At 43.6% G+C, this 72,089-nt stretch overlaps 1 non-coding gene across 1 annotated transcript; it reads right to left on the bottom strand.

Annotated features, from left to right (window-relative positions):
• Positions 1-50,478: 50,478 nt before the first annotated feature.
• Positions 50,479-50,553, bottom strand: Trnat-ugu (transfer RNA threonine (anticodon UGU)). The gene has a single exon. It is a non-coding gene; the product is annotated as a tRNA-Thr (tRNA).
• Positions 50,554-72,089: the final 21,536 nt, after the last annotated feature.

The raw sequence follows: 72,089 nt of genomic DNA, 5'->3' as shown, positions 1-72,089 counted from the left end.
ATCTCCTCTGTCAACCCGACCTGGTACGGATCCCACACTGATGAGCAATACTCAAGTATAGGTCGAACGAGTGTTTTGTAAGCCACCTCCTTTGTTGATGGACTACATTTTCTAAGGACTCTCCCAATGAATTTCAACCTGGCACCCGCCTTACCAACAATTAATTTTATATGATCGCTCCACTTCAAATCGTTCCATACTCATACTCCCAGATATTTTACAGAAGTAACTGCTACGAATGTTTGTTCCGCTTTCATATAATCGTACAATAAAGAATGGTGTGATGAATAGCAGCTTGCTCTAAAAGTAAGAAAACGTAAGTAATAGTGGATGAATAGGAAAAACTCTCCTGTAAAGTTCCAATACAGCATTAGCAGCATGCAGATTCCCATACATAGATTAAAAATCCAGCCCCGTCTTCGCAAAGCGAAAGTAATGAGCCCGTCAGGTTGGTACGGAAGGCGGATACTCGGCTTCTTTTCATTGGGAGAATTTTTCTTAAGCGTAGCTCATCCGTAAAGAAGACGGCGTATATTATCCTAGTGCGATCCCTTCTTGAGTACTGTTCGAGAGTTTGGGATCCCCAGCAGGTCGGATTAAAGGAAGTCATCGAAGCAATTCAGGAGCGGGCCGCTAGAATTCTTACCAGTAGGTTTGAATAACACGCACTTATTGCGGAGATGCTTCGAGAACTCAGATGGGAATCTCTGGAGAGAAGGCGAAGTTCTTTTCGACGATGATTGTTGACTAAACGTATAGAATTGACATTTCAAAAAGCTGACTGCAAAACGATTCTTTTTTTTTCCATCAGTCTTCTGACTGGTTTGTGCGCGCCGTCTTGAATTTCTCTCCTGTGCTAACCACTTCATCTCAGAGTAGCACTTGCAACCTGCGTCCTCATTTATTTGCTGGATTTATTCCAATCTCTGTATTCCTCTACATTTTTTGCCCTCTACAGCTTCCTCTAGTACCATGGAAATCATTCCTGATATTCTATCATCCTATTATCACTGTTTTTCACATATTCCTTTCCTCTCCGATTCTGCGCAGAACCTCCTCATTCCTTACCTTATAAGTCCACCTAATTTCCAACATTTGTCTGTAGCGTCACATCTCAAATGCTTCGATCCTCTTCTGTTCCGGTTTTCCCACAGTCCATGTTACACTACCATACAATTCTGTACTCCAGACGTACATTCTCAGAAATTTCTTCCTGAAATTATGGCCGATATTTGATATTAGTAGACTTCTCTTGCCCAGGAATGCCCTCTTTGCCATTGATAGTCTGCTTTTGATGTCCTTCTTGCTCCGTCAGTCATTGGTTATTTCACTGCCTAGGTAGCAGAATTCGTTAACTTCATCTACTTCGTGACCATCAATCCTGATGTTAGGTTTCTCGCTGTTCTTATTTCTACTACTTCTCATTGCCTTTGTCTTTCTTCGATTTACTCTCAATCCATACACTGTACTCATTATACTGTTCATTCCGTTCAGCATATCATGTAATTCTTCACTTTCACTCAGGATAGTAATGTCATCAGCGAATCGTATCATTGATGTCCTTTCACCTTGAATTTTAATTCCACTCCTGAACCTTTCTACAGTCACCAGATATGTTTCGTGTAAGATACAAGAAATTATGGTTCATATGAGCGGTACACACAGTCCTTTTCGCTTCACTGTATTTGCGAGTGCAACAGGACAGCAAACGAGTAGTACTGGTGCAAAGCATCCTCGGATATGCACCGTAAAGTGGTTTGCAGAGTTTTTGTGTAGATGGAGATGTAGAACTGGATAGCTATCATGCAACCTTCTCTCCAGCGTAGACCACATAGGCCAGATAATATTGATATCTGTTGATTGTGTTGGCTAGAAGATTTGCGACAGTTCATCCTCTCGTTAAGAAAACCAGTCCTGGAAATGCGAGGTGTGTGAACAGAGATGCTGTTGTCTTAGAACACAGCATCACCACTGGGAAAAGTTGTACCATGCGACAGACCTGATCAACCAAAATGGTAACATAATTCTTGGCACTAATACCTGGCAGTAATGCGACTTTGCAGAGTAACGGTGGAGCCCATGGAATGCCACGATACTGCATTGAAAGTCCGCTAATGTTCACTCTTGGGCCATAATCTGCGTCAGAAGTTGGAAACAGTGTGAAACAATAATTCTCCGATCCAATGACTTTCCTCCGTCATTCCACAGTCCAGGTTGTCTGGCTTTGGTACCACGTTGTCCTGTTAAGAGCATTTGCATCACTGATGAGTGGTTTTGGAATTCCCGCTAGCCCTTGAGTTCCTGTTCTGGACCTCCCTTGGTGTTACTTTGGTGCTGACACGGTTCGCGGATGCGTATTCAGTTCTGCAGCGACTTTTACAGCTGTCGTTCTCTTATTTTTGGTCACAGTCAGTTTCAACGACCGTCTGTCAAGATCAGTCACCACAAACTTTCGGCAGCGTTGCGACATAGCCGTTGAGGTTTCTCCGCTTTCCCTGTATGCGGTATACTTCTTCGATACGGTGCCTCTGTAACCACCAAACACGCCGCCTACCATGGTTATGGAAGCTCCCGCCACACGACCAACAGTTTTCCGACATTCGATTTCACTTAGCTCCGACATAATGCACTCACAACTACACACAACATCCATATGATCACGACTGATACAGCGATGTATTGAGGGTACTGAACAGGTGCCGTTCCTTGCAGCATTTTCTAGGATCTGCATTCAAATTCAAGCAAGCATTTCTCGGGTGTTTTCGCCCAACCGCTGTACGTAAACTACTCGTATAGCGTACCATGCAGAGCACTAGCTTGCGAGACAGGGAGGTGCGCCACACACTGATGGAATCCGCACAGTACGTTAACGACAATGGTGCGGTACATCGGCCGGCCTGATTGTACCCACATTAAAAAAAGTTTTGCATCACCACCATTCGCAGAACTCCTGAAGATAGACGTTGACTGTGGATATTGTATCACAGACACTGTCCCGTTGACTGTTCAGAGAGGTCACTAAATTCGCCCAAAGATGTAAACAACCACGCATGAGCAGCGCCTATTACACGGAGGGGCTCCGACTGCCAATCAGTTACAGTCATTCCACCAGGAAGGATATACACGGCTCGTGTTGTCTGTAGTTCAGCCATGCCTAGACGGTCATTACCACGGTTCGATCGCGTCCGCATTGTTACATTGTGCTAGGAAGGGCTGTCAACAAGGGAAGTGTCCAGGCGTCTCACAGTGAGCCAAAGCGATGTTGTTCGAACATGGTGGAGATACAGAGAGACAGGAACTGTCAATGACATGCCTCGCTCAGGCCACCCAAAGGTTACTGCTGTGGTGGATTACCGTTACCTACGGATTATGGCTCGGAGGAACCCTGACAGCAACGCCACCATGTTGAATAATGCTTTTCGCTCAGCCCAGGACGTCGTGTTACGACTCGAACTGTCCGCAACAGGCTGCATGATGCGTAACTTCACGCCCGATGTCCATGGCGAGGTCCATCCTTGCAACTAAGACACCATGCAGCGCGGTACACATGGGCCCAACAACATGCCCAATGGACAGCTCAGGATTGGCATCACGTTCTCTTCACCGATGAGTGTAGAATATGTCTTCAATCAGACAATCGTCAGAGACATGTTTGGAGGCAACCATGTCAGGCTGAACGCCTTAGATACATTGTCCAGCGAGTGCAGCAAGGTAGACTCCCTGCTGTTTTGGGGGGCATTATGTGGGACGGACGTACGCCGTTGGTGGTCATGGAAGGGGCTGTAACGGCTGTACGATACTTGAATGCCATCCTCCTACCAAAAGTGCAACCGTATCAACAGCATATTGGCGAGGCATTCGTGTTAATGGACGACAATTTGCGCCCCATCGTGCACATCTTGTGAATGACTTCCTTCATGATAACGACATCGCTCGACCAGAGTGACCAGCACGTTCTCCAGACATAGCCCTATAGAACATACCTGGGATAGAGTGAAAAGGGCTGTTCATGGACGACGTGACCCACCAATCATTCTGAGGGATCTATACCGAATCGCCGTTGAGGAGTGGGACAATCTGGACCAACAGTGTCTTGATGAACTTGTGGATAGTATGCTACGACGAATACAGGCATGCATCAATGCAAGAGGACGTGCTATTGGGCATTAGAGGTACCAGTGTGTACAGCAATCTGCACCACCACCTCTGAATGTCTCGCTATATGGTGGTGCAACATGCAATGTGTGGTTTTCATGACCAAGAAAAAGGGTGGAAATAATGTTTATGTTGCTCTCTATTCCAATTTTCTGTACAGGTTCTGGAACTCTCGGAACCGAGGTGATGCAAAACTTTTTTGATGTGTGTAGTAAGGTGGAATATAGCTCGTTTAGGAAAATGCTGAGCTGGTTCCCAAATTCCTCCACAGGCGATTTTTTGAGTCACTCGTCTGCGGACTGGTTGGATGCGGCTCGCCACGAATTCCTCACCTGTGACAAACTTTTAATTTCAAAGTAGCACATCAATCTAAGTTCTGAATTATTTTCTGGATGTTTTCAAGTCTCTGTCTTCCTCTACAGTTTCTACACTCTACAGTTAGCTCAAGTAGCTGATGTCTATCCTATCAGTGGTTAGACACTGGACTCGCATTCGGGAGGACGACGGTTCAATCCCGCGTCCGGCCATCCTAATTTAGGTTTTCCATGATTTCCCTAAATCGCTCCAGGAAAATGCCGGGATCGTTCCTTTCCAAGGGCACGGCCGACTTCCTTTCCCGTCCTTCCCTAATCCGATGAGACCGATGACCTCGCTGTCTGGTCTCCTTCCCCGAAACAACCAACCAACCAACCTATCCTATCATTCTGTCCCTTCTTCTTGTCAGTTTTCTTGTATGTTCTTTTCTTCGCCGATTCTGTGTAGAACCCCCTCATTTCTTACCTTATCACTCTACTTAATTTTCAACATTCGTTTGCAGCATCACATCTCAAATGCTTAGATTCTCTTCTGTTTTAGTTTTCCACAGTCCGTATTTCACGACCATCCAATGCTGTACATTCTCATAAATTTCTTCCTCAAATGAAGAACCATGTTTCATTCTAGTACACTTCTCTTGGTCAGTAATGCCCTTTTAGTCAATGTCGGTCTGTCTTTTATTTCCCCCTTGTTCCGTCCGTCACGAGTTATCTTTCCTCCAGATAGCAGAATTCCACAACTTCATCTTCTTCTTAAACCCCTAAGTCTGATGTTCGTGCTGATCTCATTTCTGCTACTCCTCATTACTTTTGTCTTTCTTCGATTTACTCTCAATCCATATTCTGTACTCTTTAGTCTGTTCATTCCATTCGACAGATCCTGAAATTCCTCTTCGCTTTCACTCAGCATAGCAATGTCATCACAGACTCTTATCATTGATATCCTTTTACCTTGATTTTTAACTCCACTTGTCTTGTTTCCCTCATCTCTTTTTCGATGTACGAATTGAACATTAGGCGCGAAAGGCCTTACACCATTTTTACCTGCTCACTCCGTTCTTGGTCTCCCAATCTTATTGTTCCCTCTTGGCTCTTTTGCATACTTTATATTACTCATGTTTCCCTATAGCTTACCTCTGTTTTTCTCAGAATTTCGAACATCTTTCACCGTATTACACTTTCGAACGCTTTTGCAGGTCAACAAATCCTATGAATGTGTCTGTATTTCTCTTTAGTCTTGCTTCCTTATCAACCACAACGTACAACTGCCTTTCCGCTGCCTAAAGCCAAACTAATCGTCATCTAACTGTTATTTAGCTTTCTTTTCCATTCTTCTGTTTATTATTCTTGTGAGTAACTTGTGCTATAATTCTTGCACTTGTTGGTTCTTGCAATCTTCGGATTTATGTGGATGATGATTTCCCAAACGTCTGATGCTATATCGCCAGTCTCATATATTCAATGCACCAACGTGAATGGTCGTTTCGTTGCCCCCAACCAATTTTGATATTTCGATGTACTGTTATCTAACCGTTCTGCCTTATTTGATCTTAACTCTTCCAAAACTCTTATAAATTCTGACTAATACTGGATCCCTTATCTCTTCCCTGTCCTTGTATCACGTCATCAGATAAGTCCTTTCCCTAATAGAGGCCTTCAATGTATTCTTCCCACCAACCGCTCTCATCTGCATTTAACAGGGGAATTGTGATAATACACTTAATTTTACCGCCCTTGCGCATCCTCATCAGAGGATTCGGTACACAAATAGTCTAAAACGCGGTAATGCAAAGAACAGAGGTTACACAATTCACAGACAGATCGCGCACACGACTTCGCTCCCTCGATGACAGCGGCGTCAGGGAGGGCATCCAGTCATGTAGTTCATAAGATAAAAAGACTGCCAAATCTTGCAGAAGTGCACCCTGTACTAACAGGGTGTGGTGTGCGTACTGTAAGACCTTCGGTACACACACCATCAGATTATTTGACTTGTCACTCTAACGAAGTAAGCGAGTGTCAGCAATATGTCTCGTGGTCTTATCGTGGCGTATTTATCTTCTGCCGTTAGGTCAGACGATAGAAATGCCACTTGCACGCTTAGAGTAGCAGATTGACGGTGACCAACTTTAAACAGAACTTGATTAATTTTCACACACATTTATTAAAATAATAAAAAGCATAGACATTACGTAACTTGATTCTGGATGCTGTTTACAATTGACAATCTGAAGTTCCTTTGGTCTTGGTACGTTGATCTTATTCTCACATATCTCTGATACTTGACAAAGTGTCTATTCATTTCTTCATGGCGATGTACAGGAATATGATAATCTTATTAGGTGCAGGCTGAAACTTGACTATAGACTGGTACAGACTAATGCAGACTGGTACAGACTGTTGCAGACAAATGCAGACTGACTAATTGGAGGTCTGTACACTCGTTATAATATCTCGCGCGTTCAGGTATCACTGCGCAAGTGTGATCCGCGAGGAGAAAAGGTTCTATGTTAGCAGCAATCTCATTGGCTGCATTACATATTAATACACGGACCGGCGGAAGCAGAATTTGGTCCGTCTCTAAGGCAGCGCCATCTCGTAGTGCGGAGACGGACTAGCGCTGCGCCTACGCTGTTGTGCTTAGCGGGGCGCATTCTAGTGGGAACGTTGTGTACGCGCTGACTACGCGGAACTATGTACACAACACAGGGTAAACACTACATGAAAAAGAAAGATGAATGTAGATACGTAGGACGACAAATCTACAACTTTCGTGATTATACGAGGACAAGCCAGCATGTATCCTCCATAAGATGGTTGCCCACATACTGGATGCCAGCCCGAGTCGGTTTCAAGCGGCGGGAAGAATATCCTCATACTACGTAATGGGACACACACCGTTGCACCCGGGTGGCAGCGCCCGTAGTGGTTGACATTAGAGCACCGTAAGCGTGTGCCAGACCCATGCGTGGTTCACTCGGATGCGATATGCGAGAGGAAGCTGAATAAACTATGTATAGGCTGGCGGAAGCGTCTAAGATAATCGACATTGCCTCACCTAAAGATACACAGCGTAGCTACGTCGAAATCACGTAGATGCACAGAGCCCAAGTCGTTGCGGTGTGCGCAGGTTCGATGCTCTTCCTCTATGCCTCACTCTGTGCGGAAGTAGTCACGCATCTGTGGATCGCAAATGGCGAGTGCTTGCCCACATGAAAGCCGGTGACCGAGTGACACCGAACAGAATGGATAGCGAGTGATGAGAAACGGCTACCACTCATTCGGCTTCACCTGGTGCACGCAGTACGCCAGTATACACAGGAACGATTTAATGACCGAGCGGCTCCCATACAGGGCAAAAAGTACGAGGGGCATTCAATAAATAGTGCTGAAACCTGGTAGTCAAGGAAAGCAAGATTCGGTTACGTTTGTGGACGGGGCCGTACTTCTGCAATTAAACACATTTATTTTAAAACGGTAATTCCAGACTCAATAATAAATAAAGACATCACACGTTATTAACGAAGGAATAAACAACTGTGTCATTAATAGTGCTTTCAGTACGTTACAATTTGCCAAACGAGCATAAAATACAGACACAGCAAATAATGTTTTAAAAACAAGCCAATGTGATCCCAATTAGAATATTAAAGTAAGTAACCAAAGTCACGGCTGAAGGCCTTTAACGCCAAGAACAGCAATTATAAAAAAATTTAACAAACATACTGTAAAACAGCAATGCAATAGCAAGGTTAATTTCAAAAGACAGGCAACTGATCACCAAACTGGCGAGACAAAATTATGGTAACTTGGTAGCACAATCATTTAAACCTGCTGTAACGCCAAGAATGGCAATTATATAAAAAATTTAGAAATATACAATAAAACAGCAAATACAATAATAAAACACAAAGGCCAGTCACAGGCGGTGCACCAGGAATCGACCTCTGAGTAGGTTCGGCAAAGAAACACATTCGCGAGCGATGAGATAGCCAGTTAGGAGTTGCATTCACTTCACAAGATTGTAACTCATGCTAGAGGAGAGGTAGTCTAACGAATGACTAATGATAATCTTGCTGAGGCTACCTGACGTCCAATAAACAAAATGCAAAGATGTAAAAATACGCCAAAGCCCTAACTGGCGGTCTGGACTCCGCCTGCAGAATACTGTGCTCAGAGCGCCCAGAACGAGAAAGGAATCACTACCTCGAGAGTAGAAGACTCGCCAACCAATCTACAATGAAGAAAGCTGTCAAAATCACACGCCTCACCAGACAGCAGCGGCAGGCGAGGAAACGTATACTGCCGTTACGTACACTAATCCCCAGAGCAGGTAACTGGGGCGTTAGCGGCCACGAGGCAGGAAAAATACTGACGGTTGAACTTAACAAATAGTAACAAACTAAACGCAATAGACAGTAGAAGTCCAGGAAAGCTAATCAGATCCGCCTTTGCCAAGCACTCCACTCGGTGCTCTTCGCCTCGGCAACACTATGAGTAGCAACAAGAACCCAAGTCACTGGAGAATCGCAAGATCTCACAATGATGCAGGTTTCTCTACTTGAATCCAAATACACTCAAAACTTGAAGGATCCAGTTTACGACGAGGTCGTGCACCCTCGTGACGACAGGCCTTCGATCCGGCAGTCCATGTGCACCGCCAGTGGTCCCGGCGTGTTCGCGCACTGCGCGGACCTGGCTCCTCCTGAGTCCCCAACCGGAGTGCACACTGACACGACCCGGAAGAACCACGACGTCGCCCCAAAGATAGGGCCACAGTTACTGCGTATCGATAACCGCTTCTGCTGCCACTAGCGGACAGGCAACGCTTGCAAAACCAAGTGGCGCCAGTCAACACAAGAAGAAGACAACCAACCACAGCCATGTTAACTAAACGATACGCTCTGGCCTCCAACAGAGGACAGAACCTACATAGAGCACCAACACGAGCTGCTGCGCAGCACAAATGCAACACATTTTTTCTGAAATCACGTTGGTTTTATTCAGGATTCCGGTACACCATATCGTTCCCCACTCTTCTGAGTACAAACACCTGTTTTTCAACATAATCTCCGTTCAATGCGACGCCCTTACGCCACCTTACTGAGAGGACCTGTATGCTCGCGTGGCACCACTCTACTGGTTGACGACGGAACCAACGTCTTGCTGCATTAACAACCTCCCCATCACCCACGTACTGCTTCCCGCGGAGTGCACCCTTCATTGGGCCAAACAGATGGAAGTGGCAAGGTGCGAGATCCGAGCTGTAGAGTGAATGAGGAAGAACAGTCCAGAGAAGCTTTGTGAGTTGCTCTTGGGTATGCAGAATTGTGTGAGGCCTTATGCTGTCATCGAGGAGGAGAAGTTCGTTTGCATTTTTGTGGCGATGAACAAGCTGAAGTTGCTTCTTCAGTGTCATGAGGGAGCACAATACACTTTAGAGTTGATGCTCGCACCATGAGAGAGGACATCAAACAGAATAACCACTTCAGAGTCCCAGGAGACCGTCGCCACGACTTAATCGGCTAAGGGTGCGGCTTTGCACTTCTTCTTCTCAGGACAGGTGTGGCGCCAGACCGTGGATTGCCGTTTTCTTTCCGGTTCGAAGTGATGAACCTATGTTTCATTGCTTGTGACGTAGTTCAACAAAAAAAAAAAATTCTCACGTCATACTAGTAGCGTGCAGCAAGCTCCGCACAGATGTTCCTTCGCTCCTCTTTGTGGGCTCGTGGTCGTGCGGTAGCGTTCTCGCTTCCTGCGCCCGGGTTCCCGGGTTCGATTCCCGGCGGGGTCAGGGATTTTCTCCGCCTCGTGATGACTGGGTGTTGTGTGCTGTCCTTAAGTTAGTTAGGTTTAAGTAGTTCTAAGTTCTAGGGGACTGATGACCATAGATGTTAAGTCCCATAGTGCTCAGAACCATTTTCCTCTTTGTGGTCTTCTGTTAGACCGCATGGAACCTAGCGGAGACACTCCTTTGAGTACTCCAACTCGTAGACGAATGTGTCAATTCTACCAGCAGTAATGTCCAGTTGTGCAGCGAGGTGTTTGATTCTGATCCGTCGATCACTTCGAATGAGAGTGTCCGCACGTTCCAACATTTGCAAGAGTCACAGCTGTATGCGGTGGGCCAGCACGCGAGAGATCAGACAGGCTTGCGCGACGTTGTTACTATGATGACAGATGCCTCGCCCAACAACTCACTGAGCTTTTGTTCACTGCTAGGCCTCCATAGACATTCTTCAACCGCCTATTAATATCTGCAATGCTCTGGTTTTTTCGCGAAAAAAAAGGAAATGAGAGTTTGGCGTCATTGGCCGGGAGGCCCCTTGCGGGGCAGGTCCGGCCGCCTTGGTGCAGGTCTTACTACATTTGACGCCACATTAGGTGACCTGCGCGCCGGATGGGGATGAAATGGTGATGAAGAAAACACAACACCCAGTCCCTGAGCGGAGAAAATTTGTTCTCTTTCGTTCGTTGCATCTGCTCGGAGCGGACGTCGTAAGACACCCGTTTTAGTTCGTTGTTGATCGGTGAACTCAGTTTTTTTATTACAGAAGGCAGCTAATCCTCTGACCGAACACGCTGAGCTACCGTGCCAGCATCACTTAGCTATCGGGGCGGACTTTTTCGCGAAAAGAAACTCAGTGAGAGCTTGGAACGCTCCTTCGTTATAACGCCATTTTGAAGGCTGTGTATAGCCCCGCCACCTATTGGAGCTCCATGAAACTAAGTGGGCTGAAGTGGGAATATTCCACAATGCTCCACAACAAATACTGCAGTTTTTCAACCGAAATTAGCCGAGTAAAGAATGTGTTGCATTACTTATTGAATGTATCTCGTAAAATAATAACGGAAACCGACACGGTTGAAAGTATATGATGACACTTTTAGTAGAAAAACCGTTCCAGTAAACAGGGGACTGCAATGACTCAGTTTGCGAGGTAACTAACTACGAATGTGTGGTTTAGAGTGACCACTGACTTGAGTATGAAATACTGTCCAAGTTAGCGCAAATCAATTTGAAATATAAATTTTCCGATTGTGTCTCAATGTGATTGGGCTCAGAAATTAACCAAGGTCTACCATACATTGTGCATTACATGTTACAAATTACTGCGCACTCTTATCTCTTAAAGAAGGTGTTTCACGCATCGTCCACACATTCGGCGGCAATACTGCACTTGTCTCTGCAGCAAGCTAGGAATTCTTTCAAACGCCCCAGGATCGTCTCGTACATCTCATCCCCCCTCCCCCCGCCCCATCTTCGTTTTTCCTCTCCTTCCCCCCTTTTCTTTCCCATCATCTGTCCAGGTTCCCCCAGTCTGCCTTCTGCTGTGGTATGTCATATTTGTGTCGACTTTTTAGTGCAGTGTTCAAGTGCGTGTTCAGTGTTGTGCGTCTCTCCAAAGCGTTGCGAACAGAAATCTTGCTGTCACTGGGTGTGATTTTTATATCTTCTGCGAACAGAAATCAGACTGTCGCCGTGTTTTTTAATTGTCTGTATTGTTTTACCTGTCCGCTTCCTGTGAATTTTATTAGCATCGCCATCTCTTTGTTTATGTTTTAAGTTCCACAATTTTCCGCCATTTTAACATTTAAGTCACCGACTTTATCTCCTGCTTTTATTATTTATTATCTTCTTTTCTTTAAAACAAATTCTGTAGGCTGAAGAGCGGCTTCGGGGGAAATCGAAATTCAATAAAGGAAAAATATCTCGTACGTCTCGTAAATCTTGACAAGACAGTACAGTTTGTTGCTCCAGTTGTTCAACGAGAGTTTTGTACACTACACTTTTGAAATAACTCAAGACAGAATAATCCACAGGGCTCAGTCAGGTCACCTTGCAGGCCAAAGTGCTACCTACTCTCTGCAATTGCGCTGAAATGGTAATCATTTGCATAGGGTATGTTCTGTGTCTGCCTGACGTTTGTTGCACGTCGCCTTCATGGCTTTGCAGTTTTAATGGCAGTGCGTTACATGCGTCAAACAACTAGAGAACAGCAAGAAATGTTTTCGCACTAATTACCTGGTTTCTACAATTACGAGTAACTAGAAAAATAGTAACAATCTTTGGAATACATGATAAATACATAGAGCTGTTTGTCCCACGTGGTTTAAAAAATTAATTGCGCAGTAACGGTAAACTTTGATACGTGAGTATAGTTACAGCTGACGAATAATAAGAATAGAAAATCAGTGTTCCCGTTCTTGGTGTATGTTTGTAGGTGTAAGACACTGCTCGCGAGAAACTACTTTAACACTCGTTACCACAGGAGGTGCGGCGGGCGTCATGAATAATAAGTGGAACGTGAGTGCTATTTTAGCCGTCTGTCTTTCTGAGGTCCCAGAAATGTTATACCGGCAGGCCTGTGCTGTGCTCTGCTGTGTTGATTTAGTCTGTAACCCGAGGCGAATTAAAATATATCTGATAATTGACACAATATTTCATTCTATGTTTAAACAGAGGGTTATATAAACGTTGTTTCAGACTGCATAAAGCTTGAGGAACACTGCAGATTTTTTGTTTAGTTTATGCAGATCCCAACAAAGGTAGGCTATATCTGCCTTCGATTGCTTCTGGATAGCAACTGCATACAGAAGATTTTTGAATAGCAGCCAATGCTCGTGCACCGCTTGCAAGGAGATTCTTCTTACTTCCACCGTAAAAAAAGTGGGCTGCAAGATGTGCGTGGTGGAGGGTATTTTAGGAGAAGCGGCGGTGCACAAGCTCGAAATGCGTAAAGCATCATTTTCAGAGGAAACCACACTGGAACTTGCATTAAGCGATTTAGGGTAAACACCGATGGCGATTTTAATCGCGCTTGCAGTACAGCGTTGTTTCAGCAAGAATGTATCAGTTTGTAAAATCATCTTTAGTAAATGTTATTTATTCTACATCTACATGACTAACCTGCATTTCACAATTAAGTGCCTGCCAGAAGGTTCACAGGAACACTTTCAAGCTACTCTATGTGATCAAAAGTATACGGACACCTGGCTGAAAATGACTAACAAGTTCGTGGTGCCCTCCATCGGTAATGCTGGAATTCAGTATGGTGTTGGCCCGCCCTTAGTCTTGATGACAGCTCCCACTCTCGCAAGCATACGTTCAATCAGGTGCTGGAAGGTTTCTTGGGGAATGCAAGCCCATTCATCACGGAGTGCTATACTGAGGAGAGGTATCGATGTCGGTCGGTGAGGCCTGGCCCGAAGTCGGCGTTCCAAAACATCCCAAAGGTGTTCTATAGGATTCAGGTCAGGACGCGATGCAGGCCAGTCCATTACAGGAATGTTATTGTCGTGTAACCACTCCGCCACAGACGATTCATTAGGAACAGGACCTCGTTCGTGTTGAAAGATGTAATCGCCAAACCCGAATTGTTCTTCAACAGTGGGCAGCAAAAAGGTGCTTAAAACATCAATGTAGACCTATGCTGTGATAGTGTCACGCAAAACAGTAACAGGCGCACGCCCCCCTCCATGAAAAACATGACCACACCATAACACCACCGCCTCCGAATTTTACTGTTGGCACTACACACGCTGGCAGGTGACGTTCACCGGGCATTCGGCATACCCACACCCTGCCATCTGATCGCCACATTATGTACCGTGACTCGTCACTCCATACAACGTTTTTCCACTGTTCATTACGATCCTTCCACAAACGAGGCGTCATTTTACATTTACCGGCGTGATGTGTGGCCTATGAGCAGCGGCTCGACCACTTGTTCGCCCACTGCTTGAATACCGCTCAGCAGTGTGGGATCCGTACCAGATAGGGTTGATAGAAGATATAGAGAAGATCCAACGGAGAGCAGCGCGCTTCGTTACAGGATCATTTAGTAATCGCGAAAGCGTTACGGAGATGATAGATAAACTCCAGTGGAAGACTCTGCAGGAGAGACGCTCAGTAGCTCGGTACGGGCTTTTGTCAAAGTTTCGACATACCTTCACCGAAGAGTCAAGCAGTATATTGCTCCCTCCTACGTTTATCTCGCGAAGAGACCATGAGGATAAAATCAGAGAGATTAGAGCCCACACAGAGGCATACCGACAATCCTTCTTTCCACGAACAATACGAGACTGGAATAGAAGGGAGAACCGATAGAGGTACTCAAGGTACCCTCCGCCACACACCGTCAGGTGGCTTGCGGAGTATGGATGAAGATGTAGATGAAATCCAAGTTTTCTCACCTCCCACCTAACTGTCATAGTACTTGCAGTGGATCCTGATGCAGCTTGGAATTCCTGTGTGATGGTCTGGATAGAAGTCTGCTTATTACACATTACGACCCGCTTCAACAGTCAGCGGTGTCTGTCAGTAAACAGACGAGGTCGGCCTGTACGCTTTTGTGCTGTACGTGTACGTTCACGTTTCCACTTCACTAACACATCGGAAACAGTGGACCTAGGGATATTTAGGAGTGTGGAAATCTCCCGTACAGACGTACGACACAAGTGACACCCAATCAGCCGGCCACGTCCGAAGTCCGTGAGTTCCGCGGAGCGGCCAATTCTGCTCTCTCACGATGTCTAATGATTACTGAGGTCACTGATGTGGATTACCTGGCAGTAGGTGGCAGCACAACGTATATTTTTGGGGGTGTCCGGATACTTTTGATCACGCTGTGTATTTATCTACCGTTCTACTCTTGAACGGTGCGCGGGAAAAACGAGCACTTAAATCTTTCTGTGCGAGCTATGATTTATCTTTCTTTTTTATCACGATGATTATTTGTCCACACGTAGGTAGGCACCAACAGAATATTTTCACAGTCGGAGAAGAAAGCTTGTGTTTGAAATTTCACGAGAAGATACCTGGCGCAACTAAAAACGACTTTGTTTTAATGATTGCCACACCAAATCACGTATCAAGTCCGTAGCATTCTCTCCTCTATTTGGCGTTAATACAAAACGAGGTGCCCTTCTTTGACCTTTTTCCGTCTCCACCATCATTCCCATCGATGCGAATCCCAGGCCACACGGCAATACTCCAGAAGAGGACGCACAAGTGTGGTGCAAGCAGTCTCTTTAGTAGATCTGCTGCACTTTCTAAGTGTTCTGACAATAAATCGCAGCCTTTGGTTTGCTTTCCCCACAACATTATCTACGTTGTCATTCAAATTTAAGTTATTCGTAAGAGTAATTACGACTGAAACACAATGGCTTTAACTGGAGGACAGCTGTTTCGGTTATAGAGCAATCATCAGACCAATATCAACTCCACATGAGAAGCCAATATGCAGAGTCCATATGTCTGATAACGGTCGTGCCACAACCCAAATCGGAAAACTACAGTAAAATTAAAAATTTTTACGTTTTGGACCAATACTTTTTCTTTATAGAAACATTGTTAACTAAATACCGATTTATGATTTAAAACAAGGACTCTGTGCGCCATGAAACAGAATCTGAGTTGTGTTTGGTATTATTTTAGTGTATAGCTGGATAGATTGTTCAGATCCGAGATTACTGTTCACATATCATGAATTTCTAGGGGCAAAATGGTTAACGCCGGTACCTCAAAAATGTTCATTTGATCACATACATCCGGTATTGTCCCGATGAAATGCGACGGTGAAGTTACCTCAAGAATGGGTACCATTTTGGACACTAAGGCCTGTCTGATATACTCTTTGCTGTTTATGACGTCATCTGTATGTGAAAGGTGAGATCACATCTTCTGAGCCACGCCTGTTCACCGAGCTGGCCGAGCGGTTCTAGGCGCTGCAGTCTGGAACCGCGCGACCGCTACGGTCGCAGATTCGAATCCTGTCTCGGGCGTGGATGTGTGTGATGTCCTTAGGTTAGTTAGGTTTAAGTAGTTGTAAGCTCTAGGGGGCTTATGACCTCAGCAGTTGAGTCCCATAGTGCTCAGAGCCATTTGAACCATTTGAACCTGTTCACCGATCTTCTCGCGTGAGCTGGCTCGCACTCACGTTTCAGCTGGGAGCTACAGGAGAGGAGGAGGAATCGCAGCAAGGCAACTCGGCACGAGAAACTGTTGTCAGACAATCTGTTCCTGGCCACTAATGTTAGTCCTGCGGAGATGTATCACTTCACGATGGCTAATTAATGCCTTTCGTGGGAAATTTATTTCCTAAGATTGTTGCATTGATGAAAAATGACAATGAAATGAAACTTATATTTCTTTTAATTGATGAAGCAAAAAACATAGAGCTGCTAAGTATGAAATATGACACTTCTTATGATTGATGCAACTTTATTACGAATGTCGTTTCCAGACGAAGTTCAAATTGACATCAACTTGTAGTTCGGGACTGTCTCACAGGCATAATAAACATAAAGTTACTGGATGTCAATGAATGCAACTTATTTTGCTTTCCACTAAAGCTTTAATGTCTGACAACACTTTCAGATCACTGCTAATTTGAAGATTATCTTTTAATCCTGTCAGTGAACTTCCGAGGAAAGATATATTTCTCTGCGCTGTGGGAAAATGTAGGTCCAAACATTGACATAATCGTATCTGTAAACTTGTGACGTCGTGGAAACGTACGTTGAAGAAAATTCTTATACGACTCTACGAGACTTATTCTATTATGAAACTTATTACGCAACTGCTTTTCATACAGCACGTGTATAAATTTCGACTATAGCTAGGCATACCGCACTGACGTGTAAATTTGTGTCGGTTTGTCCGACCTTCGCTTTGAAGTTCCAAAACCGCCCATAATGTTACTTTTCATCGATCTTGAAAGAGCTACTCTCCACTTTAAGCACTACACCATTAAGTGTGTTCGCTTGTGTCTATAGCTACGGCGAACTTAACACATGGTCATTCCTCTCAAGACGACACCCAGATTGCTTTTCCTCTTGTTACCGAGGCCTACGAGAAAGACAGGCCGCGGCGCATACATCACGAAGATAGTCCTGCGCTCTCTCGCTAAAATCAGCAGACAAACTACGTTTCTACACGTAACTAGGAGTGTCCTTACAAGCAAAAACTGAATCTTCTACTGGAATCCGCTATTATGGAATGTTACTGTTATTAGTCCTATAATGATGGGAAGTCCATGGGCCTTCATATAATTTGTTACGGCTGTACTGGCGTACAATAAAATAAAATCATGCTAAAATGATTATCAGTTGCATAAGGCACCACTTCCAGCAAGTAATGAGTACTGTTAAGCAGAAGAGACTAAATGCTATAAACAAGCCGTTATACCATTTATTTCGAGTATTGATCTTAAATTAAATTTTGCTGTAGTACTTTTAATCAGTAAGACTTCATAACAGCAGATTCCAGTGGAAGATGCAATTCTCGTTAGTACGTACACCCCCAGTTGTGAGTTAACAGGTTTAGAAAAGCATTTTGTCTGCTGAGCTGAACGAGCGAGCGAGTTCAGGACTACCTTCGTGACGTACGCGCCGCCGCCTGTCTTTCTCGTGGGCCTCGTCTTGTTACATAATGACGTCTGGCCACATTTTACCGCGAGTGCTCACTGCCCAGGCGGCGAATGAGTGTGAACGCTCGTACCACCTAGCCTCCTCCTGAACAGGTAGGTTGTAAGTAGGCTGTTTAGATTTTTATATTGGTAATGCCACGTAGCGCTCTTTATGAAAATCACTGGCTGTGCTGTGTGCAGTCTGTGGTTAGTTTGCATTGTTGTCTGCCATTGTAGTGTTGCGCAGCGGCAGCTGGATGTGAACAGCGCGTAGCGTTGCGCAGTTGGAGGTGAGCCGCCAGCAGTGGTGGATGTGGGGAGAGAGATGGCGGAGTTTTGTAATTTGTCATGAACTGCTATATATATTATGACTATTAAAGTAAATACATTGTTTGTTCTCTATTAATATCTTTCATTTGCTAACTATCCCTATCAGTAGTTAGTGCCTTCCGTAGTTTGAATCTTTTATTTAGCTGGCAGTAGTGGCGCTCGCTGTATTGCAGTAGTTCGAGTAATGAAGATTTTTGTGAGGTAAGTGATTTCTGAAAGGTATAGTTTAATGTTACTCAGGGCCATTCTTTTGCAGAGATCTTTGATAGTCAGATTGCGTTGCGCTAAAAATATTGTGTGTTAGTTTAAGCACAGTCTTGTATAATTGTTCAAAGGGGACGTTTCATAAGGTCTGTTCTAAGTCGTCGTCACGTTTTGCGTTCGTCAACTACGCCAAGAAGCTATGCAACCTGCCAGACTTTAACTATGGCTCTGAGCACTATGGGACTAAACATCGATGGTCATCAGTCCAGACTTTAACTATCACAGCACAGTTCAGGTCGCACACGGAGACCACTTGTGACGTCATTAACTAATTTTGGCATGTTTTTATGTCGAAATGTGTCTGGCAGACAATAGCAATCACATTAACCTGCTCATTTATGAAAACACTTATGTTAATTTTTTTCTTTCTTCGCTGCGTGGTAGAACAGCAGCTGACGCAGTGGCGTATGTGTGACTGGACTATTCCTCAAGAACGGCCGCCGAAGGTTCGGTAAAGGTAGGTTATGAAGACCTAGGAAATCGAATCAGGAAGAAAATTTATGGCACAAGTTGACTAAAAGACGACATCTTTTGAGAGAAGGCATCTTGAGGCATCAAGAATCCGTCAATTTGGTAGTGGAAGGAAGTGTGAGGGATAAAAATTACTGGGTGAGACCGCGGCTTGGCTACAGTAAGCATATTCAGATGAATGTAGGTTGCTGTAGTTATGCGGAGATCAAGGTGCTTGAACAGGATAGACTAGCGTGGAGAGTTGACTAGTTGACTGAAGATCACGACGACGACGACTACAACGACAACACTGTATTCTTCACAGTACTATATGATCGAGCCAACTCTATGGACAAAGATGTATGGTCCGTTACGATCGCGCATTCAAGATGGCATTCATCTTCTGGTGATGTTACATTGCGTGAACCGATACTGAGTCGTCCCTGCTTCCAGTACCTCACTGTCTGTATCCATTTTTTTTTTTTTTGGGTCATCAGTCTACTGACTGGTTTGATGAGGCCCGCCACAAAATCCTTTCCTCTGCTAACCTCTTCATCTCAGACTCAGAGTAGCACTTGCAACTTACGTCCTCAATTATTTGCTTGACGTATTCCAATCTCTGTCTTCCTCTACGGTTTTTGCCCTCTACAGCTCCCTCTAGTACCATGGAAGTCAGTCCCTCATGTCTTAGCAGATGTCCTATCATCCTGTCCCTTCTCCTTATCAGTGTTTTCCACATATTCCTTTACTCTCCGATTCTGCGTAGAATCTCCTCATTCCTTACCTTATCAGTCCACCTAATTTTCAACATTCGGCTATAGCACCACATCTCAAATGCTTCGATTCTCTTCTGTTCCTAAGGCCGGTATTTGATATTAGTAGACTTCTCTTGGCCGGGAATGCCCTTTTTGCCATAGCGAGTCTGCTTTTGATGTCCTCCTTCCTTCGTCCGTCATTGGTTATTTTACTGCCTAGGCAGCAGAATTCCTTAACTTCATTGTGACTTCGTGACCATCAATCCTGATAAGTTTCTCGCTGTTTTTTTTCTCAATTCTGCTACTTCTCATTACCTTCGTCTTTCTCCGATTTACTCTCAAACCATACTGTGTACTCATTAGACTGTTCATTCCGTTCAGCAGATCATTTAATTCTTCTTCACTTTCACTCAGGATAGCAATGTCATCAGCGAATCGTATCATTGATATCCTTTCACCTTGTATTTTAATTCCACTCCTGAACCTTTCTTTTATTTCCATCATTGCTTCCTCGATGTACAGATTGAAGAGTAGGGGCGAAAGGCTATAGCCTTGTCTTACACCCTTCTTAATACGAGCACTTCGTTCTTGATCGTCCACTCTTATTATTCCCTCTTGGTTGTTGTACATATTGTATATGACCCGTCTCTCCCTATAGCTTACCCCTACTTTTTTCAGAATCTCGAACAGCTTGCACCATTTTATATTGTCGAACGCTTTTTCCAGGTCGACAAATCCTATGAAAGTGCCTTGATTTTTCTTTAGCCTTGCTTCCATTATTATCCGTAACGTCAGAATTGCCTCTCTCGTCCCTTTACTTTTCCTACAGCCAAACTTATCGTCACACAGCGCATTCGCAATTTTCTTTTCCATTCCTCTGTATATTATTCCTGTAAGCAGCTTCGATGCATGAGCTGTTAAGATGATTGTGCGATAATTCTCGCATTTGTCAGCTCTTGCCGTCTTCGGAATTGTGTAGATGATGCTTTTCCGAAAGTCAGATGGTATATCGCCAGACTCATATATTCTACACACCAACGTGAATAGTCGTTTTGTTGCCACTTCCCCCAATGATTTTAGAAATTCTGATGGAATGTTATCTATCCCTTCTGCCTTATTCGACCGTAAGTCCTCCAAAGCTCTTTTAAATTCCGATTCTAATACTGGATCCCCTATCTCTTCTAAATCGACTCCTGTTTCTTCTTCTATCACATCAGACAAATCTTCACCCTCATAGATGCTTTCAATGTATTCTTTCCACCTATCTGCTCTCGCCTCTGCATTTAACAATGGAATTCCCGTTGCACTCTTAATGTTACCACCGTTGCTTTTAATGTCACCAAAGGTTGTTTTGACTTTCCTGTACGCTGAGTCTGTCCTTCTGACAATCATTTCTTTTTCGATGTCTTCACATTTTTCCTGCAGCCATTTCGTCTTAGCTTCCCTGCACTTCCTATTTATTTCATTCCTCAGCGAGTTGTATTTCTGTATTTCTGTATTCCTGATTTTCCCGGAACATGTTTGTACTTCCTCCTTTCATCAATCAACTGAAGTATTTCTTCTGTTACCCATGGTTTCTTCGCAGCTACCTTCTTTGTACCTATGTTTTCCTTCCCAACTTCTGTGATGGCCCTTTTTAGAGATGTCCATTCCTCTTCAACTGTACTGCCTACTGCGCTATTACTTATTGCTGTATCTATAGCGTTAGAGAACTTGAAACGTATCTCGTCATTCCTTAGTACCTCCGTATCCCACTTCTTTGCGTATTGATTCTTCCTGACTAATGTCTTGAACTTCAGCCTACTCTCCATCACTACTATATTGTGATCTGAGTCTATATCTGCTCCTGGGTACGCCTTACAATCCAGTATCTGATTTCGGAATCTCTGTCTGACCATGATGTAATCTAATTGAAATCTTCCCGTATCTCCCGGCCTTTTCCAAGTATACCTCCTCCTCTTGTGATTCTTGAACAGGGTATTCGCTATTACTAGCTGAAACTTGTTACAGAACTCAATTAGTCTTTCTCCTCTTTCATTCCTTGTCCCAAGCCCATATTCTCCTGTAACCTTTTCATGTACTCCTTCCCCTACAACTGCATTCCAGTTGCCCATGACTATTAGATTTTCGTCCCCCTTTACATACTGCATTACCCTTTCAATATCCTCATACGCTTCCTCTATCTGTTCATCTTCAGCTTGCGACGTCGGCATGTATACCTGAACTATCGTTGTCGGCGTTGGTCTGCTGTCGATTCTGATTAGAACAACCCGGTCACTGAACTGTTCACAGTAACACACCTTCTGCCCTACCTTCCTATTCATAACGAATCCTACACCTGTTATACCATTTTCTGCTGCTGTTGATATTACCCGATACTCATCTGACCAGAAATCCTTGTCTTCCTTCCGCTTCACTTCACTGACCCCTACTATATCTAGATTCAGCCTTTGCATTTCCCTTTTCAGATTTTCTAGTTTCCCTACCAAGTTCAAGCTTCTGACATTCCACGCCCCGACTCGTAGAACGTTATCCTTTCGTAGATTATTCAATCTTTTTGTCAAGGTAAGCTCCCCCTTGGCAGGTATCCATACACTGCAGGAAAAAGAATTAGTAAATGGTTCAAATGGCTCTAAGCACTATGGGACTTAACATCTGTGGTCATCAGTCCCCAAGACTTAGAACTACTTAAACCTAACTAACCTAAGACATCACACACATCCATGCCCGATGCAGGATTCGAACCTGCGACCGTACCAGCAACGCGGTTCCGGACTGAAGCGCCTAGAACCGCTCGGCCACAGAGGCCGGCAAAGAAGATGTAGATGTACTGATATGGTTTCACTATCGACAGCCAACAGATAGCGTAGGGGCATAGCTAGCAGAGCGTCATATGTGTCTACCCTTTAATAGCGAATCCTCACAACCAGAAGGCTCTGTGCGGTACAAACGTGTGAAACAAGCTACAATCATACCACGGAAAGGCACTCTTCCTTCCTACGGCAAAATGAGCGAGTTTGAGAGGGGCTGAACTGTGACCTTCCAACTGGCGGGATGGTCCGTTTGGGGAACTGCCACAGAAGGTGGACGTGCTGCGTCAGTTGTGCAACGATGCTGTTATGAGTGGTCACGTGAACATTCTCACATCCGCAGACAAGACTCTGGACGCCAACGCAGCACAGACACCCGCCAGGATCGTCTTATTGTAAGGGCACTAGTGACAGCTCGAACAGCTCCCACAACAGTGATAAAAGGCTTGGGTACCCAGACGTGTCAACACGAACAGTGGTGGCGTGCAAGACTCGACTGGAGCCTGAGGATCACATGGAAGATAGACTGACGCGCCGTGATCCTCGACAATGAAAGTAGACTTTATCTACATGCAAGTGACAAGCTGACCCCCCCCCCCTCCCTCCTCCCCCCTTCCCCAGGCCTTATGGCTGGGGTGCGATAAGCTATAATTTTCGTTCACCTTTGGTGTTTCTGGAGGGGTCACTAACCAGCGCTCGGTACGTGTAGAGTGCTGTTAGGTCCGTTCTTTTGCCGTTCTTGCAGTAAGATAATGTGTTGTTCCAACAGGATAATGCTTACCCACACACTGTCCGTGAAACTCAACGTGCTCCGCAAGACGTGCATCGACTTCTCCTGGCCAGAACGATCTCCGGACTTGTCTCCAATCTAGCAAGTGTAGGATATGTTGTGACGAGAAGTGACTCGTGCGACTCAGTAACCAATAAAAACAGTACTACATGAGGCGGTCGAGCAGGCGTTGCATAACGTGTCCTAGGACAGTATTCACTACCTGTGCAATCGACTGGATACAATAGTCAGCCGATGCATTGCCGTCCGTGGAGGCTACATTACGTACTAATACTGGTGTTTCAGCATGTATAGCTACCTGGTATCACAGAACTGCTGGTGCTATTGATCTGTAATAATTTTATGTACCCCATATGTACTGTTGCAGCAATAAATCTTGAGTGAGTTGGGAAGAGAGTACTATTTTTTTTTCTGGCAGTGTATGCTCCACACAGCCTCCACTGTGACAGCACAGGGCCTTTACTAGTCGATATGACATCATATGGCTATTAATCAGTTTTCCCAGAGATTGACCACTCTTTATTACGTCCCATTTGAAATCACTCACATATTGATATTACCCATATTAGTATTCAGAGATTTGGAATCTAAAGAACAAGCTAGTAGTGCTTCGACATTTCCACTTCAGCCGACAGCTCTTCGCTTAATGAGACTGGATTAATACTGGCCTTACCAGTGACACAAATGGGCCTTGCTTGGCCTAAGTGTGTTCTATCTTTGTGCTCCTCAACTCGTAACCACGTTCTCCACGTACTCCGTGTTTGGAATCATTCGTGCTATTTTTTTTTCTAAATGCAGCAGCATAAATGTTAATGAATGTCGCTGTACCTTCTTCATATCTTACAGGCTTGTCAATTTTGTGATTATATCATATAAGTATACGAGGATCGTTAAATAATTAATGCAACTCATTTTTTTCTGCAAGCAGGATAGTTTTATTAAGGATTCAACGCAACACTTTCTTTTTCTGAAAGCAGGTTGGTTTTATTCAGGATTCCAATACACCATTTTATGGCTACAAAATCCTGTTTTTCAACATGATCTTCGTTTAGCGCAACTGCCTTACGCCATGTTACTAGGAGCGCCTGTATGCCCGTATAGTACCGCTCTATTGGTCGACGTCGGAGCCAACATCTTGCTGCGTCAATAACCTCCACATCCTCCATGGACTGCTTGTCGCGGAGTGCACCCTTCGTTGGGCATATGGAACAAGCTAGTAGTGCTTCGACATTTCCACTTCAGCCGACAGCTCTTCACTTAATGAGACTGGATTAATACGGCGTGTCGGGCATATGGAAATCGGAAGACATGAGATTCTGGCTTTAGGGGGGATGGGGAAGAACAGTCCAATTAAGTTTGGTGAGCTCCTCTTGAGTACTCAGACTTCTGTGAGGCATTACACTGCAACGGAGAAGGAGAAGTTCGTTTGCATTTTTGTAGCGACGAACTCGGTTAAGTTGTTCAGTTTCCTGAGGGTAGCACAATACACTTTAGAGTTGATCCTAGCACCGTGAGGGAGGACATCAAATACACTACTGGCCATTAAAATTGCTACACCACGAAGATGACGTGCTACAGACGCGACATTTAAACGACAGGAAGAAGATGCTGTGATATGCAAATGATTAGCTTTTCAGAGCATTCACACAAGGTTGGCTCCGGTGGCGACACCTACAAACTGCTGACATGAGGAAAGTTTCCAACCGATTTCTCATACACAAACAGCAGTTGACGGCGTTCCCTGGTGAAACGTTGTTGTGATGCCTCGTGTAAGAAGCAGAAATGCGTACCATCACGTTTCCGACTTTGATAAAGGTCGGATTGTAGCCTATCGCGATTGCGGTTTATCGTATCGCGACATTGCTGCTCGCGTTGGTCGAGATCCAATGACTGTTTGCAGAATATGGAATCGGTGGGTTCAGGAAAGTAATACGGAACGCCGTGCTGGATCCCAACGGCCTCGTATCACTAGCAGTCGAGATGACAGACATCTTATCCTCATGGCTGTAACGGATCGTGCAGCTACGTCTCGATCCCTGAGTCAACATATGGGGACGTTTGCAAGACAACAACCATCTGCACGAACACTTCGACGACGTTTGCAGCAGCACGGACTATCAGCTCGGAGACCGTGGCTGCGGTTACCCTTGACGCTGCATCACAGACAGGAGCGCCTGCGGTGGTGTACTGAACGACAAACCTGGGTGCACGAATGGAAAAACGTCATTTTTTCGGATGAATCAAGGTTCTGTTAACAGCATCATGACGGTCGCATCCGTGTTTGGCGACATCGCGGTGAACGCGCATCGGAAGCGTGTATTCGTCATCGCCATACTGGCGTACCACCCGACGTGATGGTATGGGGTGCCATTGGTTACACGTCTCGGTCACCTCTTGTTCACATTGACGGCACTTTGAACAGTGGACGTCACATTTCAGATGTGTTACAACCCGTAGCTCTACCCTTCATTCGATCGCTGCGGAACCCTACATTTAAGCAGCATAATGCACGACCGCATTTTGCAGGGCCTGTACGGGCCACTCCATGGATTGTCGTTTTGTTTCCTATCAGGAGTGATTAACTCATGTTGCATCGCCTGTGACGATGTTCGTCAAAAAATTGTCACGATCAGCCTTGTAAGGGGCGAGCAGTTCCGCACAGGTGGTCCTTCGTTGCTCTTTTTTGTGATCCTGTGTTAGGCGGCGAGGAACAGAGGGGGCACACACCTCAGAGTACCCCAGCTGGTGGATTAGCTTGTCAGCACTATCACCAGAGACGTCCAGTTGTGCAGGGAGGTGTTTGATTGTGATCGGTCTATCACCTCTAACAAGTGTGTCTGCATGTTTCAACAATCCAGGAGTCACAGTTGTGTGCGGCCGGCTATCGGACAGGTTTATGCGACCTTGTTACGATGGTGTCAAACGCCTAGACCAATTACTCAACGTGCTTTCGTTCACTATCAGGTCTCCGGAGATGCGCTGCAAGCGGCTAGGAATATCTAAGATGCTCTGGTTTCCTGCCAAAAGAAACTCAATCACACCTCTCTGCTCGGAACGCACCTCCGTTAGAACGCCATTTTCAAAGCTACGTACTACGCCGCCACCCTTCGAAACCCATGAAACTGTACTGTCTTAAGGGGCGAGATTCCGCGGTGTCACGCAACGAATTCCGCATTTTTTCAAACTAAAACAGTCTGAGAAAAAAAAAGTTGCATTACTTATTGAATACCCCTCGCAAATTGAACAAAATGGGCAGTAAGCAATAGGCTTGTGTGCCGGCCGCGGTGGCCGTGCGGTTCTGGCGCTCCAGTCCGGAACCGCGGGACTGCTACGGTCTCAGGTTCGAATCCTGCCTCGGGCATGGGTGTGTGTGATGTCCTTAGGTTAGTTAGGTTTAAGCAGTTCTAAGTTCTAGGGGACTTATGACCTAGCTACCGAGCGGGGTGGCGCAGTGGTTAGACACTGGACTCGCATTCGGGAGGACGACGGTTCAATCCCGCGTCCGGCCATCCTGATTTAGGTTTTCCGTGATTTCCCTAAATCACTCCAGGCAAATGCCGCGATGGTTCCTCTGAAAGGGCACGGCCGACTTCCTTCCCTATCCTTCCCTAATCCAATGAGACCGATGACCACGCTGTCTGGTCTTCTTCCCCAAACCAACCAACCAACCGACTTATGACCTAAGATGTTGAGTCCCATAGTGCTCAGAGCCATTTGAACCATTTGAATAGGCTTGTGTAAGGCAGCAGACTAAATGAGGAAAATACTTTCTTCTCTCTGTCTAAGAAATAAACTAAATGCTTTCGGATTTCTCAGCATAGTTCCTTTAAAAGCAGAGAGAGAGCCTCGGCATAAGCTTCAGTTGTAAAGTAATGTAAACTTCCCGTAAAAATAAAAATAAAATGTTCAAATGTGTGTGAAATCTTATGGGACTTAACTGCTAAGGTCACCAGTCCCTAAGCTTACACATTACTTAACCTAAATTATCCTAAGGACAAACACACACACCCATGCCCGAGGGAGGACTCGAACCTCCGCCGGGACCAGCCGCACAGTCCACGACTGCAGCGCCTTATTCCGATCGTCTAATCCCGCGCGGCCCGTAATCATAGAACGTCATTATACAGAGTAATTTTCCTGACAATTTTGCAGGAAACAATGAAACACGTCAGCCAGGCTTGGACTGATATCTTCCACATATCATTGCTTTTATACCAGTTTATCAAAACTCCGTAAGACGATTGCACAATTTGATAGATATCAGTGTTGGTAACATGCAGAATACCAATGACTGCAAAGATCGAGTCACTAATACGAATCTCAGTTCCTGTCTTTAGTTGTATGTCCTCTGTTTAATGAGTTGCGCAAATGAGTGGAGCCACGTCAGGCAGGAGGGAAAGTCGGTCACAGCAGCGGCACCTTATGTGGGGTGTGACTGAAGGTGTCTTCCGAAGGAAGGCAAGGCCCACCACAGGCAGTGGCACTGGCCCAGCCACTCGGTGGCAGGTATACTGCAGGATGTCTGGTATTGCCTGCTACAGCGCCAGCCAGACATGCACACGCAAAATTCTTCAGAACTGCGGCCCCGCCGGCTTGCTGCTCGGGAATCTTCTAATAAACTCATTCTGAGGGACAATGACATGCATCTGGGGCAAAGCAAAGTCATTTATTTTACGAGTCAGACTATCTGCTGAAAGGACATCCTGGTGCTATGTTTTATGCGGCAAGCCCTCCAGAAAAACTGACGGAAGCCAGGATGGCAAAGTGAAAGCCATCTCGTTATCTTCATGTGGGAAGCTATGCGGCAGTCATTTTTAAATTTTTTTACTGTAACAACGGCCGTTGAAGCTTACGTCTATGTAAAGGGCTGCGGCTCTCTTTTTGTTTTGTTTATTGCCTTTTACGATCGTACTCCAAATACGAGTACATGAAAATTATGTACGCTCATTTCTCAGATCATGTCTGTATATGAGGATGATTTACAGAGCCAAGGAAAGATCAGCATTAAAGAACATTTTGCCTTAGAAATCAGGCGCCACTGCTTCTGACAAGATGAAAACTTAACACGCGAAGAAATGTTGACGATGTTGATAATGATATTCGGTTCAAATGGTTCAAATGGCTCTGTCCACTATGGGACTTAACATCTGAGGTCATCAGTCCCCTAGAACTTAAAACTACTTAAACCTAACGACATCACACACATCCATGCCCGAGGCAGGATTCGAACCTGCGACCGGAGTGGTCGCGCGGTTCCAGACTGAAGCGCCTAGAACCGCTCGGCCACACCGGCCGGCTGATATTTGGTTTGTGGGGCACTCAATGCGCGGTTATCAGCGCTCGTCCCGTACAAATTTCCAAATTTTACATAAGCCAGTCTCGCCACTTTCACGAATGATGATGAAATGATGAGGACCACACAAACACACAGTCCCCGGAATCTAACCTGGGACCGATTGATTAAGAGGCAGCGACGCTAGTCGCTAGATCACGAGTTGCGGACCGCAGAAATGTTCTCACTGAGTACAAATTGAATAACTGCTGTTATTATTACACTGGTGTTCAACTAATTTTGGAACATAATCAAATAAATTGGTCCGTAACGCTATGGTCATATATTTATCAGTTACTTATTTTGGGTCTGTTACAAGTTAACTATAATCCAATTAACATTACTTGATAGTTGATGTCTCTCGCTTGTCGCTACAGTTTTGACACCCGCTGCCGCCTACCGCTCGGTTATTGACGACGCACAATCACGGCGGTCCACTTCACAAATGCTGTTAATGTATAACGCGGAGCAATGATGGAAACGGCAACCATGAGGTATAACAGAAACAGGAGATCCTCTGTACGCAGCTGATTTGAAGTGGCCACTGACTGAACTGAGGAAGAGGGTGGTTTTGTAGCCTTGACTTGGAACTCATGTCCTCACCTAACCACGATTTTGTCATGTGCAATTTATCCGAGAAAAGGGCGATCAACAGTCTGCGGCAGAACTAAAATCATGGTCGCTTTGTTCACGTCGTTTAAGGCTAACCTCTACGAGCAAATGAAAGAATAAAAAATTTCAGTTTCTTCGGTAAAGAAAACTGTAATCTCTGGATGTCATTGGTTACCTGAAACCATCCTTACACTGGCTACACAGGCTGCTGCGTTACCAACCGATGAGCAGTCCCAGTCAGCAGTTTATTGCGATTTATAGCTGACACAAGCAGTTTCCAAACGAAGAAAGACTGGTAGGAAAAAAATAAGAGCGAATAAAAAAGGCAATACAATCATGAAAAAGAGGCTGAAATGTACAAATAACAAAATACATTTAAATCAATTAATTGGATAAAATAATAATCGAAGTCTTCTGATTCGATTTAGAGAAATAAAAAAAATGTCGCTTCGTTTGATGAGACTCGAACCTACGAACTTCCACAAGTCAGGTTTATACGGAAATCACTGTGCTACACCATTACATTGAGGAAGGCTGTGTTGTATTTACGACTCTGGTGACACAATCGCCACGATTAATTGCTACCTTCAAAAATTCGGCTTCACACAATTTCGTGCAAAGCTTATCTAATGTAAGCTGATCTCTGTGATCATAATAACTGTATATGTGACGCTGTATCGCGTCTCGTACGGAACGATCCAATTGCGTTTAGTTAGTGCTGTGTATTAAACGTGTGTACTTCGTTAGTACAGACTGTGTGTGTGTGTGTGTGTTTATAGTGTGTTTATCATGTGTTATGAAATACAAAATGCAAGGACAAGCCCCAGTATTTGGGATCCAAACACATCAAGAAAGAAAGCCAGACAAAGAACTGCAGGCGAACTGACCAGTTGTTGTGGCAGTTTGGTAATGTCGAACGGTTCGGGTGTGACGTTGAGCGTTCCGACTGGAGGAAACCAGCTACAACGCATGTAGTGTGAACTATCAAGTAATTGTAATCGGAATATAGCATGGTTCTGAACGGCTCACTAATGAAGACACATACACCTAAATCTTTTCTGAATACTCACCACAATGAAAAAAAAAATGTTTTAGCCACATTTCTATGTGGAAGGCAAATGTTCCCGCATAATTCATATGAATGAGAAAGTTGTTCGTGTAAGCTTCCTTTGGCGTACTGAACACCCCGTGAAACAGGTCTGAGCAGATGCAGAATGGTGGGCGCTGAATCAATATTAGCTTATGGATTCTGGGCTAAGTTCGCTCTCAGGGGGCTGTAATACGAAGCGAACTTCGGCGGCTGCAGATTAAGTTCGCAGTACCGCCTACCAATGACGTAAGGTAGCAGAAATTAGGAGAAGAACGATTAACATGGATATTTCGTGGTTCCACGAATGGTTATAAAGTTGAAACCGAATATTGCGACTGAGAATTTTACTATAGCAATGGAAAATTATCAACTTTGTTCAGCTACTGAAGCTATTAATAAGTAGAACAATTTTTATCAACATGGACTTCAAACATTGATGCTGCTGTAGCAGACACGATAATGAGTCACAACCGGAAGGAGTATTCATAGGAGCAAACTGGAAGAGAGATAAAACAAGTTATACACTTCAGAGAGAGCGAGTGCAGAATGAAGACCACGTTAATCACTATTTATTTCATCTTCTCATTCACTTCCCTTTTCAAAAGTCTTCCGTTTAATGATGTCCCCCATTCATTCCTATCTTACTCTAGCCTTTTCAACTCTGTCTACTGACTCTGCTGCTGACCACTAAAATTGCAACTCCAGGAATGTTTTAAATAACGAAATTTTACTTATCGTCCACATACGAGGTGTGGATATAAAATAACGAGACTATTGCTGTAAGACGTTTTATTTCGAAAATATAAATATTTAGTTATTGTCACCTTCAACATATTTCCCTCCTTAATGCCTACGGCGCGCCATGTGAATTGTCCATTGACGGAAACAGTGCTAGAAGTCATCTTTGAGCTCCTTGATGACGCATACGGCATTTTCTTTCAATGCTTAACGGACGGAAATGTTGTCCTTTTTTGTGCAGATTTTACCTTGGGGAATAGACAAAAGTCACATGGTGCTAGGTCAAGTGAATAAGGTAGGTGGCCTACCACTTGCATGCTGTACTTTGCTAGAAACCTCGTAACAGACAATCGGTTTGAGCCGATGCGTTGTCTTGACGCAGAACCCATGACTTGTTCTTCACAATTCGGGTCGCTTTTTTTTCTAAATTTCTCACGGAGTTGAACAAGAACCTGATTGTAGTAATTTTGATTAATAGTTTAACCTTTAATACCCCATAGAAGATACACAATTCCATGAAAATCGAAAAAAAACAATCATCATCGCTTTGAATCTTAACGTGCTGTCTGTAAAGTTGGGACATTCCAGTGCATGGACTAGCGCTTAGTTTCTGGATCATAACTTAAAAATCAAGATTCGTCACATGTTATCACTCTTTCCAAGATATCAGGATCATTTTCAATGGTGTAAAAAGTGTCAGTACAGACATTTTCATCAGCTTCTTTTTGTTCGATCGTATTTTCAGCTCCAGTTTCGTACACATTCTCATGTTAAATTAGGAATATAAAATTTGTCTTACGCATCCGTTATCATTTCCTACAGTTTCAGCAATCGATCGAATGCTCAACCGACGGTCAGATCGAATCATACTCCCTACTTCTGCGATATTTTCATACATTTTTTTTATCTTGGAAACGCTTGAACCTCTCAACAACTCGCTTTCGCGATAAACAGTCTTCGCCGTACACTTGTTGTAGTAAAAGATAGGTCTCAGGTGCAGTTTTTCCAAATACCATGTGAAACTTCAAGACAATTCATTGCTCTCTTATTACACGGATAATTTTTTCGACAAAAACAAATAGCAGTTTTGTATAGGACTTCTCCAATGTTAAGGAAAGGTGGGCTACAGAGTGATGTGGGAACTGTCGTCGCAGGGCAGTTGGACAAGAGCAGAAATGATTAACGAACTAGATACCACAACAAACACAAGATTTACTTAACTGATACACACACAACATCACTCCGGTTCCCAGAACTCCTCAAGATAGACGTTGACTGTGGATATCGTATCACAGACACACTTCCTTTGACTGTTCAGAGATGTCACTAAACCCGCCCAAAGATGTAAATAACCATGCTTGAGCAACGCCTATAAGACGGAGGGGTCCGATCAGTTCCAGTCGTTACACCAGGAAGGAGGTACACAGCTCGTGTTGTCTGTAGTTCAACCATGCCTATACGGTCAATACTGCGGTTTGATCGCGTCCGCATCGTTATTTTGTGCCAGGAAGGGCTCTCAACAAGGTAGGTGACCAGGCGTCTCGGAGTGAACCAAAGCGATGTTGTTCGGACGTCGAGGGGATACAGAGAGACAGGAACTCTCGATGAAATGCTTCGCTCAGGCCTCCCAAGGGCTACTACTGCAGTGGATGACCGATACCTACAGATTATGGCTCGGATAAACCCTGACAGCAACGCCACCATATTGAATAATGCTTTTCGTGCAGCCACAGGAAGTCCTATTACGACTCAAACTGCGCAGCAGGCTGCATGACGCGCAACTTCACCCTCGACTCCATGGCGAGGTCCATCTCTGTAACCACAACACCATGCAGTGCGATACAGATGGACCCAACAACGTGCCGAATGGACCGCTCAGGATTGGCATCACGTTCTCTTTACCGATGAGTGTCGCACATGCCTTCAACCAGACAATCGTCGGAGACGTGTTTGGAGGCAACCCTGTCAGGCTGAACAACTTGGACACACTATCCAGATAGTATAGCAAGGTGGAGGTTCCCTGCTGTTTTGGGGTGTCTATGTGGGGCAGACGTACGCCGCTGGTGGTCATGGCAGGGGCCGTAACGGCTGTACGACGTGAATGTCATCATCCGACCGACAGTGCAACGATATCGGCGGAATATTGGCGAGACATTAGTCTTCATGGACAACAATTAGCGCCCCCATCCTGTGAATGGCTTCCTTCAGGATAACGACATCGCTCGACTAGAGTGGCTAGCGTTCTCCAGACATAAACCCTATCAGACATATCTGGGATAGATTGAAAAGGGCTGTTTATGGACGACGTGACGCACCAAGCACTCTGAGGGATCCACGCCAAATGGACATTGAGGAGTGGGACAATCTGGACCAACAGTGCCTTAATGAACTTGTGAATAGTATGCCACGACGAATACAGGCATGCATCAATGCAAGTGGACGTGCAACTGGGTATTAGAGGTACCGGTGTGTACAGCAATCTTGACCACCATCTCTGAAGGTGTCGCTGTGTAATGGTACAACATGCAATGTGTGGTTTTCATGAGCAATAAAAGGGCGTAAATGATGTTTATGTTGATCTCTATTCCAATTTTCTGTACAGGTTCCGGAACTCTCGGAACCGAGGTGATGCAAATCTCTCTTTTTTTGTGTATTTTTCCAAAGGTACGAAGACTCATCACAAATGATACAACAAGAAACGGAGCCCAACTATTGATATCAACAAGATAAGGTTAAAAGGGCGAGTAGGCAGAGCTGCTGCCCCTAGCTCTTCTATATTGTGGCCACAGAGGGCGCTCGAAGTACCCAGCTGCTAGAACCATGGCCTAGCAGGCCTGCTCCATTGGGTCTGCCAGATCCCATACAACAGCTAACGGCGTCTCACGGAAACTTGCAGTTCCATTGCTATTACGCCCATGCAGTGCCATCGATATGTGATACCATTAACAGCTCTTACACAAACCAAGCCATGGCTACACTGATTTGTCTATTGACACCACAGATGTCGTATTCCACAGATAAGGCTTCACCCTTCACTGCTATTGGTTGTTCATCTTTATTCCAAGCATACTTCCTCTGTGACAGCATCAGCCATAACTCTTACAGTAGAATAGGAAGAAGACATCCTTATATATAGGGTACAAACGCGGGTACAAAGGGTACAGCATATAGTACACAAGCGTACCACTTCTGGTAGCACAAATGGCTGTGATCCAGATGCGCATCGAGTAAAAATGATACTGGATTATAGATACGAGTACCGAATTCCATGTCGCAACAACTCTCTGACAAAGTGGCTGGCAAATGGTGGCATGCCACGTCCTTGGGAACCTATGACTAGATGTCCGCAGTGGGTGAGCAGCAGACCCCTTCTATCAAGATCGCCCATTCAATCTTGTTGATAGACAGTGTCCTTGAAGATAGGAAGCTATAATACTAATCTGTATATCCAAGCATCTACCACACTTCATGGTAATTTGACGTTTGTTACATGCTTTCTTAGTGCTGTAATTTTAATAACCGGTGAACGACGCAACCAGCCGCAAACACGATTTAAATGTTTTATTTTAGTGCTATAACTAGTTTAGGGCTACCAACCAATCTTCAGATGGCTAATATTTTCGATTCTATATATGTTTTGTCAACAGCATCCTCTGCTACTACACTGCCCAACAATACTTGGATATTTAGCACCACTTTAAAGTCATTTCGTTACTAGAAACACACTAATGTGCTTGCATTTATTTAGATATAATGTGAAATAATTGTATTCACTTATGTAACTTCCAGCAGGTTCTACTGGAACTTATGGAAGTGAATACAATTGTTTCACACTACACCTAAATAAATCCAAGCACGATAGTGCGTTTTTACTAACGAAACAACTTATAAAGTGGTACTAAATATTCAAATATGCTAGTGCAGTTTAGGAGCAGACGACATGCTGTTGAGAATTCCATCTATTTAACTAAACATAATAGCCATCTGAAAATGGGTGTGGTAGAGGGGAACTGGTTACGGCACTAAAATAAAACATTTAAAAAGTATTTGCGGCTGGTTGCCCCATTCACCAACTACAATTAATTATTTATTTCATTCTAAAAACCTGATCGTCCTTGTCTTTACAGCAGGTCGTTAAAGATATTCATAACATTGCAAACTTTCTACGTCTTTTAATTCTTACCTCTAATAAAGCAATAATAAATATAAATGATATACCCTTTCACAAAGTAATTATAATTGGAAAGAGTATCAACTGAAAATAAATAATGAAACAACGAGTGTATTAACGTGCTTACAATGTAGATTTCTCTTGCTGCTCTTCGGTTTGCGGGTATTTCATTATTTCTACGCATTTGCTGCAGATAATATCGAGAAACAGACTATTTGTATTCGATAGTATGCTCTGGATATAATGGCGTCCCAAGAACTTCCAGGATAAGTAATCATCTTCTTTCTGCCAACGGCCTTGTCGAAGAGGCAGAGGAGCGGAAAGAGGTTCGGGGCGCCAAGTTGCAATTGTGTTGCCAAACTGTACATAAAAGCAAATAAAGCACAGCCTTTACTGGCAGACAGCAGGGATCACAGATATCAGTCGGTACTATACGGCAGCTCCATGTACTGACTCCTCACCATATCTAGGTAACACATCATTTTATATTGTAACTAATGTTGCTTTTATGTTAGTATCTTAAGCTGGATAGATGTGTCACACATGACCTACTATAACCGTTAAATACTCTGAAGTGACAAAAGCGATATGCAGACGGCGGTAGTATCGTGTACACAACGTACAAAAGGGCAGTGCATTGGCGGAGCTGTTATTTGTACTCAGGTGATTCATGTGAAAAGGTTTTCGACGTCATTATGGACGAGTATTGGCAGACTTTGAACGCGGAATGTTCCTTGGAACTAGACGCATGGGTCATTCCATTTCGGATATCTTTAGGTAATTCAATATCCGAGATCCGCAGTGTCAAAAATGCACCGAGAATACCAAATTTCAGGCATTACCTCTCGCCACGCACAACGCAGTGGCCGACGGTCTTCACTTAACGACCGAGAATAGCAGCGTTTGGGTAGAGTTGTCAGTGCTAACAGACAAGCAACACTGCCTGAAATAACTGCAGAAATCAATGTGGGACGTATAACGAACGTACCCATTAGCACAGTGGTGCCAATTTGGCGTGCTATGAGGCAGCATGGTTCAATACAGTATTTCTGCAGCGGACTTCCGACATGTTGAGTCCGTGCCACGTCGAGTTCACGCACTACGCCAGGTAAAATGAGGTCCGACGTGGTATTAGGAGGTATTCCTTTCCGTTTGTTACCTCAGTGTATTTCAGAGCCTTGGTCTGAGATTGATCTTACACACCGGAACCGGTAACCAGAATTAAAAATAAAAGAAGTTATTGCCATCTTGATTGCTTGTTATTAAAGAAAAAGTAAAGAGAGTAAGAACCAGTAGTTGTTGAGAGTTCCAGAGGGAGAATTAGGCAATGAATGACTGAAACGCGGAAGAGGAATGCATTGGGAGATGAATGGGTATCTTTGAGATGAAATATGACGTGAAGGCATCGGAGGATCAAATAGGCAAATAGGCAAAGAACAAAATCCTTAGATCAAGCAGGAGATAATAAGTTTAATAGATGAAAGGCGAAAATATAAACGTGCACCAAATAAAGTAGGCGAATGGGGATGCACGCGTCTAGAAAAACAAGACCGACAAAAAATGCAAATGAATACGCAGGACAAATGCGAGGTTGTAGAAGCAAGCATGACTACGGGACTTCCCCTAGCTATGGGAAAACAAGAAAGTTACAGAGGGCTTTCAAGAAAACAGGAGCAGCTGTACGAATATTAAGAGCTCAGGTGGCAAGCCACTTCTGACGAGGCAAGCACCGCAAGTGCGATAACCCGATTTCCCAGAAACTTCGCTCGGCGGAAAAGGAGTTAAAATAAGCGAACACGTGTCTCGGCTTATCCGTAGATACCCGACCGCTTCTGGGGAAGCGACGGCCAAATTTTTTGACGTGCCTTATGTGCCTTTTAGCGAGCACATAGTTCATCCAAAGAGGTGGCACAGTAGCTACCACTGCAGCGTTACACTTTTGAAACCTGTGTTCGAATCCCCATTATTATTTTGTAGCTACTCACGTCAGTAAAACATTACTACACGAATGTTTCCAGTGTATATTGAAATAACGTTGTCTGTATTAGTCTAATAATGTTATGTACGTCTGGTGAACGTATTAAAAATTAAAATAAATAAAACAATGAGAAAATGATATGAAATTTTTTTCAGTGAAATTCTTGTAGTGTATCTTGATTCATAATTTTTCTGTAAAATGATCCGTCATGCGCGGTTTGAGCTAAATTATTGCCAAAGTGTGAAATCATCAGTAATTTCAACAGCGTTTCTTTCGCGAGTGAGATTCTTACAGAAAATATCACTGTGGCAAACCTGTGTTCGCACAATGCGTGTGGTGTTCGGAATTTCTATGTTTCGAAGGTTTCTACGATCGGAATCATCCAGGGGAATATAGGAAATCTTCCTGAAGAATAAAATATATTGAATTAATAGAAGAGTTCATTTATGACTAAAATATAAAAATATAATAATATAAAAAGACTTGAAACCTGGTAATTAAGGAAGGTAGGATTGGGTTACTATCGTGGACGGGACCCGAATCAATTACTATTGGTTTGCTTTGCAATTTCACTCATTTATTTTAATAAATTATTTTTTAAAACAAGCCAGTGAGGTTGCAATCAAACCTTTAAGGCACGTAACCACAATCACGGCAGAAGGCCTTTAACGCGAAAAATGGCAATTATTTAAAATTTAACAAATACATAAAATACAGACAGCAAATAATTTTCTTTTAAGGCAAGTAACCACAATCACCGCTGAAGGCCTTTTAACGCCAAAATGGTAATTATAAAAAATTTAACAAATATACTGTCAAACGGAGAATTGCATAGCAAAAGTTAATTAAAAGAAAAAACAAACATCAGATCACCAAACAGGTGAGACAAATGATGGTGACTTAATAAAACAATAATAAAATAAAACATAAGGGCCAGTGACAGACAGTGCTCCGGGAATCGACCTCTAAGTAGGTCGCACCAAAAACACTTTCGCGAGCGAAGAGAAAGGCAGCCAAGAACTGCATTCAGATCACAAGATGGTAACTCGGACTAGTGGCAGTCTAACGAGTGACTAATGATAATCTTGGTGTGGCTACCTGACCCAACAAAGCAAATGCAAGATGTAAAAAAAAGTGTGTGAAATCTTATGGGACTTGACTTAACTGCTAAGGTCATCAGTCCCTAAGCTTACACACTACTTAACCTAAATTATCCTAAGGACAAACACACACACACCCATGCCCGAGGGAGGACTCAAACCTCCGCCGGGATCAGCCGCACAGTTCATGACTGCAGCGCCTTAAACCACTCGGCTAATCCCGCGCGGCTGCAAGATGTAAAATTACGCCCAAAGCCGGAACCAGCGGTCTGAGCTCCGCCTGCAGAATACTGTGCTTAGAGCACCCGGAACGAGGAGGAATGACTACCACTAAGGTAGAAGAACGCTACCCAACCTACAATCAAGAAGCTGTCAAACTTACAAGCCTCACCGGACAGCGGCGGCAAGGCGAGGAAATGTACACTGCCGTTACATATTCTCACCCCAAGGGCAGGTAAATGGGGCGTTAGTGGCCACAAGACAGAAAAATACTGCTGGTTGAATTTAACAATGTAAGAAGCTGAAAATAGTAATTAGAAGCTCAGGAAGGCTAATCAGATGCACCTTCCCCAGGTACTCCACTCGCTGCTTTTCGCCTCGGCGACACTACGAGCAGCAACGCGAACCCAAGTCACTGGAAAATCGTGATATTTCACAATGGTGGAGGTTTCTCTATGCGAATTGCAATGCTCTCAAACATGCAGATGTGGTTTCGACGAGGTCGTACATCCTCGTGACCACTGCCCTTCGATCCGGCAGTCCATACACGCCGCCAGCGGTCCTGGCGTGTTGTCGCTCTGCCCCGACGACCTCGCTGCTCCTGCGTCCCCAACCGAACTCTCCACTCACACCACACAGAAAAAAAAAAACGAGGTCGCCCCAAAGATAGGGCAGCAAAACTACATATCGCTAAGCGCCGCTGCTGCCACTATCGGACAGGCAACGCTCACGAAACCGAGTGGCGCCAGTGAACACGAGAAGAAGACAAACAACGCAACCATGTCAACTAAACGATACGGTCTGGCAGAAACCTAAACACGGAACCAACGCGAGCCGCAGCACGGCTCAGACTGTAATCCTTGAAAATATCATACACTTACACATCGTATAATCGTATATAATAAATGTATGACATCTATTGTGAAACCCAGTTGTAATTTTACAATTAATATAACGCCCTTGTATTTGCTAACTTAATAAGAAGCATTCGTATTACAACCTTCTGCGACAGATAACTGAAGAAAAATAAGTAAAATAAATAAGTTTCGAACACGGGTCGCAAAGATGAGAAGTCGTGATACAACTCCTGAGCCACCATTCCAGCTGACAGTATCGCGCTCTAAATAGCACATAAAGTACCTCGAAAAATGTTGTCGTCTTTCTCTCAGAAAAGGTCCAGTGGCTACTGTAACGGAACATATTAAAGGCTTTACTTTACCGAAATATGCGATACCCTCCAAATTCAACCAGTTTAACGAGTATTTATGATTATAGAAAAGTTATTGTGTATGTTAACAATGATTGCATAATATGTCTCCATAAACAGTCAACCCATTAAATTATACTGAATAACTGACCCACACAAAAGTTAATATCACTTGATCACTGATACAACAAATGTCATCATGTAAAAACACTAAGTTCATCTTAAATAATTAATATGAAGTACGAAAAATAGTGGCCAACATAGGTATTTTGGATCTCCTTAAATAAAAATCACCCAGTGAAACCTATTTGTTCACTAGGAGCGTTTTCACTCAGTATTCATGTAATCAATCCTATTTTAGACGAAAACCAATGTAATTCTTAAAAATTCATGTTATTTACTTATTTATGCAAATTAGAGAAGTCATCTGACAAACTTCTAAAAAACGGCCTTTTTCTAACAAAGAATTATTCTGTCAAGTCAACAAATCTGTCTGTCATTTTAATAACATGTCAAATTATGTCACTCGATGCAAAGTAATAACTTTTCTGCACAAATTATGATAACAGATGTACATGTGACTTATAAACTATATCTCTTTTTAGTAGTTCTTTGACAATGTTATAAATACCAGCAGCAAGAAGGGTCGGGGGCGCAGTCAGAAAGTCACTTTGGTAAAGTGTGTTTGTGTGTTATTGTTTGAGGTGGATAAACAATGCAAAGAACATGTAAAGGAAGTACTACTTTGTGTTGTGTCATGGTCTTTGGTGGACAGTGGAATTAAGATGGGCACCAAAGTAATAAATATTTGAAGTTTACATATTTGTTGGTTTCGCTCGTTCTTTATCATCAAAATCACATAAAAAATACGGGACCTCGTAGTTCTAACCCTAGACAACCAGATTTAGAGCCAGCATCAACATCGAGACACAGCAGCGATCCAGCAAGCAGCAGTGATTACTACAATGCATTTTAATGGTGCCAACCTAACGTCAAGTGCTAACAAGCTCCGTAAATGGGAGTGAAATAGTGCGCTTATAGCAATTAGGAATATCTACGACTAGGCGACGATTACACTACGGATAAGCCGAAAAACGTGTTCGCTTGCGTTGAATCCTCTTTCGCCGAGCAAAGTTAGTGCGAAATCAGGTATGGTACTTACCGTAGGGCGAGTTGTACTGTGGAACGAAATGAAATTGAAGCCATTTCTCTAGAAAGGGGAAACAAAGTAAATTAAGATGAAATAGGAGTTACGATACTCCCAGAAGAATCTGACAGAGCGCTGAAAGATCTAAGTGTTAACAAGGCTCTTGAAGTAGACAACACTCCCTCAGGATTATTTGGTTCCATTGCGACATGAACAAAATTATTCCACCAGGTGTGCAAGATACATGAAACATGTGAAATACCTCTGACTTCGGGAAGACTATAATATTTCTAAATGACACGAATTAGTCCTATGAGAATGGAGAAACTGGTACAAGCCGACCTCGAGAATTGTCAGTTCAGGCCCCGGAGAAATGTGGAACACGCGAGCTGCAGTGACTTTCCACTTATCTTAGAAGAACCTTTAAGAAGGACAACACTCCACTTACAGCACTGTAGATTTCGAAAATGCCTTTGAAATTCAGAAGGCAGCAGTGACAAAAGACAGTGAGCGAAAAATTATTTGCAACTTGTACAGAAGCCAGCCTTTAGTTATAAGAAACGGAAGCCTCGGCTGAGAAGAGTTGGGACAGTGTTGTAGGCTATCTCCAGTGTTATTCAATGTATACTAATCAAGAAATAAATGAAACCAAGGAGAAATTAGGAAAGAGAATTAATGTTCGCGGAGGAAAGTTAAAAACTTCAATGTTGCCGATAACGTTGTAGTCCTGTCAGAGGTAGGAAAGGACTCGGCAGAGCAGTTGAATGGTATGGATAGTATTTTGAAAACAAGCTACAACATGATCATCAAAAAAAAAAATAAAGGATGTAGTCGGATTAAATGAAGTGATGCTGAGGGAATTTGATTAGGAACTGGAATACTAAAAGCAGTAGACGAGTTCTGCTATTTCGACTGTAAATTAATGTTAATGATGATGGCCGAAGTAGAGAGAATCTAAAATACAGACTCCCAATGGCAACAAAAACCTTTCTGAAGAAGAGAAATTTGTTAACATCGAACATAAATTTAAGTGTTAGGAAGTCATTTCTGAAGATATTTGTCTGGAGCGTGGCCTCGTATAGTTGTGAAACGTGGACAACAAGCGGTTCTGACAAGAATAGAATAGAATAGAATATTTTGACATGTGGTGCTACAGAAGAAAGCTGAAGATTAGATGGGTAAATCGCGAAACTAATGAGGGAGTACTGAACAGAATTGGGAGAAAAATTACGCCACAACTTTACTAAAAGAAAGGACCGGCTGATAAGACACATCCCGAGGTACCAAGGAATAGTGAAATTGGTAATGGAGGGCGGTGTGGAAGTAAAGCTTATAGAAGGAGACCTAGACACGAATACAGTAAGCAGGATCAAATGATTGTAGGTTGCAGTAACTGTTCCGAGATTAAGGAACTTGCGCAGAATAGAGTAGCGTGGAGAACCGCATCAAAGGAATCTTCGGATTGAAGAGCACAAACAACAACAGTCTCATACTGGTGATTCTTCTTCCTTCTTCTCCAACTACTAGCTTCCAGTATGTCGCCGATGTCCCCGAGCGGTTCTAGGCGCTTCGGATTGGAACCGCGCGACCCCTACGGTCGCAGGTTCGAATCCTGCATCGGGCATGGACGTGTGTCATGTCCTTAGGTTAATTAGGTTTAAGTAGTTCTAAGTTCTAGGGGACTGATGACCTCAGATGTTAAATCCCAAAGTGCTCAGAGCCATTTGAACCAATTGTTTTCTGAAATATTTTGATAACACATTGTTACGTGCAGACGCATATAAATGCTCTCGTACTTCCTGGTAAATATCACACGTATATTCTCGTGCTAAACAGACGTTCTTGACAAAACAGTTGATGTTCATTTGTGCGTTTGTTGCACTTTATCAATTACTATTGCGTATTCCGGCCAGACTAACGAAGTCTACCGACGCAATTTCGACGTATCAGCGGAAGCGGTTTCATTTCGTTAGCACTCAGATAAATGTTAATGGGACATTAATTCAATTCATCACGATTTTACGCAGTATTTTCATCACATTGTGGGCAAATTACGCATACACCACGCAGCCGTATCGTGGGGGGTCCATTATTTAACACTCCGCTCGTCAACCGTACCGTAGGACGTTCAATTCACTCGCTGTTCACACAATATCTACACGTAATTGACGCTACGCCAACGCTCGTAAGTTACCTCAACCATTCATACAACTCAGCCGTTTAACTTCGTGCACCGATTTGTGGCCTCGTGTATAGTATATACGACCGATCAGAGATTCGCCAGTCATTGTGCTGCTGTCGTATGCCGTAATAACTGAGAAACGTCGAGTATCGACAGTACAAACCGATTCAAACTGGAATTAATCTTTTTTGTGATGAGCATCATTTATATGTGGCTATAATGTAGCCTACTATTACAATAATTATGACAAATACACATTATATCATGTTCTTTAGATGTAAGGTAATAATTTTGTACAGGGTGTATCAAAAAGAGTCATCCGATTTGGCACTTTTATATATCTGAACCTAATAAAGATATACAATGAATTTTGTTTTTTGATGAACGGTAACTCACTCTTTTTCACCCTTTTTCGCAGGTATTCAATATGCCCCCTTGAGATGCACGACATATTATGTCAATGCGGTATTCAGATTGTTCCCACAATGCAGCGAGCATGTCTTGTTACAGATTCCACAGCTGCTGTTATGCGATATCTGACTTCATACATTGTTGTTGATAACGGAGGCACATAAATTGAGTCTTTTATAAGCCCCCACAAGAAATAATTACACACAGTCAGGTCCGCTGACCTTGGAGGCCAGTAATGTAAGGCTGTATCACTTGGTCCAGTGCAACCGATCCACCGTTCAGTAATCATTTGATTTAAAAATTCCCACACTTCCAGATTCCACTGTGGCAGTACCCAATCCTGTTGATAAATGAAGTCGTTCCATTAAGTCTCCAACTATGCGAAAAGAGAGTTCCCCATCATATCGAGATATGTGCTCCCTGTAACAGCGTTCTTGGCAAAGAAAAATGGACCATACACCTTTTCCCGTGAGAGTTCACGAAATACATTAAATTTTGGAGAGTGCTTCTCATGTGCAACTTCATGTGGTTGTTTCGTACCCCATACTCTCATACTATGACGGTTCGCCTTTCCATTTAAATGGAATGTTGCCTCGTCACTAAACACGGAGCCTGGAAAAAAACTGTATCCTCCATCTTGCCAGGAACTAAATTACAGAACTCCATACATTGTTGCTTGTCACCTTCTAGAAGAGCTTGCAGCAGCTGAATTATGTATGGTTTCGTGTGTAAACGTCGACGCAACACACGCCAGACTGATATCGGTAGCAAGTTGAGCTGTCGAGCTGCACGGTCAACGTATTTCTGCGGACTCCTTGTGAAACTAGGGCGGATGCGTTCGACGTCTGCGTTAAGACACTCGGGGACGGCCCGGCGACAACCTGTTTCTCTGAATTGTTGAATTGTTCATGCCATCGTCTAATGCTCTGTGCTGTAGGAGGATCCAAATCATACTTAGTACGAAAGTTACTCTGAACAGTTATTACTGACCGCACTGCCCAAAATGTGGTACACAAAACGCTTTCTGTTGTCCCGACACCATTTTTACTAGAAGTGAAGTGGGTGCACATTGCTGCTACCTAGCGGGAACCTTGTAAAACTCGAGAGTTTGCTCTTACCAACACTACATTGTCCACGCACATATCTCAAAAAACATAATAGTTATGATTTTTAAAATCGTATAATTCTTTTTCATACACCTTGTATAATTCTATGAATTAACTGATAATGGCTTGGAATTTTTGTGCACTTCAATTTTTTCATTAGTTTCAGGTATCTGTAGCTAAACTTCATTCATTTTAGTAGACTTTTTTACTAAAATGGCATTCATTTTCCAAAGATTTCTAAATACTTGATTTGCTCTTCCGTTGCACTTCTTTTGTTGTTAATTTATATTTTAAACGGCACAAACAATCGTGCTTTAGATAGTACACTGTCCATTGACATTAATGTGACCACCTAGCAAAAGCCTGAGTTAATTTTTCGCAGCGCGGAATGCTGCGAGGCGTGCAGGAAGTGGTCAGTGAGGTTCTAGAAGGTACCGACAAGCGTGTGGATCTATGTCGACCGCAGTGCCGTGCCCAACTGCAGTCTTGAGTGAGGATCCATGTAGCGAACAACCCGATCGAGGCAGTCCCGTAGATTTTCGACTGGGTTTAAATCGGTGCTGTTTGGTAGCCAGGGGAGTACGATAAACACTGGTGCTCTTCGAATCATGCACGTGCAAAACAAATTGCATGTAGCGACGGGCAGGTCCCCGAGGATAGATGCATACTTGAGTCAATCTATTGTGCCTTCCAGAATGACGAGACGGCGCAGGAAATGCTCTCCAGCCTGGCCCTTGCGGCGCTTGTTGCAGGGCGTTTGCTTTCACACGATTCACGCCGTACGCGCTAACGGCTATCTGAAGCATAAAACGTGATTAATCTGTGAAGGCCACCTATCATCACTGAGTGGACGTCCAGTTACGATATTGACGTGCAAATTCCAGCCTATGTCGCCGATGAACAGCAGTCAGCATAAGTGCATGAACCAGGTGCCTACTGCGGAGTCCCATATGTAGCAACGTTCGCTTGGTTATCTCGGCGGTCAGTTGCTTAGCTGTTGCAAAGTCTATTCGCCCGCACACATCTCCGCAGCCGTCGTTCACGGCGTCACAGTTGCCTCGGCGCAGGTTATGGATAGCGTCATTTTGCCATGCACGTGTACTTTAACGCTGGTGACACGCGAACAGTTTACAAACTTAGCCGTGCTAGAAATGTTTCCGCTCTTGGCACTGAAGCCTATGACCACGCCATTTAGGACGACAGATGAATCGCTTCGTTTCCGCACTATGACTGTACTGTTTTCCTCGTCTCTCCGACACGCTTTATAGACACTGAAGAGCCAGACAAAATGGTGCACCTGCATAATATCGTGTAGGAACCCCGAGAGCACGCTGAAGTGCCGCAACGCAACATGGCGAGGACTCAGTTTCTGAAGTAGTGCTGGAGGGAATTAACACCATGAAAACTGCAGGGCTGTCCATAAATCCGTAAGAGTACGAAGGGGTGGAGATCTCTTCTGAACAGCACGTTGCAAGGCATCCCAGATATGCTCAATAATGTCCATGTCTGGGGAGTTTGGTGGCCAGCGAAAGGTTTAAACACAGAAGGGTGCTCCTGGAGCTACCCTGTTACAATTCTGGACGTGTGGGGTGTCACATTGCCCAAGTCCGTCGGAATGCACAATTGTCATGAATGGATGCAGGTGATCAGACAGGATGTTTACGTACGTGTCACCTGTAAGTGTCGTATCTACATGCATCAGGGGTCCAACTGCACACGCCCCACACCGTTACAGAGCGTCCACCAGCTTTAACAGTCCCCTGCCGACATGCAGGTTCCATGGATTCATGACGTTGTCTCCATACTGGCACACGTCCATCCACGCGATACAATTTGAAAACGAGGCTCGTCCGACCAGGCAACACGTTTCCATTCATCAACAGTCCAACGTCGGTGTTGACGGGCCCAGGCAAGGCGTAAGGCTTTGTGTCGCGCAGTCATCAATGATACACGAGTATCCCATATCGATGAAGTTTCGTTGAATGGTTCGCACGTTGGCACTTGTTGCTGACCCAGCACTGAAATCTGCAGCAATTTGGGGAAAGGTTGCACTTACGTCACGTTTAGCGATCCTCTTCAAACGTCGTTGGTCCCGTTCTTGCAAGATATTTTTTTGGCAGCAGTGAAGTCGGTGATTTGATGTTTTACCGGATTCCTGATATTTACGGTACACTCGTGAAATGGTCGTGCGGGAAAATCTCCACTTCATCGTTACCTCGGAGATGCTCTGTCACATCGCTCGTGCGCGGACTGTAACACTACATCCAAACTCACTTAGATCTTGACAAACTGCCGTTGTAACAGCAGTAACGGATCTAACAACAGCGCCAGATACTTGTTCTGTTACATAGGCGTTGCCGGCCGCAGCACCGTATTCTGCCTGTTTACATATCTCTGTATTTGAATGAGCATGCCTATACCAGCTTCTTTGGCTCTTTATTGTACCCTCCACAACTAGTGCTGCCATCTGCCATCTATGAGTGGTTATTGAACGCTGACGTCGAACATAGACGGTGGTCACATTAATGTGACTGTACCGTGTCTGTCGTCCTAAGTTCATTTGTGACCATGACTACATCACAAACGAGTGAATGATGTATACTTCTATCGACGCTTACGGTTTTTTTTTTCCACAGTAATTATTGGCTTTCGTACACTGATCAGTCAAACTTTGTGGCCACTGCCCAAACCGTGAGGTTGAAGGCCATATGGTGTCTTTTTGGGCACGTGACGTGATAAAGAATGCATAAAACGGTACAGCGACGATTGAGGAATCATATTAGCGACTATGTGGTTAGCAGATAGGGAAATACACTGACATAAGCGATTTTGACAAGGGGCGGATTGTTACTGCAGGCGCCTGAATACCAGCATCTCGGAAATGGCGAACCTGGTAGCCTTTTGACGCACTGCAGTCGCAAGGAACTGTGGGAAATGGTTGAAGGACAATGAAACCACGAGCAGGCGACAGGGCGTTGGAAGTCCACGCTTCCTCACAGTATGAGAATATGGAGGTCGGAGGCCTACACGGCCTGTAAAGCAGGATAGACGGCAACCTGTGGCAGATACGACAACAGAGTACAGTGCTGCTTGAGGCACAAGTATTTTGTAGCGCAATGTTCAGTACACATTGTTGGGTCTCTGCAGCAGACGACCCCAACGTGTTATCATTTTGTCCGAATGACATCGTCAGGTACGACTACAGTGAGCTAGCTGTCATCGAATTGGACCCCAGGTCAATGGGGAAGTGTCGCATGGTCGGCTGAATCATGTTTCTTGTTGCGGCAGGTCGATGTTGGTATCCAGATATCCCGTCATCCAGGGAAACTGCCGCTCGACACCTGCACCACATCACGGACGCAGCGTGGTGGTAAGGGAAAGTCACCTGAGCTTCCATGATGCATGTGTAGTAACCTAAGGCACCACGAAAGTTGTAAACTACTTGAAAATTGTTCCGGGCCATCTGCACCCCTCCATGGTTGATTTCATCCGAACATTCTAGTAGGATATGTGCACGTGTCACGGAACCAGAATCATACCACTTTTTTTTTTTTTTTTTTTTTTTTTTTTTTTTGAGGAGCAAGGCAGTGAACTGATGTCGATATCTTGGCCACAAAATTATTCTGATCTGTACATCTTTGACGCTATCCAGCACCAGTTCCGCGTTCACCAAGCCCCGGGTCGTTACGTGATCTGTGCTTAGAAGTGTGGCACCACATACCTGCGGAGACCTAGAAGGGCTTATCGAACAAGTGCCACGGAGAATTGCTGCTGTATTGCGTTCTGAAGGTCGATCAACGCGCTGTCACGCAGGCGGTCATATGTTTTTGGCTCATCATCAGTGCACGGGGGTACACTGAGGTGACAAAAGTCATGGGATAGCGATGTGCTCATACACAGATGGCGGTAGTAACGCGTACACAATGTATAAAAGGGCAGTGCATTGGCAGAGCTGCTATTTCTACACAGGTGATTGATGTGAAAAGGTGATTATGGCTGCGCGATGGGAATTAACAGGCTCTGAATGCGGAGTCGTACTTGGAGCTAGACGCATGGGGAATTCCATTTCAGAATTTTTTAGGGAATTCAGTGTTCACAAATCCACAGTGTCAAGACTGTGTCGAAATACCAAATTTACCTCTCACCACGGATAACCCGACTGCCTTCACTTAACGACCGAGAGCAGCGGTGTTTGCGTAGAGTTGTCAGTGCTAATAGACAAGCAACACTGCGTGAAAAATCACATAAATCAATATGGGAAGAGAACAGTGCGGCGAAATTTGGCGTTAATGGACTGTGGCACCAAACGACCGACGCGAGTACCTTTGCTAACAGCACAACATCGCCTGCAGCGCCTCTCCTGGGCTCGAGACCACATGAGTTGGACCCTAGACGACTGCAAAACCGTAGCCTGGTGAGATTAGTCCAGATTTCAGTTAGTGAGAGTTGATGGAAGGCTTCGAGTATGGTGCAGACCCCATACAACGTGGACCCAAGTTAACAAAGTACTGTGCGAGCTGATGGTGGCTCCATAATGCTGTGGGCTGTGTTTACATGGAATTGAATGGGTCCTCCGGCCCAAATGAACCGATCGTTGATTGGAAACTGTTACATTCATCTATTTCGAGAAAATTTGCAGCCATTCACGGACTTAGTGTTCCCAAGCAACGATGGAACTTTTATGGATGACAATACGTCATGTCGCCGGGCCACAGTAGGTCGCGATTGGTTTGAAGAACGTTCTGGACAGTTCGAGCGAATGATTTGGCTACCCAGATCACTCGCCGTAAACTCCATCGAACATTTATGAGACGTAATCGATAGGTCAGATCGTACACAAAATCCTGCAGCGGCAGCACTTTCGGACGGCGTTATAGGCAGCACGGCTCAATATATCTGCAAAGGACTTCCTACGACTTGTTGAGTCTGCCCCACGTTGAGTTGCTGAACAGCTCTGTGCAAAAGGAGGTCGGTCACGATATTAGGAGGCTTCACAAGACTTTTGTCACCCCAGTGTTTGTTACAATAGACAGGGTAAAAATCTGTGATGTAAAACGATCTTCGCTATGCTACCTACTGCGTGGTAGGTGTGAGGTGTATCCTCGACAGCACAAATAGTGCGCCACCTCTGAATTCCAATTTGTAGGCGGATCTGACTGTATGCAAAAAACATAGTCCATCTGTGTCGCAGATTTTCTAAACCCTCTGCAGTACAATCGTTTGACTATACACCCACAAGAGACTACTAGAAAATGCTGTTCTTTAAGGCAGTAGGTCCAGCTGTAAATCAATAGCGTCATACGTCTTGTCAGTTACTGCGAAGCGTGACAATTATGAAGAATGATGCCATAAGCCTTTCTGGAAGTCTATAAATATGGAATCAATTTGAGAGCCCCTGTATGCAGTACATCGTGCGAATAAAGTTCCAACTGTGTCTCACAAGAGCTATGCTTACCAAATCCATGCTGGTTTGATGTCAACAGGTAATATATTTCGGAGTATTTCATAACGTTGAACAGAGTACTTGTTCACACGTCCTGCTATATGTCGATATCAGTGAAATGGATCTGTAACTCAGTGAATTACGTTTATTTTCTTTCGTATGTAATGCGTTGGTCTGTGCAACTTTGCGTTCTTCTCCCGCATCATAAATACCAGAATACTTCTCATGACGGTGTACGAAAAGTAATTAAGTCGCTGCATCGTTGATGCGCAAGATACAATCTTAAAATTGTTAACCCACTCAAGAAAGACACTGTCTACAGAAACATAATCGTCCCGCTACGACTATGATATGGCCATTACAACATAGTGGAACAAGTCTGGTGATGAAATGATAGTTAAATCAAGACCCTAAGCCGTCGACAAGCGTTGATACAAATCAATGTGGACAGTTGAAAATGTGTGCCCCGACCGGGACTCGAACCCGGGATCTCCTACTTACACGGCAGACGCTCTGTCCATCTGAGCCACCGAAGGCACAGAGGATAGTGCGACTGCAGGGATTTATCTCTTGCACGCTCCCCGTGAGACCCACATTTTCAACTTATAGTCCACACACTACATTCGTGGTGCCCCTGCCCATTACACTCATTACTCGCGGCAGAGTGTTGTTCTCGATGCCAAACAGACGTGAGTGTCTGACCAAGGGGTATTAATCTAGTACTTGAACGTAATTGTTTCGTTGATGGAGGCAAAAACTCTGCCGATTCGTCACTAGGTGCTGATGATCTTAAAAATGAATCTTCCATTAGAACTGTCCTATTGATTTCAGTAATGGCTTTGTAATGTTCATTCTTATATCTTCTAATTTTCTTCTTTTGTACACTTAGTTCTTATTTTCGAGGCGTAAACCTTGTCAATTCCATTCATTGACGAACTAATACGATCTTCTCTTTGTACTCGCGGCAGACAATCTTACCAAGTCCCGTAAGAATTGGGGCAATGTGTCTGCATCCAGCACAGAAGAAGGTCAATGGCCGGTTAGCCTTACTATATAAAGATGGTATCTGTTCTTTCGGACATGTCCGAAAGAACAGATACCATCTTCATAACGTCTGGTGATAGTTCTCTTATTTCCTGGAATGACAGAACTATCTTGCAAGATTCACTTGACATGTTCGTGGTATACTAATCAAAGATTCAGAATGAATTCCATCTTGGTGTGTTATCGAAGTATCAAATATATATTCACAGACAGGGAAGATTACTTTCGCACAGCAGCTGCAACTAATCTCGTTGTGTAAATTGCGAATTATCTGTATCAGCCATCACAAGGGCAATGAGGAGGCGATGAACGGTGCAGTTGGTCGCTGGCTCCATGAAAATGTCGACGCACTGTAAGGAGTAAGAGGCAGTAACTCTGTTCCGAACTGGCCGGAGAGCTGCATTGTGCCTTCTCTGTGACAGAGCTACGAACAGCTACATCGAATTCAGAACGGCACCTTTAGAAATTTTGTCATCATAAGACGTCTCGCTACGTTCAGTATACAGTAGATCTAGAGATAAGAAACATAAAATACTGCGGAACTGCTACTGAAAGCCGGCCGGGGTGGCCGAGCGGTTCTAGGCGCTACAGTCTGGAACCGCGCGACCGCTACGGTCACAGGTTCGAATCCTGCCTCGGGCATGGGTGTGTGTGATGTCCTTAGGTTAGTTAGGTTTAAGTAGTTCTAAGTTCTAGGGGACTGATGACCTCAGAAGTTAAGTCCCATAGTGCTCAGAGCCATTTGAAGCATTTCTTTTGCTACTGAAAATACACAAATCTGTTAATGAAATTGTATCACCGAATACTCTGTTAACTGCGTTTCGTTCAGCAACTACTCTCACTGCCACCTTGTCTTATTTACGTTGCAGTCTGGTTTGAATAAGACAAAAGACTTCACGTATATCAAAGATGCCCATTTGTTGTATTGTATTATGATGAAACACCAGTTGTATTTGTGTAGTGCATACTAATAGTGTTTCTCGTTAGCTTATTGAACAAAAGAGACACAAATATCAGATAGATTGTCAACAATATATTCCAGCTCGTTATCGAAAGCCGTGTGACGATGCACAGGTAGTTTTTCGATCCCACGCATGCAGCGATTTCTGATTCTGAGTTATGCCACGCTTCAAGTGCAATCGCCAGAAAAGAACAAGCAGAAGAAAACTATACCTAGCTTTCTTCATGGTTGATCGATAACAGGCGCGAAAGCTAAGCACATGCGGGTGGCAGATTAGAAGACGTGCAGTGGGCTATTTGCCAACGAAGCTCCTTGGTGCTGTCTTCTAGGTCGGATCTGTTACTCTGAGAATGCAAGACATCTCATTTGTTAGCAACAAATATCAACTGCGAAGGACACATCTCTGTGAAGCAGTTCGCAACATAAACGCCTTCCTTGTGCTACCAGCGGTTCTAGGCACTTTAGTCTGGAACCACTCGACCTCTACGGTCGCAGGTTCGAATCCTGCCTGGGGCATGGATGTGTGTGATGTCCTTAGGTTAGTTAGGCTTAAGTAGTTCCAAGTTCTAGGGGACTGATGACCTCAGATGTCAAGTCCCATAGTGCTCAGAGTCATTTGAACCTTTTTTTTTTTTTTAAATTATACAGGCCATATTTGAGACAATGTTTGTTATGGCTTACCCACTATTTTCTCTTGATGAAGTAATCGCCACCGAGCACGCTGAAACACGGTATGGTATCATAAACAGTGTTACATAATGTAATGATTTGCTAGTTCGACCGCAGAATAGTCCGCTGGAGATCGTAGACTGTATGCCCGATGCGTCACTATCACTTGGGCAGACGCCGGTCTGTATCAAGCGACTGCTCGCTGATGGTGCTGAAACTAGTCTTACCATGACAGACACCCACGAACCCTTTCACAAACATGTTTCGTCAAGATTTTCTATTACTGACTGGTTAGAAAATGAACGAAACTGTCTCCCACCTACTGTCAGACTGATACTCTTAGCAGACAGACGGAATACAGCGTAGAAAAAAAAGAAGAAGGATGGGTTTGACATCATAGCTTTGCATTCTCACTGTATGACATTGCCTATTAGACTACGAATAGGTAATTCACAACAACAGCTCAAGTGGAAGTCAATAAATCTTGTGCTGTGTGCTGCATACCCTATTAAAAACATGCTAACACATGTGAAATTCAGTGGTTGGTTGGACTGAGGCTAGCTTGTAATGGCTAAGGTGTGTGTTCGATTTGGGGTACCAGCTTTTAACATCCACAAACATACCCCCCTCACCTCCAGTAATGCCAAGTAAAGACAGCAGCACTCTGCCGTGGTTCCAGACCAACAGTCAACATTTTCATTCGCTACTAACTGGAACAGAGTTGGATTAGTTTTGGCTGTTAGAGGCTGTAGAGTTGCTGCTTGCAGAAACTGTCTCTAGTAAGGTTTCTTACACTAGTAATGTTACTTTTGTTCAGAACCCAACGTCATGTAAGGTCATAGGACTTTCATTTCTTATTTTAAGTAACCTTGAGATTTTAAAAATATTGGTGCTGGACTGGAATTCTCTGGATTCGAACCCTTCGAGATGACATTGTCCCATCATTTCATTGTTTCCTCACGGTGCCAAACTCCTCCAGGTCCCTATCAACGGCGCGATACTAACTACTGGTGAAAGGGAATTCGATAGTTGGCACCTCTTTGTGTGGAGTTAACAACGACGATGCGCGTAGTTGGTGTCCCAGACAGCACAGAACTATTCGTTGCTTTACCTCTAGTCGAGCATGTGCACATCTCGCTACTCGTAAGGAAACAAATATTTTGCTTATTTTCGTACTATGAGACAATAGCTAAAGTTGCCGAGTTCGAATCCCTGCCAGGCTAAAGTCACTGGTATCGCCGTTTCAGGTTCCAATAGCACGCTATTGGTCAACATATTTAATAAGTGATACCTGATTCTCCTTCGTTAACAATTCACATAGGTGTTTGGTTCTACTCCACGTCCATCGCAGCAGCTGTACCTCATGGTGTTTCACATTTGTGCGTTACACTTTATTACATACATTTTATGGTTACTTCTCAGGCGCAACAAAAGCCTCACGGGGTTCCCAGTGCAGTGCTAAACGTAACGTCATATATTTTAAGGTTCGGACTGGTGAATACTTAGATATTTGACGTCTCTTTATGCTTAGTCGAGTCTTAATCAGACAAGCAAGCTTTGTCTGGTTAACGGTGGGTCAGTTCACATCACAAAAACTCGTCATGTTATTTGAAGGGTGTGATAAGGCTTCTGCAGGTTCTCTTATTGTAATTAAGTTTAATTTACAAGCATTAGGGACCGTCTCACCCCTAATTAAGTGTTTTCTAATATTTGTTATATCACAATATTAGTTTACGTTTGGGCTGAGTGCCATAATGGGCAGTATTCTCTAGTGGTCTCTTGGGGTAGCCGTTGTGTACAGTCAAACGACTGACCTCCATAGGGTTACGGCGATTACAGGACCTGCGAGACAGCTAAGTTATTCTGGTTTCAATCAGCAGTGGACCACTTTTTTTCAAATGGTTGGTTCAAATGGCTCTAAGCACTAAGGGACTTAACATCTGAGGCCATTAGTCCCCTAGACTTACAAGGGAACCTCCCCATCGCACCCCCCTCAGATTTAGTTATATGTTGGCACAGTAGATTGTCCTTGAAAAACTGAACACAGATCAACCGAGAAAACAGGAAGAAGTTGTGTGGAACTATGAAAAAATAAGCAAAATATACAAACTGAGTAGTCCATGCGCAAGATAAGCAACATCAAGGACAATACGACCTCATGGGCGCCGTGGGCTCGTGGTTAGCGTGAGCAGTTGAGAAACGGGAGGTCCTTGGTTCAAGTCTTCCCTCGAGTAAAAGTTTTACTTTCTTTATTTTCGCAAAGTTATGATCTGTCCGTTCGTTCATTGACGTCTCTGTTCACTGTAATAAGTTTAGTGTCTGTGTTTTGCGACCGCACCGCAAAACCGTGCGATTAGTAGAGGAAAGGACGTGCCTCTCCAATGGGAACCGAAAACATTTGATAGCAAGGTCATAGGTCAACCGATTCCTCCACAGGAAAACACGTCTGATATATTCTATACGACACTGGCGACAGCATGTGCGTCACATGACAGGAATATGTTGGCGACCCACCTAACTTGTACACTTGGCGAATGGGTAAAAAGATTCTTCTACCTTGCCCGATTTAGGTTTTCCTGTGGATGTGATAATCACTCCCAAAAAAGTGATGAAAACATAAGAGTTTGTCACATAAACTGCAACAAATGAATGCAACAGTTTCCCAGTCGCACAGTTTTCCCTGTGCTCTGTCAAAACATATGTTTTTAACGTTTTCAAATTTTTCCGTGTGTAGATCGTCAAATCCTGCATATGCCCAAGCAAATCTGAACATGTCCTGGAATTTTGGAGAGCGGAGATGATTATGTGTGAGTGCCTGAACTTTGATAATTGTCTGAAAATAAAAAATTAAACTTTTCGTTCGAGGGAAGACTTGAACTAAGGACCTCTTGCTCCGCAGCTGCTCACGCTAACCACGAGACCACGGCGCTCTTTAGCTTGCAATTTCCTTGATGTTGCTTATTTTGCGGATGGACTACTCAGTTTGTATATTTTTCTTATTTTTTTCATAGTTCCACACAACTTCTTCCTGTTTTCTCTATTGATCTGTGTTCAGTTTTTCAAGGCCTATCCACTGTGCCAACTTATAACTAAATCTGAGGGGGGTGCGATGGGGAGGTTCCCTTGTTAGAAACTACTTAAACCTAACTAATCTAAGGACATCACACACATCCATGCCCGATGTAGGATTCGAACCTGCGACCATAGCAGCAGCGCGGTTCCGGACTGAAGCGCCTAGAACCGCTCGGGCACAGCGGTCGGCTCATTTTTTTATGTCAAGTGTACCTGCAGACAAGGCAAATATCTCAGAACAGCAGAGCCTTATTCGTATTCCCATCTAGCCATTCTGATTTAAATTTTCCGCGATTTCCCTAATAGCGCAGGAGGAGCGATGTCCAAAATTTTCTGTCGCTCTGATTGACATATTCGGTGAAATAATTTTGTGCCTGCTCCACGTTGTGCTGCCCCAGCTGTTAAAACAAAGATACATGTATAACACTACCTCAGGTGTTGTTAAATATGTTTGTTGCTAGAAGATGGTGTGGCATTTTACTTCTGCGTTAGCATATTCCGTGGTTGATCTGAAGCTCTTTAGAGTATTCTAGGACGGTATCTTCAAGAAATTCATGGCCATACCTGACGTGGATGCCTCTTCTTCTATTAGAGCTAGCCAACTCGAAACAAACCCTCTTGGTGTGATGTGAAGAGTTACTCATTGATCACCACAGTAGGACTCTACTTCTCTTTCTGCATGTTTTTGAAGGAAGTAGTTACTGACAACTGAATTTTTTAACACTGGCGATTCTCATTTACGACTGCTATTGTGCTACATGTTGTTTGCATTTCTTACGTCTGAGAAAGAACGCCGTGTATTTATTGTTTTATTTTTGTTGTGATATTATCGTTGTACCTTTGCGTGAGGGTTGTTTGATGAAACTGCTAGATTGACCTTGGTTAACTCTTTGTTGATTAGGTGGTTAGTGAAATTGCACAATTGATGTAAAGAGATAGATACTTCGGAGGGTGGGGAAGGGGGGGGGGGAAGGAGGGAGGGGGTTGGCGCGGGGGTTGAAGGAGGGGAGGGAGGGGTCATGTTTTCATTGTCTTTTTTTTTTTAGAAACTTAGCGTATCGGACATTTATTTGAATCAAACTGCAGGGTATCGGACAGTACCCAAGTAATTTCCACAAAAAGCCGTTGCACTACGTTACGTCAAGAAGGCTTCTTAGCTGTGCTGCCACGTTCAGTGTTGCCTAATGGCAGGTTAGTTAAATACAGTGGGAAGAAGTGTAGCAAGCGCAGAAGGAAAGCATGTCATGAAGCGACACCGGATAGTTAACAACGCTTCCAACTCGTCCATTACAAATGTCGAAGCATCACCGTAACAAGATGTTAGGCGGCAGTTCTTCTGCTTTACGGTCAGCAGTAGAGTGGAAGGAAAATTCAGCGCAAAACCGTCAAACGCAGCCCACTTAACACCCGGAGCGGAACTAGAGCGGAGAAAGGGCCAGGCCGAGGTGGGACCGCTCTTAATGACTGACGTCTGAAATTACTCGTAATAACGAACTCAGAAGTCGTTTGCCGCGAGGAATATTCATAAAATTCAAAATATGCTACGTAATGTTCACGACAACGGCTAAAAACAAAGCGCTAGTAACACTGGGACTTACATTTCATTTTTATGTTCGTATTTGTTCTCGCAAAAGCGGGCTTCGCTTTTTATGTCCTCGTGTTTTACTACCACCGCGAAGCGGGAATGTAATTACGCTGGGAAGCGCAACGTACTGAAAATCTCATTACGGTACTCTTCAAGAGGAGGTGTCACGGAGACGGCCGGCTCTCGCGCTCAGGAAGGGGAGGGAACTGCAGCGAGCGCCCAGCCCCACGTGACCGACCCTAACGACAGTCCCAACTGGAGCCGACGTCGGGTCTCATTCCTAAGTAGGCCGAGTCTCCCAGAAGCCGGTAACTGCTGTATTAACGCCAGGGACGCTTATGCGGACATTTTGGTCACACTCGCGTTGGTGGACATGTTAAACACGTGGACTACCTACAGTAGGTCTACTACGTCGGGTCTCATTCCTAAGTAGGCCGAGTCTCCCAGAGGCCGATAACTACTGTATTAACGCCAGGGACGCTTATGCGGACATTTTGGTCACACTCGCGTTGGTGGACATGTTAAACACGTGGACTACCTACAGTAGGTCTATTACGTCGGGTCTCATTCCTAAGTAGGCCGAGTCTCCCAGAGGCCGATAACTACTGTATTAACGCCAGGGACGCTTATGCGGACATTTTGGTCACACTCGCGTTGGTGGACATGTTAAACACGTGGACTACCTACAGTAGGTCTACTGCGAGAGAACATCTTAATACACGCATCAAAAAAGTTTTGCATCACCCCAGTTCCCAGAACTCCTGAAGATAGAAATTGACTGTGGATATTGTATCACAGACACTGTGGTGTGCGTACTGTAAGACCTTTGGTACACACCATCAGATTATTTGGCTTGTCGTTCTAACAAAGTAGGCGAGTGTCAGCAATATGCCTCGTGGTCTTATCGTGGCCGTTGGGTCAGACGATAGAACTGCCACTTGCACACTTAGAGTAGCAGATTGACGGTGACCAATTTTAAACAGAACTTGATAAATTTTCACACACATTTATTAAAATAATAACAAGCATAAACATTACGTAACTTGATTCTGGATGCTATTTACAATTGACAATCTGAAGTTCCTTTGATCTTGGTACGTTAATCTTATTCTCACATACCTCTGATACTTGACAAAGTGTCTATACATTTATCTTCATGGCTATGTACAGGAATATGATAATCTTCTTAGGTGCAGACTGAAACTTGACTATAGATTGGTACAGACTAATGCAGACTGGCACATACTGGTGCATACAAATGTAGACTGACTAATCGGAGTTCTGTACACTCGTTATAATACCTCGCACGTTCAGGTATCACTGTGCGAGTGTGATCCGCGAGGAGAAAAGGTTCTACGTTAGCAGAAATCTCATTCGCTGCGTTACATATTAATATGCGGATCGGCGGAAGCAGAATTTGGTCCGTCTCTAAGGCAGCGCCATCTCGTAGTGCGGAGACGGACGAGCGCTGCGTCTGCGCTGTTGTGCTTAGCAGGGCACGCTCTAGTGGGAAAGCTGTGTACGCACTGACTACGCGGAACTATGTACACAACAGACACTGTCCCTTTGACTGTCCAGAGCCGGCCGGTGTGGCGGAGCGGTTCTAGGCGCTACAGTCTGGAACCGCGTAACAGCTACGGTCGCAGGTTCGAATCCTGCCTCAGCCATGGATGTGTGTGATGTCCTTAGGTTAGTTAGGTTTAAGGAGTTCTAAGTTCTAGGGGCCTGATGACGTCAGAAGTTAAGTCCCATAGTGCTCAGAGCCATTGGAACCATTTGACTGTCCAGAGACGCCACTAAACCCACCCAAAGATGTAAACAACCATGAACAGCGCCTATTAGACGGAGGAGTCCGACAACCGATCAGTTCCAGTCATTCCACCAGGAAGGAGGTACACGGCTCGTGTTGTCTGTAGTTCAACCATGCCCAGACGGTCAATACCGCGGTTCCATCGCGTCCGCATTGTTACTTTCTGCCAGGAAGGGCTCTCAACAAGGAAAGTGTCCAGACGTCTCGGAGTGAGCCAAAGCGATGTTGAACGGACATGGAGGAGATACAGAGAGACAGGAATTGTGGATTACATGCCTCGATCAGGCCGCCCGAGGGCTACTACTACTGTGGATGACCGCTACCTACGGATTACGCTCGGAGATACCCTGACAGCAACGCCACCATGTTGAATAATGCTTTTCGTGCAATCACAGGACGTCTACATCTACATTTATACTCCGCAAGCCACCCAACGGTGTGTGGCGGAGGGCACTTAACGTGCCGCTGTCATTACCTCCCTTTCTGTTCCAGTCGCTTATGGTTCGCGGGAAGAACGACTCTCTGAAAGCCTCCGTGCGCGCTCGAATCTCTCTAATTTTACATTCGTGATCTCCTCGGGAGGTATAAGTAGGGGGAAGCAATATATTCGATACCTCATCCACAAACGCACCCTCTCGAAACCTGGCGAGCAAGCTGCACCGCGATGCACAGCGCCTCTCGTGTAGAGTCTGCCACTTGAGTTTGCTAAACATCTCCGTAACGCTATCGCGGTTACCAAATAACCCTGTGACGAAACGCGCCGCTCTTCTTTGGATCTTCTCTATCTCCTCCGTCAACCCGATCTGGTACGGATCCCACACTGATGAGCAATACTCAAGTATAGGTCGAACGAGTGTTTTGTAAGCCACCTCCTTTGTTGATGTACTACATTTTCTAAGGACTCTCCCAATGAATCGCAACCTGGTACCCGCCCTACCAACAATTAATCTTATATGATCATTCCACTTCAAATCGTTCCGCACGCATACTCCCAGATATTTTACAGAAGTAACTGCTACCAATGTTTGTTCCGCTATCATATAATCATACAATAAAGGATCCTTCTTTCTATGTATTCGCAATACATTACATTTGTCTATGTTAAGGGTCAGTTACCACCCCCTGCACCAAGTGCCTATCCGCTGCAGATCTTCCTGCATTTCGCTACAATTTTCTAATGCTGCAACTTCTCTGTATACTACAGCATCATCCGCGAAAAGCCGCATGGAACTTCGGAACCTATCTACGAGGTCATTTATATATATTGTGAAAAGCAATGGTCCCATAACACTCCCCTGTAGCACGCCAGAGGTTACTTTAACGTCTGTAGACGTCTCTCCATTGATAACAACATGTCATGTGACGACTCAAACTGTGTGCAATACGCTGCATGATGCGTAACTTCACTCCCGACGTTGACGCCGAGGTCCATCTTTGCAACCACGACACCATGCAACGTGTTACAGGTTGGTCCAACAACATGCCGATTGGACCGCTCAGGATTGGCATCACGTTCTTTTCACCGATGAGTGTCGCATATGCCATCAACCAGACAATCGTTGGAGACGTGTTTGGAGGCAACCTGGTTAGGCTGAAAGTGTAAGACACACTCTCCAGCGAGTACAGCAAGGTGGAGTTTTCCTGCTGTTTTGGGAGGGCATTATTCGGGGCCGACGAATGTCGCTGGTGGTCATGGAAGGCGCCGTAACGGCTGTACGATACGTGAATGCCATCCTCCGACCGATAGTGCAACCGTATCAACAGCATATTGGCGAGGCAATCGTCTTCATGGACGAAAATTCGAGCCCCCATCGTGCACATCTTGTGAATGGCTCCCTTCAGGAAAACGACATCGCTCGGCTACAATGACTAGCATTTTCTCCAGACATAGCTAAACCTTATCGAACCTGCCTGGGATAGATTGAATAGGCTCTTTATGGACGACGTGACCCACCACCCCCTCTGAGGGATCTATGCCGAATCGCGGTTGAGGACTGGGACAATCTGGACCAACATTGCCTTGATGAAATTGTGGATAGTATGCCACGGCGAATACAGGCATGAATGAATGCAAGAGGACGTGCTACTGGGTATTAGAGGTACGAGTGTGTACAGCAATTTGGACCACCACCACGTCTGAAGGTCTCGCTGTATGGTGGTACAACATGCAATATATGGTTTTCATGAGCAATGAAAATGGCGGAAATGATGTTTATGTTGATCTCTATTTCAATTTTCTGTACAGGTTCCGGTACTCTCGAAACCGAGGTGATGCCAAACTACTTTTGATGTGTGTAGTACAGCGTGTTTCAAAGAGGTTCATCCGATTTCACATGACGCTCTCTTTTATGCATATCAGGACAGACACCTGGGTCGGATTTAGCTTCCACATAGTACAACACACTTGCAACAAGACTGGTACAGGTCGCTTCACTATTCAGTATCAGTACAATTACATTTGTTCTCAAAGTAGCTGACAAACGCAATATTGTCTGGGTATTGATTCTGCCACTTTTCTATTAGAAACACAGAAAATCTGATTTCGATGTATTCGTGAAAATATCTTCGAAATTGTGAAACAGTCGTACAAAGAAACTTGCATAACGCGCGAATGTATAAGTGCAGTATCCAAATTACGAAACACGGTCCCGAACAGTTTCCGCACTTTGGGCGCGACTGCTTCGCGTGTCTACAAGGCGATATTGTAAACGTCTCTATGGCAAAGTCTCTTCATAGCTCTATAGACAGCTACTGTATTGGCCTACAACCGTTCGTGTTCGCAGTTGAAAGCTGTCAAAAGCGCTATCAGGTGTCAGGGAATTCCTTAAGTTGACTCGACTGCAGGAGTGTGTTAGTTTTATAACGTACTAAAACTTCATGTATGATGCATTTTTTTACATATCTCACCATTAATGTTTATGACGTCATATCTCTTGAATTGTGTGCCGTAGGATGATATATTTATGTAGGTACATAAACCGGCATCTGTAAATACCGTCGGCGAAATATTTTGCGAATGAGCGTTAGCAGCAATGAAGTAATAAATTTAAACGTTATACCTGATGCGGCAGTTTTCGGCGTCTCAGTGTTTCTGACATTGTATCCCATGATCTATGTGTTATACAATGGTATAGTTTTGTCGTGACATTTAGCGTTTTTTGTGGATACTGTTTGCAAACAGTGTTGCTAATAAAGTTAGTAGAAAAGAAGTAATAAATTTAAATCTCATGCTCAATGCGGCAGTTTTTCACGAATTTCAGTGTTTATAACGTCATATCTCCTGAACTACATGTGTTATCATGATGTACTTTTGTAAGTGCTATTAGTGGCGTATCTGAACACTGCCTATAAAATTTATTGCATATACAGTTTATAGCACACACGTATACATTTAAACGTCAAGCATGATGCGTCAATTTTCATGCATTTCATTGTTTATGACGTCATATCTTATGAACTAAGATAGGAAGTTGGTTCTTACCCGCATAGAGATTGTTCCAAGACAGTAAGGGGTATATGTACCAATTTTGGTTGAAATCGGTCCAGTGAGTTAGGAGGAGATATGGAACACATTCACACACACACACACACACACACACACACACACATATATATATATATATATATATATATATATATATATATATATATATATATATATATATATATATATACATCCATTTTTATAATACGTACGGATTAAGGTGGGCGATCCAGACTGTTGAGTGGTGGCTAAAAGTTTCTCATACGAGAGGCGAATTCCGGTAATCCCCGTCGTCACTCTCATGTACGGCAGAAAAGCTTTGCTCAAGATTAGAGTGATACTCTAGAGTGGCTTCCAGGTCCCGCTAGGCATATTCTGAGGTTCCTGTTTCTGGGAGGTAATCCCCGATGCGTGGCCACAACAGTACCTTAACCCTCATGTCAAATTCACACATGATACAGCACCAGAAGGGAGTGTCCACTGGAGCGGACTGTGCAACATCCACGAGAAAAATTTTAGCTACAGTGCGACGAGAGGAAATTATGCCTCTAACAGTTATAAACATTATCTATTCGACATATGAAAAACAGTGAAAAAGATAAAAAAAAATTAATAATTATATAATATTTTATGATGTAATTGGACATATCGATGTGTATCATACAAGGACAATGATAATTGTAAATTCGTTTTTGATCTGCGTTTGTCTTCCTTTGTTTTTATCTTTTGTTGGTTGGCTTTTGTAGGTTGCGGACGCAAGACGCATATCAAACTGAGGTCTGTTAAGAAATTGTAATTATTTATGAATTATTACTTGAGAATAGAGTGCATTATTATTATAAATAATTATGAATAATTATTTTTATCTTTAATTCATCTCTCAATAAGCATTATCTGTGTTAATTATTTCTTTCCGCTGCAAGGAGCGCAGCCATTGATGATAGCGATTTATATCGCGTTTTTATCTGTTTTCCTTACGAAAAAATCAAAGGTTTGCATGATGAGAATTATTCTAAATAGTGCACAATACGAAAGTAAATTTTAATAAGCATTTCAAATACTTATCCTATTTGCTCTAACAACAGAAAGTCTCTATCAATTGTCCGCCGTCATCTTAACAATTACCTCAGCGGCAAATTCAAATTACGCAACTCTGCACACATAAATGCCGAAGGTAATAAAAATGTGTAAAAATAAATGTGCAGCGGCGGTCCCGAACTCATTTTAATTAAAATAATTTGAATCAGATTGGTTCTTTAAAAAAAAAAATCTCATAGCACGATCCATATAACAAACTTTTCTTGCTGATGTCTGGAGCCGAAATTAATTACGCACGAGTTGCGAAGAATATTGTTTCAGGTAACATACGTCAGTGTTGTGCGCGGCTGATATTCGGTGGTTTTAATGATCATTTTTCTGAAGATAACTGCTTCCATCATAATCAATAGTTGTATAGAATCTGTTGTATGAACAGTGATTTAGTGACACTTACACAACTTACAGACAACGTTAACTTGGAGTTGTTTAGCAAATTGACCAAATCTTTAGCCGGGAGAAGAAATTATTTTGTAATCAGTCACTGTAATGAATTAACGTTTTCATTTTCCTTTACGAATTAGTTAAATACCAAACCACTGAATAACCAGCGAACACCACAACTGTATGCATTTTCAGCCTCAGTACTGATTAAAAACACCAATGAGGCGACATTAACAGCTGTCCACTGCAGTGAACAACTGCACCTCAGGGTTAATGTTTTCCTAGCTTTATATTTTTCATTAATGTTTTTGTGGGGAGTAGAAAAAAACGTAGAATCCTGCCTTTCCGTTCCCATGAAACGCGAAAAACTTCACATTATTTGCTGTTTGGCCAATACTAAAAGTATCGCCTCCCCTTCTAGATACTTTGTATGCTTCGTCAACCGATAGATGAAGAGCGTTCAGACTCAGTACTAAATTGTTTACGCGTATTGGTATGCCGTGCCGCGGAACCTTTCACACCGTTCCCCTCCATTTTCATGTTTAGAGGCACATTTATGTTCGTCGCATTGTCTACAAGCTTTAAACAACGAAAGGCTGGAGTAGTTAGTTATTTTTTCATGCTCGGCACAACGCGTTTCGAGAATTTATTCTTATTTTCAAGTGCATTTGTTGAAACGAATATTTTTTGCTATGTTTGCATCTGTGATTTTCGGCCTCTATTGGACTGCAGTTGTCTTTTCCAGCTTGTAAAATGTTGTGCGCGCTCCATCACACAAACGCAAATCATCATTTAGATTGAAACTTCATGGCAGATTAAAACTGTGAGACGGACCGAGAGTCGGACTCGAGACCTTTGTCCTTCGGGGGAAAGTGCAGTTTTAAACTGCAAGGGAAGTTTAATATCAGCGCACACTCCGCTACAGACTGAAAATGTCATTCTGGAATCATTTAGATTGTTTGTTTTTGTAATCAAAATATGCTTCTGTTACATATTTTGATTCAAAAAACAACCAGTGTAAGTGAAGATACTGTAGTATGTTTTGATTACAAAAACAAACTGTGTAAGTGATGATACTGTAACATGTTTTGATTACAAAAGCAAACAGTGTAAGTGACGATTTGAGTGTCTATGATGTTCTGTGTGATAGAGTAAGCACAATGTTTTACAATCTCAAAAAGACAACTGCAGTGCAAGACATGCAGTAAATCACACATCCAAACATCTCAAAAATGTTTTATGAAAACAAACTCGCATGAAATGAAATGAGAATTAATTATCGAAATGGGTTTTGCTAAGCTTGAAAAAATAAGTAACTGGTGCAGTTTTCATTATTTTGTATTCTTATCATTCTTTTCCCGTGAATTGTTCCTTGCCATCTAGCATTCGCTTTCTGGCTGTCGTTCCGTGCTGACTGCGGAGTTTGAACACGTACGTGTAGTTTTTTTTGCTATGGCAGGAGGTGTTAGTTTTACATGTCAGAGCTCGTACTCTGAGCACATTGCACTTATCATGTTGTTTGTGCGACTTGTATATGAATTTCACTGGGCTATTTGTCTCGTTTGTTTGACAATGCGACTTAGGCATATGAGGAACTCGGATTTGTTCTTCTTTCAGTTTTTGTAACGATGTAAGAGTCCCTTTGTTATTAGCTTCATTTTTTTCATATTAATTTTCTGTGTTTTGTTTGCCAAGAGTAAGTTTGGAATAAAGTCCCAGGTGGTTTTTAAATCCAAACAGAAGTTTGGTGAAAATGTTCAGGTGTTGCTGCAACATGATGGTGTTTTCCCTGTGTGCAGTGAACAAATTATTAATGGAGTGTTGCAAAAGTTGTTTATTGTGGTGACGAATGGATTGCGCTCGCAGGTTTTGATTCCGGAGCTCAAAGAGTTACGGATGCAGATTAGTTTCAAAGTTTTCATTTTTGTATGAACTACCTGGTACTGCAAGGCCACGTATTTTTTACATGCATGCGCATACAAATGTTGAAATGAGTGTGAAATCTTATGGGACTTAACTGCTAAGGTCATCAGTCTCTAAGCTTACACACTACTTAACCTAAATTATTCTAAGGACAAACACACACATCCACGCCCGAGGGAGGACTCGAACCTCCGCCGGGACCAGCCGCACAGTCCATGACATGCACATACAACCTTGCGGTACTTTTTACAGTTACGTTTTCCATTATCTTCCGCAAATAATCAGTGTGCCTTCGAACGGACGCGTAGTAAAGATCCTGTAGATATTCAAAGTCGTCCCACACTTTTGTAAGCATGTCTGTGATTGCATTCAGTGCTGTTGCGATGGGTCGATGCAGTTCACTCAAAGTTGTTCGAAGGAGACGCACATAAACCAAGTCACAAACCACCACCAAAAAAATAAATCGCATGGCGCGAGATCGTGTCACCATGGAGGTGTAATGCGAGTTACGAATACCGCTATCGGCCGATCCATCACTGAGGCAACTCACTGTTCAGAAATGCTCTTACATGCAGTTTCCATAGTGGTGGTGCTCCAACTTGTTGAAAAATGAATATTTCGGCATATTCTTTGAATTGTAGAAACGGTCAGATCGCCGATATATCCTTAGACGTGATTCCTGTAAGAGCCCTTTCCGTGAAAAAGAACCAGCCCTTTTTCTGGGTAACGTTACAAAACACATGATGCTTTGCAAAGCCTCAAGAACTTGACTACAGTACATGATTGCTTTGTTCTCGACATCCTTACGTTGTGGCGGCTCACTTTTCCACATAAGTGGAACATAGCCTCGCAAATAAACACTGAACGTGAAAGCTAAATTTTATCTTCCATACCAACGACCAGGATGAATTTGCACAACTTGTAACGCTCCAGTTATCCACTGCAGTGGACAGCTGTTGATGTCGCCTCATTGGTGTTTTTAATCATTCCTGATGCTGCAGATGCACACAGTCCACTACTACAGTGGACACTCCCTTCTGGTGCTGTACCATGCGTGTATTTGCTCTCTCAGGACTGATTAAAAAACCCAAAGAAATGACATTAACAGCTGTCCACTGCAGAAGGTTAATTTGAAATCGTTGCCGTGTGGTTGGTGGAAGGTGTCACGTGCGAAAATTTAATTTTATTAAGGTTTTTTGGGAAAATTCGTTCCATTTAATTGGCAAACCGAGTTCCGGGGAAGCTGCACCGTGAGAACTGACATACGGGCGGCAGAGGAGCAGAACACTGTCTCAATAGCGACCACAGTTCGCTGTGGCCGTACAGAAACAAGAAAATCTTTTAACTCTTCCAGTCGGTTATTGCTTTGCTTCCATTTTGGACTGACGTGTTTCTAGTTGTGTCAGGCAAGTGCTAATGAAGTTAATGCTCACACTCTAAAAGGTTGTTAGGAAGTTGAATTCTGTGACGCATTGTGAATGCAATATTATTTAAATAGTTGTACTATATTCTGGTTTGTTCTCAGTAGTCAGACCTTTCTAACACAAACTGAATTAAAGCGAAGTAAGATTATTTTATTTTCAGTCAGATTCTGCAGCATTTTTTCATTGGTACTTGGAACTGAGACTATCATTTATCCCTAGTTTTTTCATTTAATAGGGGACAGTGATATACTTTGGAATACATTTCGGACTTTCAGCTCTACTCTGTAATAGAAGTTTAATACGTTTTCCCCTTCCATTATAAAAGGACATTCTTTACTTTGCGTGTGCTGCAGTCCTTTTCTAACATTACATAAATACCCCGGAAAAGTAAGGTTTCTCTAAACATGAAAAACTGCTCCAAGGTACAACATGCTCATGTACCTACGTCCAGAAATTTTATTCCAATTTAGAGCTGTTTCAATTAATGAAATATTGTCATCACTGTGTTTAATAGTCTAAGTGTTAAATTATTTATCTACTACACACCTTTAGTAAGAAAAGTCAAATTAAGAAGAAGTGTTACCAAGAACCAGTTACAAGCTAAAACACTTTCAAATTGAAGGTATTATCAACTACAACCAATTTCCATTCTCAAGGCAGGTAAACTTTGTAAGACACTAAAGAAACTCAGTTCACTTGTAAACAGCATGTGTGCTCCATGATAGAAGATCTTTTGTTTAGAGGTACAAGATGGTGCACAACTGAAGAAGTATAACTTAGTTATCCACACGTTACGAAACTAATATTAAAAATATACTAAATTTTTCTCACCACAAAGCTCTATTATTCAACAACTAACAGTATCCTGCAAATATCTTTAATATACTTATATAGCACTTAAATATGTCTAAGTGCACAGGAAACAACATCATGTCTCACAACAACAAAAACGTTACAAAATGCCTAGCTTTTTCTAAACCAGGAAACATCGTGTGTTGCTAGGTCTACTACCCTCCAGGTAAAACACTCTGCGCTACTTATCGGAGCTTCGAGGAGCCCGGAGCGGCGGAAAATTATTAACAGCAGACAGCTACGTTTCTTATGCAGCTAAATTAATTTTTATAGGGGATTTTCATTTTAGACCCATTATAGCGGTGGTTCCCTCGAGACAAACTATAATAACTCCCATTATATGAATTTTAGCGCTCGTGATTCAGGTAATCAACCATTATTTTCCTCATGAAAGGGAGCTGCCACAAACTCTACACGTTTTAATTTCATCGCCATTTTGAAGGCCTGTAGCAGCAGAATTCTCTTTGGTTTTAAATATAACAGAACACGCCTGGGTGGCACATGAGGAATGACTCACCCTTCGCCGGATGTACGATTAGACTTCTAAACACCTCGTGCCGATTCTGTTGAACGTGCTCCACGACTTGAAAGTGAACTGTGGGTATCTGCTTGTATAAATAACCAGTGTCTTGATACTGCTCATGCCTTCGCCGAGTGCTATGAATCACAGAACGTGCAGTGGCTTACTCTCTGCGAAAATCGCACTGCACTGCAGTAACTGAACTACACTTGCTGAAACGAAGAACTAAAAACGACTTTTGTTGCTGTGATGTTGCCATTTGGATTCGAAGCACGTGGGAACTGACCGACCGAAATGAAATAGGTACCTGCAGTGAGGAGACTGCTACTGGTAACCACATGAACTCAGAAAAGACGCCACTGTAAAGATTCAGATTCAATGTGTAAGTTAAAACTCACTTCATTTTTTGTCTTCAGTCATTTAGAAGATATAGTCATGTGAAATCTGTAAATGTCTTTGACGCACTCTGTGTTCTTTAAATTGACTTATGTTACGTCGTCATTATCAGCCAACAATGTAAAAAAAAAAGTCTTCTCTAGACCTTTCCATGCATTATGCCCATCGATTTTGCTCCTGCGTTTCTTCTTCTGTCCTCTACCTTCTGTCCCCGTCTTTTTGGTAAAATATCTGAGCGGACCGAAAACAAAACTCCATAGAAATTATATAAAGCAAATTCGCCCAAATTTTCATAGCCGAATGGACAGTGGGAAATGGACAAATGATGTATCAAATTGACCAGTGCTAGGTCTAGGTTGGCATAGAAATATTTACATACTGGCCATTAAAATTTGCTGCACCACGAAGATACTTGCTACAGACGCGAAATTTAACCGACAGGAAGAAGATGCTGCGATATGCAAATGATTAGCTTTTCAGAGCATTCACACAAGGATGGAGCCGGTGGCGACACCTATAACGTGCCGACATGAGGAAAGTTTCCAACCGATTTCTCATACACAAACAGCAGTTGACCGGCGTTGCCTGGTGAAACGTTGATGTGATGCCTCGTGTAAGAAGCAGAAATACGTACCATCACGTTCTCGACTTTGATAAAGTCGAGATGACAGGCATCTTATCCGCATGGCTGTAACGGATCGTGCAGCCACCTCTCGATCCCTGAGTCGACAGAGGGAGACGTTTGCAAGACAACAACCATCTGCACGAACAGTTCGACGACGTTTGCAGCAGCATGGACTATCAGCTAGGAGACCATGGCTGTGGTTGCCCTTGACGCTGCATCACAGACAGGAGCGCCTGCGATGGTGTACTCAACGACGAACCTGGGTGCACGAATGACTAACCGTCATTTTTTCGGATGATTCCATGTTCTGTTTACAGCATCATGATGGTCGCATCCGTGTTTGGCGACATCGCGGTGAACGCACATTGGAAGCGTGTATTCGTCATCGCCATATTGGCGTATCACCCGGCGTGATGGTATGGGGTCCCATTGGTTACACGTCTCGGTCACCTCTTGTTCGCATTGACGGCACTTTGAACAGTGGACGTTACTTTTCAGATGTGTTACGACCCGTGTACCTACCCTTCATTCGATCCCTGGGAAACCCTACATTTTAGCAGGATGATGCACGAACGCATGTTGCAGGTCCTGTACGGGCCTTTCTGATACAGAAAATGTTCGAATGCTGCCCTGGCCAGCACATTCTCCAGATCTCTCACCAATTGAAAACGTCTGGTCAATGGTGGCCGAGCAACTGGCTCGTCACAATACGCCAGTCACTACTCTTGATGAACTGTGGTATCGTGTTGAAGCTGCATGGGTAGCTGTACCTGTACACGCCATCCAAGCTCTCTTTGACTCAATGCCCAGGCGTATCAAGGCCGTTATTATGGACAGAGGTGGTTGTTCTGCGTACTGATTTCTCAGGGTCTATGCACCCAGATTGCGTGAAAATGTAATCACATGTCAGTTCTAGTATATAATATATTTGTCCAATGAATACCCGTTTATCATCTGCGTTACTTCTTGGTGTAGCAATTTAAATGGCCTGTAGTGTAATTGCATGAAAGTAATCAGGGTAATTAAGAAAGACTTAATATGTGTATTTCGGCAAAATTCAAATATTTCATGGGCAGCTACTGCATGTTATGTACGTAAATAAAATATTAAAAAAATGTTAGGTGATGTTGTGGGTCCGTCAACGAAGTCAGACATTGTTATCAACAAACTGGTCTCTCGTTGGGAGAAATGTGTTCATCGCCAGGGTGACTATGTTGAGAAATAAATATGCAGATATGAAGAATAAAGATGTAGCATGTAAATAACATTTGTTTTATTTAAAAAGCTTTAAGAATTTTCACATAAAAATTGGAAGGCATCACTTTTCAGCATGCCATCGTACTTTATTTCATGTTATCTGCGAAAAACTTGAAATAAAATAAGTATTTGAAAAAAAATACTGTTAAATGTTTTGTGAAATGATTTGACTAACAGTAAGAAATTAAATAAATTAGGCAAACATTGGACGCGCCTTTGAATGACGCTCGAATTCATGTACAGAATATTGTGTGCCAATTGAGAATTTAAAGTTCAGTGTTTTCGTTAGAATTTTAGAGAGTACTAGAGGATATTTGGAATCTGCAATTCCACTCAGTGAACTCCTTACGTCACTAAGGTATTAGCATCTCAGCTGCTGTACGTGATTCCGAGGATCATCTCTAATCTGTTTTACTTCTTACTTTTAGATAAATCATTACACGAATCGTTTGACCGGTTTTCTACTCAGTCTTATTTCATTTTATCTCCTGATACTCATCGATCGCGATGGTTCACTGGTCAGGACAGCGGTCCAAATCCGCTGCCGACTTTCGGCTGGCCGCTGGTGGCCGAGCGGTTCTAGACGCTTCAGTCTGGAACCGCGCGACCACTACGCTCAGATGTTAAGTCCCATAGTGCCCAGAGACATTTGAACCATTTGAACCGCTGCCGACCATCGAGATTTAGCAATTCTAGTGATCTGCCTGAGTTATAACTTAAATGCCGGGATGGTTCCTTTTGAAAGGACACGGTCCTTCTTCCATCCCCAGTCCCAGTGACCTCATTGCTAGCGTGATGTTAAAAATGTTCAAATATGTGTGAAATCTTATGGGACTTAACTGCTAAGGTCATCAGTCAAAAAAATGGTTCAAATGGCTCTGAGCACTATGGGACTTAACAGCTATGGTCATCAGTCCCCTAGAACTTAGAACTACTTAAACCTAAATGACCTAAGGACATCACACAACACCC

This window comes from Schistocerca cancellata, chromosome 3 (assembly GCF_023864275.1).
Source record: "Schistocerca cancellata isolate TAMUIC-IGC-003103 chromosome 3, iqSchCanc2.1, whole genome shotgun sequence".
Classification (NCBI taxonomy): domain Eukaryota; kingdom Metazoa; phylum Arthropoda; class Insecta; order Orthoptera; family Acrididae; genus Schistocerca; species Schistocerca cancellata.
Note: the sequence above shows the minus strand (reverse complement) of the source record. Positions and strands in the feature narration are given on the sequence as shown.